Below are 72,089 nucleotides of genomic sequence, written 5' to 3'. Positions count from 1 at the left end.
GAACATTTCCGATTTTAAAAAAAAATGTAGATGAAAAAAAGAATCTTTTATCCATAGAAATAATGATAATTAACATGCATACAGAGCTTGACATTTACCAAAAAAATGTTTATGTCTTACATGTTTATACCTCAGTTGAGTCTGTTAACATATCCGGGGGATATATTAATCTTACTGTACAAATTCTCTCATTCATTCAGCAAATACATATAGAGCCCTTTCGCTGAGAGAGTTTTGAAGATAGGTAAGTAATCAAAATGGCCATTATCTTTGCTTTCTTAGGGCTACAATATGGTAAAGAGGACACTGATTAGGGAGTGCGCATGTGCTCACGGAAGGAGAAATGGTCCTAAAAGCTATAGAAGAAAGGCGTTGGGGACTGGGAGAACTTGCCACAGGAACTGCCTCATTAGACAGGACAAGACCCACCGAGAGACACAGTCTGAACGATAGCACCAAGAAAATGAATGTGAGCAGCACTCTACGGACAGCTGAGAGTTGATATAAGCGCCATCCTGTCAGCAGAGACTTTTCTAGCACTGTTTCTAATGCCTTGCTTACTCGCTGTTCTCATTGCTGTGAATCCCTGACAGAAGCAGCTTATAGGAGGAAGGATGTCTTGGTTTCCTTCCTATTGCTGGGACCAAAACCTACTTGGAAAGGAAAGGGTTTACTGCGGCTTATAGTTTAGCATCCATGGCTGAGGGAACTCAGGGGAGAACCTCAAGGTACCAACCTAGAGGCAGGAACTGAAACAAATACCATTGAAAACACTGCTCACTGGGTTGTCACTCATTCCTTGCTCAGCCCGCTTTCTAATACAATGGAGGACCACCTGCCAGGAATGTCAATGCCCACATGAGTCAAGAAAATAACCTACAGACTGGCCTACAGACCAAACTAATGGAGGCAATTCCTCAAATGACGTTCCTTTTCCCCAGGTGACTCTAACTTATGTCAACGTGACCAAAAAAGTAACCAACCAGCTACAAAGGGTTTATTTGGCTCACAGTTTCGGGAGATATAGTCCATCTTGCGGGAGAGGTATGGAAGCTGAGGCAGCCTCATTCAGAATAGCATGAGCATGCAGCAGTAGCTCCTCACAGTTTGAGAAACATAAAACAGAGAGAGCTAGACCAAAACCAGAATGGGCTATCACATTCAAGATTCACTCCCAACAACTCACTTCTGCTAGGTTGGTCACATATCCCTAAGGCTCCACAACCTCCCTATCCTCTGGTGCTAGGTGTTCAAGCCCATGAGCCTGTGGGGGAAATTTTCATAATAAAACCATAAGAAGGGTATCTTAGCTATGGTTTCTACTGCTGCAACAAAACGCCATGACAAAAAAGCAAGTTGAGGAGAAAAGGGTTTTCTCAGCTTACAGTTCCACATTGCTGTTCATCACTGAAGGAAGTCAGGACAGAAACTCAAACAGGGCAGGAACCTGAATCTAGGAGGTGATGCAGAGACCATGGAGGGGAGCTGTTTACCAACGTGTTTCCCCTGGTTTGCTCAGCCCGCTTTCTCATAGAACCCAGAACTACCAACCCAGGGATGGCACCACCCACCAAGAGCTGAACCCTCCCCTACTGGGCATTAATTGAGAAAATGCCTTACAGCTGGATCTTATGGAGGCTTTTCCTCAACTGAGGCTCCTTTCTCTGATGCCTCTAGCTTGTGTCAAGTTGACACACAAACCCAGCCAGTTCAAAAGGTAATTGTTAGACTGAGGCAGGAAAAATCATTTGAACCCAGAAAACTCAGGGTCAGCCTGAGCAACATAGAATGATTTTATCCCACAGCGTCGAGTCCCTATATCTAAAATAAAATAAGATTACAAGCACCTTTCCTCTCATTTGCCTGTTCCTATTTTCACACATCAATTACCATCCGCTGTGCTGTATGAGGGTTTTTAATTGGTTGTTTCTATTCGTGTGTTAAGCACATATTGAACAGAGAGTTCTCAAAAGGAGAAATGCAAACGGAGGATAAGCTGCTTTTTAAATGTGTTCAAATTATTCAACATCATTAGACATCAGGGAAATGAAAATTAAAACTACTTGGAGCTCCCCCACCCTGCCCATCAATGCCTGAGGCAGGTGGGAGAGCTGGCCCTGAGGTCATAAGAGCAGGAGAGCTGTCCCTGGCCCTCATCACCTGCAGTACTTGGGAGAATGGCTCTATGCCAGGCATGGACAACACAGTAGAGCTGGCCCTGAAGGTGTAGGTGTAGGACAACCAACCCCGAGGACATGAAAGCAGGAGAACAAGCCCTGCCCCTTGCTTACCACTGCAGGGGGTAAACGAGCCAGGGCAATGCAGGAAAACTCACCCTGGCAGCAAGGACAAGGGGGAGCTGGCAGGCCCATCAACCCTGTAATTCCCAGGCCCAAAACCAGGGTTTTCTGTTGGCTCATCCCATCTGTGATCTGATGGAGCATGTGAAGGAACTGGTCCTGCAGACCCAGAACTGCAAAATCTCCACAACACAGGGTAACAACAGGATAACCACGAGGAGATTCCGTGAGGGCCCAGCATCAGTAGTGTAGCAGAAACCCGGGGCCTTGAAACAGACCGAAAGACTTTGCAGTGAACACTTGCAAGTAAAGATATATGGATGAAAGGGTTTACTGTGTGACCCACTGTGTCACAGTGACGCTTCCATGATGAGATCGATTTTTCCTTCTCCTTTTTGCTTCTTGTTCTTTTAAATTGTATTTTATTTTTGGTGGGGGGGAGGCTGCAAGGGCAGAGGGCAGATATGAAGGGACAGGGAAATGAATGGGATGGAGATTGGTGATGTACAAAAACACAAAGAATAAACAAAAAGAAGTTTTAAAAAACTACTTTGAGATTCTATCTTACGGCAGTCTAAATGACAACAAACGGTGGCAAGGGTGTAGAAAAGGGGGCTTCCTCGTTTACTGTTGATGGGAGTGTAAACCAATGTAGCCAGTATGGAGATCAGTGTGGAGGTTTCTCCAAAAAGCTACGAATATCGTGTGACTGAGAAAAACCATATGTGTGTGTATGTATGTATGTATGTATGTATATGTGTATGTATATGTATATGTACAGCCAAAGATTCCATATCCTGTGACAGTGATACTTGCACACCCATGTTTATTGTTGCTCTATTTACAATGCCAGGACATGTAATCGGCTAGATGTCCCTCAATTGATTAATAGACAATGAAACTTCGGCACATTTACACAATGGAATTCCACTCTGCTTTAAAGAAAAACGAAATGAAATAGAGTAAGCCTGAAAGTGTTATGCTGGGTTCAGTAACCCAGACCCCAGAAGACAAACATTGCATGCTCTCTGACATGTGCAGACCTTAGCTTTAGAATTTTCGATTTCTGTGTTTGAGCTGGAGTGAACTCTTTGTAGGGCCTTTTCAGCAACCCATGGCTGAAGACGTCATAGGTCTCAGGGTGGAACCTGCTATCATTGCTTTTATTACATAGATAACAGACAAACTGCCTCCTAAATATGCATTTTAATACCCCTAGACCAGTGCTGCTCTCATGTATTTAATACAGAAAAATCATACTGGTCAAAATGCTGAAAATAAATGATTACGAAATGCTCCTCTTTAGATGTGTTTCATCGTGATGCCTACGTGAAAGGCTCACTTCAGGACTAGATAACTGAGTATGTAGAGTGTGCTTAGACTGGAGGCCCAGGAAACCCTGTAAAAGGCTGTCGTTCTGATTATCTGACATGGGTGTCATCTCCCACCCAACTTTGGTTGTTTCTTCTCCTGATGGCCTTGGACTTGATTCCTGCTGAGTAACCATTTGAAGCTGCTATATTCCAAATGCTGATATGGGGTTCACCTTACCTTGAATCTACGGTCTTGTAACCCTTCTGTTCAAATGCCAAGTTATTCTTCCCTGTGCTACAGTGTCCTACTTAACTCCCCTTTCTCCCTAAAGGATAATGGGGAGGTATTTAATCATGTTCCTATAGAAAAGCTCATCTACTAAAAAGGTTCATGAATAATCCTTGATGGGGAGCCAGAATAAGGCCTGAAGTAATCTTGAAAGTAGGACTGAGGGACCAAAATTATTCGAGGCACCCACTGTCTTTTGGACTACCTAATGTCAGGTTCTAGAATGGATATATGATCTTAGAGGATATAAGGATATAACTCAAGGCAGGCTACTGCTTTATCAAAAATTTCCCAAAGAGCTTGGGAGATGGTTCCCTGGGGGAAAATGCTTGCCTCACAAGCCTGTCAATGTGAGTCTGATCCACAGAACCCATGTGAAAGGTTGAATATGGTGGTGCCCATCGGAAGTACCAACACTCAGTTGTGATATGGGAGGCAGAGAAAAGGTAACTGCATGGAAGGTCCTGGGTCGGCCAGCAGGAAGAATTCTGTAGGGCAGAAACAGTAAGAGAGATGTTATCTTAACAAGGTGGAGGGAGACAATCAGTTTCCAAAATTTGTTCTCTGACCTCTTTACACACACACACACACACACACACACACACAAAAAAAAAAAAAAAAAAACTTACCAAGGTCAGCTGGTAAAACCATAACCTTATGCCAAGGTTTATCTAGATGTCAACCTAAATAAGGAGCTAGGTAACTCTGATTTACAACAACCAAAGAATTAACAGTGACCAGGTCAACCAATAGAGTCACACCATGAACTACCATAGCCCAATGTGTGGCTAGTCTGAGGAGGACGTCTGGAGTAGTGTTCTCATTTCATTTGCTATAAACTGCCTATGAGGAAGAGAACTGACACCCATTGCAATGTTTATTTGCAAGAATGAGCCATCTCTGGGAGTGAAGATCTTCCGCTCACTAACTAGAACTCTAGAATAGATGGAACAAGAGCAGACTTATGGGGAGACCAAGATTTTGGAAAGGACCATTGAGGACATAAAGTGCCATTTTCCTGTAATTCACCCCAGATAGCCTGAGATTTGCGAGGAAGCTAGCCGGCGTCAAGGAGGCTACAGGTCTTGCATAGCAAAAGGTGTCTCCCCCTGACAAGTGTTTAATTTGGCCTTGTAGAGTGTGTGAAGTGCAGGCATTTTAATTGGTTTGACAGAAGCAAGCCCAGAGCACCTTGTGTAATATGGTGCCACACGGCTTCGTGACTCCTACCACATGCATAGTCCGGGTGTCTGTATTAAAAAAAAGTCTCAAGTTGAAACAGTTTGACGACACAGATCTGCTTTAATTAAAATACACAAACATTTCCCTTCTGAGCCCCGTACAGGGACATGAAGAAGAGGGCCGCTCACACTAGGTCTAAGGAACGGTCACTCTTCCCTGTGAGAGAAAACGGTGCGTCACGCAGGTAGGTCATCTTTGGTGCGTCCTAGCCTCTCTGATATCTTCCACATTTTGTAGCATTTCCTTTCCTCTGTCAGCGCTGGCCATCTTCCCCCACATCAATCATCTCTTCCCTTTAGCTTCTTGTGCATTAATATGCAGCTGCTCATAAATTTCCCACATCCGTCAAGCTTCTTCTGCCTTGGGTGTGTTAAGTGACCATTTTTTAAAAAATAAAGCAAACATACCTGGGAATTCTACCACTCCCTACTACCTACTTAAGCTGGGTCACTGTTTGCTCCAAAGAGAAAGTGGCTGTCTGCTTCTCAGTGGAGAGTGGGGGATGGTTCAGTGGGCTAGAACCCCTTGACATCTGGATTGTCTCTCTCTGCTGGTAACAGTTTTCTTTTCTTCGCAACAGGCTACTTTCCTTTTCCTTTCATCTCATCTCTTGTCACCTTCCCTCTGTCCTCTCTACACTCTATAGTGTGTGTGTGTGTGTGTTTGTGTGTGTGTGAGTGTGTGTGTGTGTGTGTGTGTGTGTGTGTGTATCAATATGTACTTCTTCTGCCCCAGGATCTTTGAAGGAGACATGTCCATAGTGAGAAACTTCCTTCAGGGCTGGCTCTGCTTCCTAAGCTTCTTCTACTAGTTCCTCTGATCCTGCATTCACTTAACAGATATTTATTGAAATACTATATCTTTTATTTCTTTTCAATTAATAACTTTGATTATAATATTCAATCATATTATTGTGGGAAAGACATTTGTTGATCTTAACATATTTCTCTCTGCAAGTAAGAACATGTGTAGAAGGCATTGTGATGATGTTCACTTCATTACCTTATTGTATTACCCTTATACTATTTCTTTTTTTCCTTCCTTTATTTCTAACTCCTTCTAATTCCCAGCTAGACCTCTTCCTACTTCCGAGTGTAGTTTGACTCTCTGAGTTTTAATTAAGGCTGCTTGTGTGAGTGTGGAGGGAGGCAGCCTGGCTCTAGGATGCACATCCCTAGACATGAATCTACATTTCTGCTTCAGCAATCTGATACCTAGGATGGAGTTCAAATGGCTAGAGCAAGCAGTCAAAAGCCTGCTTCTGTAAGCTCCCGGTCACTCATTTTACAAACCCTGTATCCCAGTGACCACCACACATACCAAGCACAATGATACCCCACCTTTTAAGATAATGACCAGCAGTCCTCACCTTTGGTGGGTCTCCCTTGTTCTAGAAGAGATGGCATTGCCCTTGTGTGCTTAAGCTCCTTCCACAAACTATTACAGGGTAAATTTGAAAGTAGGGAGGTATATTTGCTCAGCTTTGGAGGCTGGTAGTGTGAGGCCAGCATCTAGTATGGTCCGTTTTGGTGTGGGCTCTTCATGGCAGCAGCCAGCCTGCATCTCAGGGTGTCTACACTGACTTTCAGAGTTTCCTTTCAATAGCTATGACAAAATACCTGGCAAAATCAACTTAGGGAGAAAAAGATTACCTCAGCTCACAGTTCTAGGTAACAGTCAATCATAGTGGGGGAGTCAACGAAGCAGAAACTCAACGGATTTGGCTTGGATCTAGAAATAACACTTTGGACCGTGAGTCCTCTGAAAATCTATGAGTCTCTGTCCTAGAAAAATATATTGCAGCACACAATTTTGCATATAATTTTAAGGACTTACTAGCCATCTAAAAGGGAAAGTAAGAGGGAAGCACGGGACAGACAAGTCTCTCTCTCTCTTTCTCTCTCTCTCTCTCTCTCTCTCTCTCTCTCTCTCTCTCTCACACACACACACACACACACACACACACACACACACACACACACTCCAAATCAGTATCTGAAGTGGCAATGTTACAGCACAAAGATAAGGCTTGACTAAGTTTCTAAGCTAATCACAAACTACAAAGAAAGATACATGTTGACAGACAACAGGGATTGATGGGGATGAAGAAAACTGGAACCCTTACAGACACCTTGTGGGAACAGAAGTGAAACAGTTACAGACTGCTGGTGGGAACAGAAGTTGGCGCAGCCACTATAGAAAGCAGGATGGGTTTCCCTAAGGAAACTGAAAGTGGAGCTACGCCATTCTTCCCAACGCTCTGGGGACTGATCTAACTGGGGCAGTGGGGAATGAAGAAATTATAGACACACAGATACGCATATACAAAAACAACGGGACGCAGACACACATATGCAAAAGAGATCTGGGCTCTCTAGTGAAAAAGCCACTGAACCCTAGAAGCTCAGCCTTTTTATTATATGCGGCTGGACTGGGAGGTGGGGTTATAGCATACAGCTGAATGAGGAGGCAGGCTCTGCTAATCTTGGCCGGAGCAGTCCTCAGACCATCAACACCCTGGAGGAAAAGGTTATGGTGGACATTTTCAGCACACACTGGCAATATCACACTAGACCCAGAGCAAGCTTTTGTTACCCTTTGAACCTCACCTGGGGAAGGCTTTGTCATTCCCGTGAGTCTGAGGCCTAGCTGTATCCATGACAACAAAAAATACATTACTCAGGATTTTACTTACTCCCTATAGAGCTACCATGTAATCCAGCAATCCTGCTATTGCATTTGTAGTCAAAGAAAATGGAATCAGTGTATCACGTGGATCCCTACACCTGTTCACTGCAGCATTGCTTACAATGACTAAATACAGAATCAATGTAAGTGTCCCTAACTAATTAACAAGTAAAGAATGCAGATGTATCTATGATAAGGAGGAAACCCTGTCCTCTGTGACAATGTGGCTGACCCTGGAGGGTGTTAAATTAAGTGAGCGCTATTGGGCACATGACAGTAAATACTATGATCTCTCTCATATGTGAAAATTTTAAAAGTCAAACTCACAAACAGAGAGGAGAGTGGTGGCTACCAGGAACTAGTACTGGGCACTGGGGAAATGTCTGTCAAATGGTATAATATTTCACTTAGAAGGAATAAAATCAAAAGATCTATTATACATTGTAATGACAAACGTTAGCCATAGTCATCTGGAAATCACTAACAGTGTAAGATAATACATATGTCAATTTAGCTTGATAATAGCCATTTCACAATGCATACATATTTCAAAACATCATGTGGTAAGCCATAAGCATTAATATACACAATTTTCATTTGTCAGTTCTGAAGGAAGCAAACGTCTACGACGCATGGTTGCACTGGGCTGAGCTCCCATGAGAACGGGCCTGGTGATTCGTGGCAACGAGGGTATGCCTGGCTCTGTGCTTGACTTTCTGAGAACAAGTTTAATAGTGAGAGAAGAAAACAGCTTATGACAAAGCACCAAAGGTGCATGCTCAGAATATCCGAGAGGAGCAGTCTGGAGCTCAGCTGTACACACATGTCGGGCAAATGAAAATGCTGAGCCTGAGCTGGCATGACACGACTTGGGGAGTGGACCCAGGAGCGCCAGTCCCCTGCATCTCAGAGGGCTGGAGCTTCAGTGGACTAGATCTCTCTCTTTCTTAAGCAAAATCTTTCCAATTTTTTTGTCTGCTTTCAAAAACATGGAGCCTAACAAAAATCACATCCTCTATAAACTCGTTTCCTTGTCAATAAAATGAAGATCACGGTAAGAGAAATTCTGTATTCTTTTTTCCTGAGAGGACCCAACGAAAGAAAGCAGGTGTGGACGTGGTCCGCAGTACAGCGCTTGCCTAGCGTGTGAAAGTCCTGGCGCAACAAACTTTGTAAACTGAGACTTGGTAGAGTGTTAACAAAACTGCTATGAAAGGCAAGTTGTCTCTAGTGGCAGAGACAATAACACACACACACACACACAGACACAGACACAGACACACACACACACACACACACACACACACACACACACATTGAGTCTACAGAACAGCCGGAGAGACCTTTACACAATGTACATCAAATTATGTCCTCTTTGCCTGAAAACCCATTAGTATATTCCCTCTCATTAAAATAAAAATGAGTGTTTCCCTGGCTTTCAAAGCTATGCACGATCTGGGTAAGTAACCTGTCTCACTTGATTTTCCTGTCTCCTTCACTTCAAATAGTCCAGCCATGGTGCCCTACCTCCCACCATCTCCTCTTACGGCCTTGACACTGGCCTGCTAACTACTGGGTACATCCCTGACCCTGGGGCACAGTAGTCTCATTCTTACCATTCAGCTCTCAGTAGCACATGAAGGTGCCCTAGTCCCCACGTGCCTCTTTAACACTGTTTAATTATTGTCACAGACACTTTCACCATCTGACCTGGTCCTGGATTCTTACTGATCATCATAGTTCATGACCATGCTCCCTTGGGATGAGGTCCAACAAGAAGAGACCTATATGGTCTTTATAGCCATCGTAGCCAACAGCCTCCGAAATGGTGTCTACACCTGGCTACACAACTTCATTTTCATAGTGATAACGTTGGTATTTGAGCAGAAAGCTTAGCGGAGTAGTGAGAAAGCGCTGGGTTGGGACTAATGTAGTTTCTTGGGCCCTGTTCCAGAGTCACAAATCAGAATCTCTAGAAAATACCACTCATGTACACAGATTTTTATAAACACTTTAGGTGGATAAAAATTCTGACTCAGGTGGCCTCCGAATACACTTCTTCCATAATGGGTTTTTAAAACTGATTTCTAAATCTATATTATTTTTAAGGTTTTCATAGGACCAATTATTATGGTAGCAAAGCTCTTAGCCTAGTCTCAAAGTTACTTAAGCATAAATGGCAAGAGCTGCCCTTCTCTGCATAGCCTTTTTGGCATGGGCCTGCATTAACCTGTGCCCCAAGGCAGTCATGTGGAGGCTTATCTTACATGGAGGTGATCAAATCAAATTGAGGAAATAGGATCCCTTTACTATTTCCATCTCTGGCTACTGAACATGGATGTATTTCAGTTTTTCCATGCCACAATGCTATAAAATGGGGCAACCATGTATAATGAGTTTTACTTTAAAAATTATTATTGGGTCTAGGGAGGCAGTTCTGTGGTTAAGAACACTCACTGGTCTTCCAGAGGACACAGGTTCAAGTCCCAGAACCCACATGGAAGCCCATAATCACCTGTCACTCTAGTTCCAGCGGATCCATCACCCTTTTCTGGCACCGGGCCCACACATGGTGCACAGACATGCATGCAAACAAAACATCCATACACATTAGATAAATACAGTTTTTTAAGTTTAAAAATAATCCTGAAGCCAGACAGTGGTGGCACACGCCTTTAATCTCAGCACTCGGGAGGCAGAGGCAGGTGGATCTCTGTTAGTTCAAGGCCAGCCTGGTCTACAAGAACTAGTTCCAGGATAGGTTCCAAAGCTATAAAGAAACCCTGTCTTGAAAAACCAAAAAAATAAAATAAAAAAATAAAATAAATTAAATTAAATAACCCTGGATATATTTCAAGTTCAAATAATAGCAAATTTTCCTCAGCACATTCAAAAACTGAAGCAAGTAATAGAATTATCTGTAGAATATCACTGGAGATGGGTCTAGAAACTCAGAGGGCCAGCATACCAATCTACCAGTCACAATAATAGCTAACATAAACAGAGCTTTGACTATATATATATCTTGGGTTCTTTAAGTTTTCTTTCAAACCTAGGCAACTAGCTCTCCTCAACGCCACCCACTGATTTACCTCCTGACTATGCCCTAATGAGCTCATCTCCTCAGTCACCCTAACAGCTGGTCCTCTCTGGCTCTTCTTGCATTGTTTCATTGGGGGTCATCCACTCTCCTTCAGACCAATGAGTTCTCCTTTTGGATGTAACACCTCTGGTCATGACACTTATCCTATTAGCATTTCCAGTTTCACCCCTTGACAATGCTTTGGAATATATCTTCTCCCACACACTCTGCTTATTTAGTAATCCAATTCTTAAGACTTGGGGGATGCTTCTTCCTGACACCTCTGGCTTCCCGTAATAATCAACTAATATCTTAAAACACTTTTCCAGTCTGATGACAAAATGCTTGGAGTTTATAGTTGAGGCATTTTTTAATCTAAATAGAGCTCCACAGGTATGCCCATGGAACGTGATGTGTGGTTTGGAACCAATGCTCATGATTGCTAAGATTATTTTAACTCTTGGCCCAATCACCTGCAGTGTTCACTATTCTACCCTCTTCTGTGTCATTGTGGATTTTATTCAATGAAATATCTATTCCTTTTGCAAGTGAAGATAAAAAATATCAAGCTGTACAAAATGAAGTACAGATAGCATAGCAGGAGAGGTCTTGTGAGCAAAGTAGCATGAGAACCACTAGAATTGACCTCAGGTTCACTACACATAAAAGATGCCCTACACTCGCCTTGGTATCCTCTGAGATGCCACATAAAAGGCAATATACTTAAGTCAGCATCACCTCTTTTGGGTACCATTTTAGAAACATGCTTACCAGCATATCAGTTATTATCTTATAACCAACAACATTGATAAAGGAATGAGTATTCTGTAAAAAGTATATGTGATACCATGCATATGTGACAGAATTTCAGAATTAGAACAAACAAAACAAGCATGGTGTAATAAATACTATTGTGGAAAGTGGTGTGAGAAGCCATGAAAAAGACACATGCACACACACACACTTGAGACAAGAAACTGAGAGTGACTTCCTATAGGAGGGCCATCAGAGCTTAAAACTCAGGGCAAGCGTTAACTAGTTGGATAAGGAGACAAAGGAGAGGCCATCACAAACTATGGCCACGAAGAACTCTAAGGCCAAGTTAGTGACTGGTTTCCAAGTGAAAATAGATAGATGCTCAATTAAGGACCCTGTCCTCCAAGTCTTCTACATCAGCTTAGACTCTCATTATCCTTCTTGCCTTGAGGAGCCTACAGTTGTTTAGCCATCACAGTTCCCTTGTTTCCATTAGTGGGGATATGTATTTTCCACACTTCAACGTCATAGATGTACATCAAGAAGTGGGAGTATGTCTCATCATCTCACTGCACCTTCCACAATCTAGAGGCATCCTTGATGAGTTGAAAAGAGGCAGCAATGATGGATGCTGAACATCAGCAGAGAAGGAACACCGCGGAGGCTGAAACTAGGAAACGTAGCACACACATCTGAAGGGATCTGGAAAACAGGATGCAAGCTCCGTGGTGGCAAGGTCATATTTGTACTGTGTCCTCTCTGCTCCAGGCTGCCAGAATATGCCAAGGTGTCTCTTGATAAAAATAAACAAAATGTGAACTGAAACGCCTAAGTCACAGTTGTCATCTGTGTGGTCAGTTCCAAGGATGGATTATAACTTTAGAGTCCTTTGCTTAGGCTCCTGCGTCTGCAGGGTGGTGTTGATTTTATGCATGGTTTTCCTGTTCAGGTCAAGGTAGAGAAGCTTTCTAGGACATATACAATTGTGCCATATCATCATGGTCTGGTTGTTTTATTTCTCTAACCACTTGGGGAATATATAAGAGGAATGGAAAGTTGATTAGATGGCAAATGGAAAAAAAGATGGGAAATTGATTAGAATTTCCATGACAAGTCAGCCAACTTAATGAAGAATGACTGTGGGTGGGGGAGTGGGTGAGTAAGTGTGTCACAATTTACTGATGATGCCTGGTCACAGATGAAGGTTATGATGATGGGAAATCATGGGGATCTATCAGCTATTGATAATTGTTATCATCTTTAATGTTTCTGGAAGTTTGGGGGTACAGTCTAAACATGTATCACCGGTATAACTGGTACACATAAAACATTTGCAAAAAGTTTCGAGTGGAAAAATATGTAAGATAAGATATATGGACAACATTAGCTGACTTCTACAGTTCGTCTAAGTAGGCACACATGACACCACCTAGTTAAAGCACAGCTGATGACCAACTTTAGGATGCCCCCTAAGTATCATCAGGTCTCCTCATATCTTGCCACCTAAGTATTACTAAGCACTGCAGTGTATCCTTAACGTGCTTTTTTTGCTCTTTTTGGTACTTTATAAATTATATCACACATATACTTTCTTTCATGCTTGATTTATTTTGATTCATATTAGATTTTTTTAAGATGGGTCCACTATCCTGCACATAGCTGTAGCTCATTCTTTTTTCACTCTTGAACACCGTTTTACAGTAAGACTAACCCTTGTACTTACCCATTTCACCTAGTAATAGTTACTCGTGTGGCTAACAACGTCTAACTACTTGAAATATTGATAAATGCTCTTTCTTGGGTGGTGTTGGCTTTTGTTTGTTTGTCTTTTCAGACATTGACTCATTCTGTAACCAAGGGTAACCACGGTCCTGCTGCCTCAGCCTCCAAGTGCTGGGATTACAAGCAAGACCCAGTACATCCAGCTCAATGTTGCTGTGACTTCCCATGACACATTTCTTAAATCATACCTTTCCACTGACAGGTGTACAGACCAGAGAGTAATCTCTGGGTTATGAGATGTTCTTACTTTCAACATTAGTTGATAATGCCAAACGGCCTCCCACAGTAATTGCATCAGTCTTGTAGCCACTGCAAGGATGAAAATGCGAACTAGTACATAGGCACTCTCACTAACAGCTGGCTTTGGCGTCTGACCATTTTAGCCACCCTGCTGCGCATGTGTTATTCTATTGTGGTTTAAATTTGTATCTCCTAAGGAGTAATGGGCATGTGTAGTTTGCATTCTTAATGACATGAATAGCCTCCTTTCTGAGGTATATGTCCAAGTCTCTGGAATATTTACCAAATTTACCACATTCTATCATCTTTTTATTGTTCTAGCCATGTGATTTTATCTGTTACATCTTTCATAAATATCTTCTATTGGTGGTTTCTGTCCCATTTTCCTAATGACGTCTTCAGAGACAAAGGGGTTCTTAGTTTTATGGAGTTCATTATATCGATATTTACTGTTAGAGCTGTGTGCCCCTTTGCCTGGTTTCCCTAACCCAAGCTTGTTACCATGTTAACCCGGTCCCTTCTAGAATCCACACAGCCTTATCTCTCTCGCTTTCAGGTCTGCTTGAGGTGAAGGAAAGAGCGAGTAAAGAAATTTGCTTATTTGGGTCTGAGAGGACAAGTTGTATCAATTCATTTTTTTTAAGCGATAGTCCACTGACCCTTCCTGGGAAGAACCACTAGGAAGGAAGGGTCTTCTTTGCTTTAGTGGAGCTGCCTACATATCCTGGTCGTCTTCTGGCATGCTCATTTAGCTGAAACAACTGCATCGTTGTGTATGCTCTCTAAACCTGGTGGGATGAGTCACCCTGCTCTTCTTCACTAAGTGTCCCACACGCCCACTGCTATTCTTGTTAACATATGCAACTAGAAGAATCTTCTCAAACTCCATTTTCAAAATACTCTTTGAAATTCTATAGGGAACGCAAATCTACATAAATCTACAGAATATTCAGGAGAGAAACAGCAAATGTATACTATAGTACTGCATGACTATAGCAATGACTTCTGTCTCTTCTATTTAGGCATTTTTCTTACACATATTTATTCTGAGGCTCATTCTTCAGTGGTTCATACTTTTGTCTTGTAAAGACATTTATTTAAATTTCGAATTGACTGGTAATAGGGGCTGAGATATAGAAATGCAGGGCTTTAGGCTGTCTGTTTTTTCATGTGGAGCATGTCTCCAGTGATCTCATAATTTACCTGTTAAGCCAAGCCCTTCTTGTGTATTCTGGATTTTTTTTCTATACTTGATAACATAATAGACAAATGAGTTATACTCTTCTTTTATAAAACTCATACATTTTATTGCTATAAATCCCTTCCTTCAATACACAGGATCAGTCCACTGAGATCAGCACTTTAGCCAGGATGAGTTAGGATTAACACCTAGCCAGGATCAGCATATTAGTGAGGCTTAGTACAAAGGGAAGAGAAGGAGCGATAGTGGATAATCTTGTGTTCTCAATCTCACAATTTTTTTATTTTATTATTGTGTATGATGTTTGCTGTGGGGTTTTTCCTATAGCTTACTTCCTTTGCATAGCAAGCTTGCTAGGGTTTGCAATAGCATATTTGGATATTAAATTTTGTTTGATGTCTTCATGAATAGAGTTAAGTGATTATATTCTGTCTCCTCTATTTAATTAATGAAATACACTGGTGAAGTTTTCAATGCCAAACCAACCTTGAATTCCTGGAATAAACCTATATTGGCCGTGATACATTATTAGCTTTTCATATTATTGCTAAAGCTTCTTTGCTATTTCATCTAGGGTTATTTCATTTGGCACTTTTATATTTGTCAAGAGAGACTGGTGCAGAATGTTTGGAGAAGTTTGGTATTGTGGTTATTCTGTAATGTACCATAACATGGCAGAATCTATCCATATGACTCAAATATCATAAGGTCCTCATATTTTCTGTTCTCTCACAGAATTCTCAGAAAATTAGTACAAATTATTCTTTTAAATGACAGGTAAAATTTCCTGGAAAAGCTATTTAGTCATAGATTTTTCTTTTTTAAAATTTTATTGTAGATTCATCTTCTCTAATAATTATTTATACTTCCCTTTACCATCTACTTAATAAATTGTGTTTCTTGGGGGGGGATTTATTCATATTGCATATATTTTTTTTTGGTTTTTTCGAGACAGGGTTTCTCTGCGGCTTTGGAGCCTGTCCTGGACATATTGCATATATTTGCATAGTTATTACATTTTTAGTATATGTAGTTTTTATAACCATGTCCTCTTGATATTTGTGATATTGGCTAACTGTGTTTTCTGTTTTCCTTTTTCTACATTCTTTTTTTCCCATGAAGTACGACTAATTTTATTGGCTTTGTCAAATAAACTTCTAGAATTTTGGTCCTCTCTGATCTGTTTAGTTTTAATTAGTTGCTATCATTATTGTTCTGTCTCTTGCTTTCTGCTATTGTTTTTATTTTGTACCTCTTTCTCCAAACACGTGTCATGAGTGTTGATTTTTCAGTTCTCACTCTTTTCTACCATGCAGATTACACATGTTCCTCTAGTGTACATGCAGGATGCTATGGATTTAATCTAATCATAGCTTTAGCTCCATCATAACACATCTGCTCACTGTTTTTTCATTTAAATTATTTCCTAATTCCCATTGCTCTTTCTTCTTTGAACTATAGGACTACAGAATTGCATTTGTTAATTTCAAAATACCTGGACTAGGCATGGTGACTTAAGCCTGTATTCTAAGAACTAAGGAGGTGAGGCATCTCTCTGTGAAGCTGAGGAAGGCAGGTCAGTCAGCGTTACCTAGTGAGACCCTGGCTCATAAACAAAGAAAGAAGGAAAAGACATCTAAGGGGAAGGGTCCACCCAGGATCTAACTGGTGTGAACTTACGGCCTAAATACCTGAGAGGGAATTTTCTGAATGATTTTAGAAATTCTTTGATCTTTGTATATGCTTGAAAAAATACATATTTTGGCATTATACGGTGACTCATTCTATCTGTTAAACCAAAGTTTATCATGATATTTATCAAATTCCCTATGTTCTTAGAGATTTGAGTTCTATTAGATACTAAAGTGCATATTAAAATTTCTCATTGTAATTATGAATAAGACTATTTTCCATTTCAGATTCTCCAATCTTTGCTTTATATATTTTTATAATATATATATATATATGTTTGTGTATGTATATGTATATACACATATATAATATTATAGATACACACAATTTCCTGAGTCAAATCTTTCTTCAGTACAAAATGTTTTCTTCATCTTTAATAATGCCTTATAATGTGTGTAGCTATAGTAGTGTCTAGAGAGTACTTACAAACATTTTGTAGCTGTCCTATATTTCTGTGATCCTGCACATGTGAGGATTATTCAATTTGAAGGGTTTGTCATATTATTTCTATAACCAGAGCCCATGTGGGTCTGTCTCCACTGCCTGTATGCTTTGCCACATTATTCCTATAATCTTGCCTTCTTGTATGATTACTTCTTTTTCTTTGTTTATTAAACAATAGCCAGAGCACTTGCGTATTTGTTGATAGGACACATTTGAAATTTAGGATGATGTTATCTGTATCCGGGGAGTACTGACATTTATCTCTGCCCTCAAGTCATAAGCATTCCAATCCAATTTGAAGATGATTTGAAACTGACTTCAGCCCTGTGGCATCTATTTCTAGTTCACCTGTATTTTCTGGTTTAAATGATCTGGTGCAGTTTCCAGTCTCTAATTTCTGCCTCCCCACCAGCCCCTCAGCCACAGTCTCTAGACATCTAATTCCCCTAATAGAAAAAGAGGCCCAAGTACTCACCTCTGAGTTTCATCCTTCTCTATACTCTGGCCAGGTAATTCACAACCTTGCCCATTCTAAGTATATATTTTAATACTGTATCAGCTTTCCTTGTTCTCGGAGGAATGCAGTCCAAACTGTGTTGTTTCCCACCGTAAGATGGGTCTACAAGGTTGCTTCACAGGTTCTGCTTTTTAATATAGATAACAATTGCATGTTTTGCTTACTCTTTGTTGTAGTTATGAAAGTAACACATCCCTACATTTAAAATTTTAGAAAACACCAGTTAAAGCCTCTTAAATCCTATGTAAAAAGCTGCTATGTTGCTTTGTTGACAGAAAGGTAAAAAGGGAAGACCCCATATGTGCTAGTATCTCTCTCTTTCTGGATCATCTGTTGGTTAAATATGCAAATAGGAAACCCAAGGGTGGACGGCTGACTGCGCTTGATTGCTTCCTCAAGATGAACTCCTAGACATGAGACTTTATGGGGAAGTACTCTGGTTGATTCACGTACAAAGCTTGACATCTGATCCCCAAGACCAAAGACTAAACGTCCCCTGAAGTGGAATTGCTGGACTTTCCAGGTATTGCCAAGGTGTTCTCCAGAGATTATTTCTAACACATGTATTCACCAGCTGTGTATGAAAGCGATGCTCTTGATTGCCAAAATTCAGACTAGAACTTCTGAACACTTAAGCTCAAACCAACATACATAAGAGTAATCATTTTTTAAAAACTTTAAAGCATAGAAGTTTAAAGCATAGTTTTCTGCCTTGGCTTATACAATGATTATAGCTTTTTTATCTTGCTATGTAAGATGAGCCACCAGCTTAGAGACTATGGGGATCTAGAACTAAGCAATTACAGAATAACCTCATAGGAAATTTGCTTTCCTGGCGATCACAAGAAGTGAGGCAGACTTCCAACCCTCCAGCAGCCAAAGTAAGACTCCTCTTTAGGTACGGTGGCCATATTCTCTCAAGTAAAAAGCAGACACCATGAACAAGCTGAAAACTGTCTGCATTCCGGGTGGCCCAGTAATTACCAATAATAAAGAACAGTCTAAAACCAGCAACTTTCAGTTTTAATCCCCTGTTAAATTCGGGTATAGTTCAAACTCCTCCACGAAGTCTTGTGAGAGATCTGCCCTAGGCGTCTCTCCTCTGCCTAAAGTCCTTTCCCCCATCACTGCTGACCACCTGTCTTCCTCCTCACCCTCAGACAGCCATGTCTTCTTACCTCCCGTATCCCATGGATACACAGTGTATCAACACTGTTGCGCTTCAAAATTCGGTTCCAGAGTCAGTCTGCTAGGAAACCGCCCTACCATAAGAACAACCCCTACTTTCTAATATGCTTCGGTAGTCCTTAACACTGCAGTCAGCCTGTCACTGCATAGCTGTACCCCTCTGCCTGTCACTAGCTGTATCAGGAACCAGTGATGTCAAGGACTAATTACATCATACCTCCCTTTATGCCCTGAGCACTACACCAGAAAATAACAGCTATCAGAGAAATGCTTGCGAAATCTGGTTAGGCCTACACACCTTGGATTTTACTTTTATTAAGGGAAATACAACAACCTATTAGTCTCATTCCCATGTTTAAAAGTTCGATGAGAAACAGCTGCATAACATTCCGGAAGGATGGAACTAGGAGGGAGACATGTAATGAGCCAGGGCCTTTGTGTTTTGGGGAAAGAACCTGAATGTCATGGACGTGGAGTGTCTGTCTTATCCAAGGTCATTCTGCAAAGTCATGGTGGAAACAGATGAGCATGTGGGGCTCCTGACCGCAAAGCTGCCACGCCTCCCACTAAATTAAGGACTGAGCGTAAGAGCAACTGCAGGGGAGATGGGCACATAACTCACAGAAGGGAGTCTCCAAGGGTGGCCCCATGCTGAGGAGACAGCTGGCATCTCTCATTTCATCTGCCCAACACGATAAGAAGAGAAATGCTATGATATCAACATGGAGAGAAAAAAGATGATATTATCCTTCTCTGTGTGCTTTCCACGGGGCATCGTGTTCTAGCTGTGTTGTTGACTGCGCTTTTTAAAATGCTAACAGCTAACTGTAGTCTTCGTCAACTGGAGAAATAGAAACATTAAGGTACGCTTGCCTTTTGAACTAGGTATTGAGGAAATCAAAACCTAGTTTTACAGCTGTTCTCTTTTTGGCTTCTTTACGAATGGCCCCATGTAAACCACAGATATCTTCTGCTGAGAAGGATCATGAAAATGACCGAGAAATTAAATCCATCCAAGACACTTACCCGCAAACTGACTTTAAGAATTAATTACTACATTTGAGTTTTATTTCTAAATATTACTAGAAAAATAAAAGAGAAATATTAACTGACTCAGGTCCTATTGTAACTCATGGGGCAATTAAATACAGCGGTAAACAGTGCGGGTCCTGGGGCTCTGATGACTTCAGATTCGTGACTTCTAGCTAACTTGGAGGAACTAGTTTATTGCTCCTGACCTGGACTCCCTCATGGAAGAGGACAGTAGGCATGGTTCATTAGTGATAGCTGTATCGCGCATTAAATGAGATACCAAACAGCAAACTGTTTGGAAATGTCAGCCACGGGGTAAGGCTTAGAGTTACTTATCATAGCAGGGGCTCTTTGAATAAATGCAAATTGACAATAATCCACAGGTCCACTGAGGATGGGAATTAAACACTGTGCTCCCAAATGCAGGCCTCCCGCTATCGGAATAACTTTGGAGAATATAATATATCTCCAATGGCTTCTATAATATTATGCCACATGAGACCCGCAAAGGAAAACTTGATGAATCACAGGCATCAAATGTTATAACCATGTATAACTCCTGGGTTTCTACAGAGCAGTTCTTCCAAATCATAATTAAGGGTTTGGAAGTCAAACGATATAAGTGCTAGTTCTAATTACCGTTTGGTGAACTTTAGTGTGTTAGAATTGTCACAACTTCCTTAAGGATTACTCTGAAGCCAGGCAATACAGTGGGAAATTATTAACTCCTACTTTGGTACAGCAATTATCTGCATTACAAGGTTTATGCAATTAGCTGTTTAAGATGTCATTATATTTTGCCATCTGGTACACGGGAGTTTATGCATATGAACAGGCACGTGTTGAAGTGATTTTCACTATATGACTTGTTCTCAACCCAAGCCATCTCTCTAATGAGGGAAGTTACGGTGCACCGTGCATTAGTGGCAGGTGCACACCATCAAGCTTCATTTTCATCGAAAACCTTCACTTTTCCATTCTAAAGTATTCTGCACAAGGGCTGAGGAAATTAATTAGTCGCTCTCACTTCAACGCCTGCAGGCATGTTCCTTAGCAGTTAGAGGGGGCGAAGCTTCAGTCAGGGACTTCTCCTCCTTTCTCACCCTCACGGCTCTGCAAGGAACTCTCAGGTGCTGAAAAGGACCGGGCAAGAGCTCCTGTAGTTGATCTTGCAATGTGGGAAAGGGGAACCTGGCCTCGGGACACCCTGTACCCAGCTTTGGATCCAAGGCGAAAGAGAAAAAGGATGCTCCCAGACGAGTCCCTCAGAGTCTCTTCTCGGACCGCGCCATCAGGTTGCAGAGAACTGGTTTCCCAGCCTGCCTCGACGTCCGCACCCCTTCCGCGGATCCCGGACTTGAAGCACATTAAAGCGGCGCCCTCTGGTGTCCGCTCGCGGCCGCCGGGTCACAACCGAGGTTCCGGAATGAAACTTTTCACCGGATCCGGTCACCAAACTGAGGCTCTCCAACTGTAAAATGAATCTTTCCACCGCGGGCACGCTGAGTGCGCCACCTCGCTGTCCATAAAGGCTGGGACATGGGTGACAACTGCACCCGGGCAGGGTCCTAAGGCCCCGGAAGAGGCTCTGCAGAAGTAGGAGGCTGGAGCGCAAAAGTCAGAGCTAGGGTCCTGTGGGCAGCAAGCAAGACAAACCCCCCACTCCCAGCCCCACCGCACCTGCCCCGGGAGAGGCCAAAAGATGAAGAGCGAGGCCGGACTTCCCAGCTTGGTTCCGCCTTTTTAGGTTGGTACTCTTGAATAGCTCACTGGCCAAATCATCCCGGAAAGGCTAGAAGACTCCAAGCGGGCACCTAGCCGAGGTTGGCCCGGCGCTGCCACTGTAATGTGACACTGGTGGACAAGCTGGAACCGCCACTTCCTCTGGACAGTGGGCAGTTGCTAGTCTAGGGAACCAGAGCTCTGGAATTCCTGGGAAAACCTCCTCCTCCTCCCACCCTGCCCCACTCTTGGCACCATTGCTGTCTCCTCAGCTTCACCCTCCCTCACCTCCAGATAGGCATGTTTCCACTATCACGGCCTCGGTGCCAGTCCAAGAATCTAGTTCATCTGAAGCGGTCAACCGGTTTGTGGCAAGAAGTTGAGTTTATGGGAGTGATAAAGCCACCCCTTGAGACTTTCGTTTGGATACTCTTACTACCTCCCAGGCTTTCACCTTCTACATTTGAGGTTTGAGGCAGAGGCTGACTGCAAAAGGGTCAAGGACAGAAGCCTGGACTCTCTTATTTTATGTGCTAGCTTTGCTCGGGGACGAGAAAGGCCAGATTGAATGCCTTACAGGCAATCAGTATTATTTTTGAAGAAGCAAGCTTTATGTGAAGCCCTGAACCAGGCCCCACCACAGGAAAGAACAGAAACCACAAGTAAAGAGAAAAACTCAAAACTAGGGATGAAATGAATGAGGTATCCAAGTATGTGTGCCACTTGTGTGTACAAATACAGATGGGACGAAGGAATCAGCTGCCATCTCAGAAGGTCTCGGTGTGGGTAAAATACACAACGCAAATGGAGTCTGAGGTGCCAAGAAAAAGAAGTAAACCTCTTCTTGGAAGACAGAGAAAGTCAAGCCCAGACAGAGAAGGCTTAAGGGGCCTGAAAACCACTGGGGGAAATGTGTGGTTTGCAGCTAGTCTGGTCTGTCTAAGTTCTATATATACCTTTTTATGAAGTCTCTGCTTCTCCCCTCCATCCCCTCCCATGAAATAGAAGTAATGATATCTCCTAGTGGTATCTCCATGTGTGGGAATTATAGAGTTGCAGCAGGCAATGACCTTGACTATTAGTACTTTGAGTAGTGTTATAACTGCCAATTGCCCTTCAAATGATTTCAAATTGGTTTCAAAGATCTCTAGACTTCTTGGGTGCATAGGTCTAGGCTCCTTAATAAACTCTTGAGTGTGGCCCATCTTGTTTTCGAGCCGTCAGCTCTGCCGTGTCAGACACTCAGGAGTCCTTCTATGTCAACATTGATGCAGCATTTAATGATGTAAATACACTGAGTTGGTTTTTTTTTTAACTATAAGCATAAAGTAATTGACTTTCTGAGCAACTGTCCCATGAAATTGGTCCCTCTAAAGCCAATAATGTTTGACACTGTTTACTGGGCTCTCCTCAGTGACTTTGTAGACATCTCCATCCTTATGATTGGGAGCTGGAGTTCAGTGTCTCAAATAAATCTCACAGCAGTCTGTTGTGAAGAGCCATTTTGTTTTAATAACTATCCACTTTCTCAGAGCTAGCCTGCCATTGCCCAAGGCTTTTGTTCAACACGGGTGGCACAGAGAACAGTGACAAGTTTCAGAGTGCCTTGGAAGTCGACCCATTGCTTTGCCCTTTCTTCACTAAATACCACTGGAGAAAGGGACCAAAAAGAAGTAGTTAGTTACGTGTGCTGATAGGCATGGGTTTCTATAGCATGGGAACATGATAACAAATCAGACAACAGAGCAAGGGCCCTCGGTAAACAGCGCTGTCCCTTGTAAACTTGTCTATATGTGGCTGTGCATAAAATGAGGTCACACACTCCAGCTCCCAACTTTCCTAAAAAGCTCTCTCGAGCTACTTATTTATGGAGCTATATTAAAAGAAGATGAAGTCAGTAACATTACAAATTCTAGGATGAAGCTCGTCACTTCAGAGAGGAAATATCTGAGTTGGGATACATTCTCTTTCAGCTTTAGTCTATTATTTTATTATAACAAAACGAAGGACTGGATCCTAGAATAGGAGGTGGGAAGAAATTTCTACCCTAAAAGTTAGATCTTAAACTCTAGGCAGAAGCACCCTTGCATTTCTCTGTAGTTCTACTAAAACCTGGAATAATATGGAACATGGAAAGCACAGTTTACAAATAGGTCACCTGCTGTTTCTTACAAAGCCCTCCTAATTACCAACCAGTCACCAAAAAGTAAGTAGATAGATAAATAGATAGATAGATAGATAGATAGATAGATAGATAGATAGATAGACAGACTAACTCCAAAGCTGGCCGCCTAACCTTAATTTGATTACTTTAGGTACCCACTAGGACTCTTCTGCTAATGGATTCCTTGTGGCATGTGCTTCAGAATGAAAATCTATTAGGTTATTAGAAACATTGTCACTATGTGGAGACTGGGGACAACCTGCCAAAGTCTGGGCTCTCAGTAATGTATTGGCTGGAGCTGGCAGGAGGATGCAGGTGGGATGCTTGCCTTTACAAAAAATGCTCCTATTTAAACCTTTCTGTTGCTTAACTTCAGACTGCACACGCGCATGTGTGTGTGTGTGTGTGTGTGTGTGTGTGTGTGTGTATAGACCACAGGTCAATGTCAAGTTTTGAGACAGAGTCTCCTACTGAACCTGGAGCTTACCAACTTAGCAGATTGTTGTGGACCAACAATCCCTAAGGATCTTCTCTCCCTGGCATTTGAGATGGTACTGGGGATTGAACTCAGGTCTTTATACTTATTCACCGAGAACTTTGTAGATAGAGCCATTTTCTCAGCTCTACTTTGAGGCCATTGGATAAGTCTTGTAATTCTGCTGGTGTAAAAGAGGCACTCTGGATAGGAATGGTGGTTTGGGTTTTATGCTTTGATGGATACAAAGGAGAGCTCATGCATAATTTTCCACAATGGCAACCCCAAAATGCTGAAAGTAGTATAATTTGCTTCTCTGTGTAATCCAAACCTTTCATTATGAAATGTCACTACTATTACAAGGACACAACGCAGTGACACATTTGATGTACAGAAAAACATAGTAGTGGGCTAGAGGTATAGCTCAGTGGTAGAGCACTTGCCACTGGGTTGAGGTGGGGGCAACCTTAATGTATATTATTCTCATAACCAGAGCAACAAAGCACAATCGCTGTGGTTCAGATGCCAGGACAGCAATTGCTATATTAAGCTAAACTTTTTACTGGGCTGTTTAATGAAATTCGGCTGTGTGAACCATTAGGTAAGCATAGGCTAATTATATTAACAGAAATATAAGTCAATCTGTCTCTGGCTTCATCTACTGCCCCCACCCCCCCACCCCTTGCTCTTTCTTCGACTGTCAACATTTCCTGAGGAAACTCTGCAGTAATCAGCACTTCTTAGGCTGCAAAGGCTGGCCATCACCCCTTCAGCATGGCAAAACCACTAAGCAGCCACCTCTCTGGCCTGGCTTGTCTTGATAACTTTTATAAGTACACCAAAGTTGATACTTTGTGTGGAGTGGGGCTCTCTATGATCCTACTCTGCCACTTTTTAAAGGGACTCCCTTGAAAAAGCAGGCCAGGAAAGCCAAAAGCAAGCCAGTAAGCAACACTCCCCCATGGGTTCCTGCCTCCAGGTTCTTACCTTGAATTCCTGCCCTGAGTTCCCTCACCCCCACGAAAGTGACCCCCTTTGACCTCTCTGATCCTCCATTCCCTCTTGTGTGAACTTCCAGTCCTACTTTGTCGTCAGAGGGGCTATTGAAAAGAACCTTTGTCTTCCTATGTAAAACTCCTAACCTACTCTCCCAGAGCTTAAAACTGTTCATCAAAGACAGATTCTGAAAAAGACTTGGGGCTGCTGAAGTTGCAACTATAGCTCGCATCTGCAGGACTGTATGTCCTCATCTTAACCACAGGAATATTGTATATCATATACAGTATGACATTCAAATGGTAACTAGCAATTTATGAAGTAAAATTATAATTAAGTAGTCATAGCCATCCATTAATATGTTTCCTTTGTTTGTGAGATTAGACAGAATAGTTAGTAGCCTTCACTTGAATCAGCCACTAGGGCCATTTGGCTGACTTTCTCTCCTCTTCTCAAGACCTACCTACTTTTTCATGGAGCAGAAAGCACCTAAGCAATGTCTTAGAAGTTGTATTTCTCGAAAAGTTTTCTTTTTCATTTTAGAAATAGGTAGGAGCTCCTAGCATGTGCAGTTTCTCACTTACTCTGTCTCAATAATGATGATGAAGAAGAAGAGGGAGAAGGAGAAGGAAGAGGAAGAGAAGGAGGAGGGGGAGGAGGAGGTGGGAGGGGGAGGAGGAGGTGGGAGGAGGAGGAGGAGGGGGGGGAGGAGGAGGGAGGAGGAGGAGGAGGAGGAGGAGGAGAAGAAGGAAAGAAGAAGAAGGAAGCAAGAAGAAGAAGAAGAAGAAGAAGAAGAAGAAGAAGAAGAAGAAGAAGAAGAAGAAGAAGAAGAAGAAGAAGAAGAAGAAGAAGAAGAAGAAGCAGCAGCAGCCTCATAGTTCTGAAGTGAAGGAGGGGTAAGGAAGAGAGACTGAGTGACTTGTCCAAGGTCACACAGATACTGTTTCCAATGAAACGGAATGCTCTTGGCTGAAACCTGGAGGAGATACTGGGATAAAAATCCATTCAAAACTTCAGACGGCAAATATGTCCAGTCAGAGGTGCTACTTTTGTTTCCCGGCCTCTACAGACCCCCAATGCACATTTCCGGTGTTCTCTGCTCTGCTACTGCTAACAGACTGTCCCTCTGGACTGGCTGAAAGGAGATGGGGCCACCTTAATTAACTTGGCCGGCTTTTTTACCATCCTGCTAGTTAGAACTCGACTGTAGGTGGCGCCCTGCTTCGCTTAGGGGAACTTGAAGGGTGAGCACCGGGGTCACCAGCTACCTTCTATTTAAAAGAAAAAAAATGAAATCGTCCTTTCCTCCCCGACCTCTCGCTCCCCTGGGGCGGGCGGAGCGGTTAAACTGCGCTTCCCGAGAAGTAGAGCCCCTTGACCCCTCCAAGCGCTCATCGTCCACCTGGGGGCTCCTGGGCGGTGTTTGAACCCCAATCCTCCAGCTGCCCAGGCCACTCTCATCCTGTACCTCTTCCTCTAAATTCAGTAATGTGAATAGAGAGCTGGGGACAGTGAGGCCCCCTAGTGTGACCACCCACCATGAGTGTGGGGCGGGGCGGGGCAATTTTACAAACTTCTAAAAAGCCAATCTCCAAAGACTTGGAAGGGAATGCAACAGGGTGCACCTGCAGGGCCTGCTTGGGGACCCTCGGACTGCCTCCTACCCAGGACTCGGCGGGCAGGGCGGGTGTCTCTGGCTTGTGAAGTCTCCGCAGGGTCTCTCATCCCTCCAACCCCTCCCTGGACCCTGTGTTTTCGCTGCCAAATTCCCAGATACTAACCCCAACCACGCGCGTAGGGGTGTATGCGATGGGGGAGGGAGTCACACCGCAGCCCGGCTAGGAGCACGCGTGGTGGCGGCGCAGAGCGGGGGAGGCGGGTGTGGGGTGGCAGGGTGGTTGGGCGTAGAGTGACCCGGTCATTCTGCAGGGCGGGAGGACGCGTAGGGCCATGCCGCAACCTCGGCGGACGGACGTGGTATCAGTGAGCACGTTCCAGCTTGAGGATCCACCGAAGTCCTTCCTACCGCAGCTCGGGGGTGAACTGGGTGAATGATTTGTTCCATCTGCAGTTTACGAAGAAGACATTTTCCCCTGGGTTCTTCTGAAGTTAAGCGCTGTGGTCAAGGGAAACCTGTGGGGTCATCCGGCCGCTACCCGAGGCCTCTGGCCAGAAATTGTTAAGCGAGTTAGCGAGGGTGTGAGGGGGGAAAGTGAAAGCGGAACTGGATGAGTCTTAGAGATCTAGCGGAGGACAGCCTAGAGCTACTGAAAAGTGTTTTAAAAATACTCTGCATAAAGCTTATTCTTTTATTCGGAGTCCTTTTCCTTGATCTGAAAAAGTAAAATGCGTCTAACTCGATTTTTTTTTTCTTTTCTCCATTAGCACTTGCTACACTTTCCCAAGTCTTTTAAAGAACTGTTGGGATAAATTTCAATAAACAATGGCAATTGGTATGCACAGTTGTGACTCTTGGTTGCAATACCACTTCCTAAACTTAGTGACAGTTTTTATCTAGAGAGAAAAGTAGGTGTGTGTCTATTAGTCTCTTATGCTTGAGGAGGTGGGGGTCCCTAAGAAGGAAATAGAGTCAAATGGAAAACCCAGCTATGGAAACAGAGAGCTGAGACACATGCTCAGCACTCTGATCTTAGAATTCCAGCACTGCGTGCTTTCCTAACATTGACTTTAACAGGAAGATTGCCAGGCCTGGTCTCTAAGTGAGTCTTCAGACAAAACAAAAGTGTTTTCCCTTTCCTGAGCTGCAAGCAAATGCCTCACGCTGTAATTTCAACAGAAGGGGGGGGTCTTCATACTCTCTGGGAGGCAGAAACTGGATTTGGCCTCTTTCAAACAAGCAGGTGTGTGCTGTATTCTCACAGCTGGGGTGGGGGGGGGAGACGGACAGAAGTTCCAAAGGCAGTGTGTCCTTTGTGCCCTACCCTGGCATTTAAGCAAACAATGATGAACATGTTGAAATTGTGCTTCCAAGGTTAGCAAAGCCGATGGACTGAGTCTTCTACAAAGCTGCCCGCTCTGCACTCAGCACCCTCCCCCAGTGAACCAGATAAAAAGTCGTTTGCTCCCTGAAGGCATAGTCAGAGTCTACTCCTTCCCTACTCCAGGGTTGAAACCTACGTCAAGCTTTGAAAGGCAGTCTTAGAGCTCACACTGCATGAATAAAAACTTACCAGGAACAAGGAAGCATGAAATTTAGTGAAAGTTGGTATCATCTTTCAAAGAGATAATTTAAAAAGGTACCAAACAACAGTGTGGGGGCCACTAGAAGACCAGGAATGTTGGGGTATGTTGGTGTTTGCCAAGAGGGGCGGGGTGGAGGCTTACTTAGGGTATTGTGATGTAGTAAGACTCAGGAAGCCAAAACGTTATGATTTCTCAGCAAACCACTTTTAGTAATTTCTGTACAGTCGTGGGGTCTACAACCTTCACAAGCTCTCCTGCCTAAGGATCCACACCACTCTGCAATTTCCCCTTTAAAGTTCATTCTGTACACCATGAGATGCCCGGGGAGGGGCAAATAAATGACGGTGGTGGACGGCTTTGCCCTGGCCACAGCCTTCCATTCTGGGTTCACATTCTGCCAGCTAGATAGCAAAAGGTTTCCACCTCATATATGTGAGGAACAAGCCTGACTCAAGGCACAAACATAAGGAGTATAGAGACTTAACTCTGGGTATTGGAAGGAAGGATTACAATCAACCATCAAAAAAGAAACGGGAAAGGAAAATGTCTGTGGAAAAGTTGCAGCAGGCAGTGGGAAATAGCCCAGCATACAGTCTGCTCCAGGGGCAGACACTCCATGGCCCACAATACTCAGTACTGTGATTCCAGAGTTGGAAATTGTAGTTTTTGGTTGGGTTGGGTTGGATGCCATCTTTCTGCCTTTCTGCAGGCAGTTCTCTCTGTAAACAGACATGATAGTACAGCCTTCCTTCGTGGGAAAGATGTCTCTCTGAAACCTTGCCTGTAAAACGTTTTAACACGGTAGCATTAAGAGCGCCCTCCAGAAGGGCCTGGATGAACTCTGTTTTCCTGAAAGATTCAAGGACTCTGGTGTCTGAGCAAAAGTAAACTCATTGAAGTTTTTTGGGGGTGGACTCTATGATTCAGTAATGAAGAAAGGCCATTTTTGTTTTGACTTCGGTTGGTCTTTGGTTTAAGTTGGTGTTGGTTTGCTTTGGGTTTAGTTTTTAGTCGCTTACAGTATTTCAGATTCCTGCACCATTTTCCCCTCAAGAGATTGGTAAACTTGTTCCATTATCCTAAGCCACCTTGGAATAGCCTGCTGCGATACTGGGTTCACGGGATAGGGTGCATTATTAGACTATTGGATCGCGTCCCTGGCCTGGGGGAGACAGAAACATTGGGACTAGAGATTCTCACAAGTCTCTACCAGGGAAAGAAGCAGGGCCAGGGGGAAAGCCTTTCGGAAGTTCAGCTGTGCTCAACAGCTGATCTTCCTTTTTGAACAACTCGCAAAGGCACTCACAGGGAATCAGGGAATATCCCGCGGTGGTGCTCCCTCTAGTTCCAGACAGCAGCCGGGTAGGGGGCATAGGCTAGGTCAGCTCCTGAGCCAGAGGGCGGCGCCTAACAGCTACCTACTTTAGCGTCAGCCAGCGGACCTGACCTTGGCCCGCACTTCTGTGTTTCCAGCTCCTTGTCTCCGCTCCCCCAGACTCTGGCTCTTCGCTGGGGGAGATCCCCGTGATCAGGATGGGTGGAGATGGGAGTGTGAGGCAGAATTGAATTTATGCTCAAACTCTCCTCCTCGAAACTCAAGAGACAGAAAACAAGGACTTCACAAAATCCCCACAAGGAAGGATGCTGGGAGGCTGAGGTTGAGGGAGGCTGTGCACTCACAGCTTCTGATGTCAGGTCCTTCAGAAGAGGGGAAACGGGTTTCCCACGCTGGATTTCCAAAAAAAAAAAAAAAAAAAAAAAAAAAAAGTTTAAAGGGTAAGTATACTGAATTTCCTTTCTAAAACGCACAGCCCCTTAAGGGAAGAGTTGTGTGCCTGTGGAAGTGACTGGGAGTCCTGGGCTGCTGGAACAACGTGCCAGGCCAAACAGCCAGGAGCAAAGCAAGGGCAAGCAGGCACACCCTGCTCTGTGTTTCTATTTATTTGTTTTGGAAATTCAGTTAATGAGATTGACCGAGTGGAATAGTGGACTCAACTCACACTAGCAGGTGGGAGGGAATCAACTTTTCCCTCCACGCAGCCAACCAGACCCTTTCTGGCTAGAGGGGAGCTTAGCCTCAGAGCCTCCAATCCTTAAACACTGACATCTTGGGCCATCCGTTCCTCTTAGGGAGTTCCAGGCCTGCCAGTCCTCTATAGGCAGTCCCACTGTCCCTGGTCAAGCAGGGCTGCAAAGTGCACAGGCAGAAAAAAAAGTGGGGCCTTACTTTCCAACAAGGATGACCTAATCCTGCCAGCACCTACCTTGCTCTGGAAACACCTAATCCCCACTTCCTCTATAAAGCTTTAAAAGCAGCTTGCCTGCAGCCCCAAACTGCAAACACAAACACAATTGGTCCCTGAAGCATTCCCATGCCTGCGACCCTTCCCAAGGATGCACTTTGGGGATCCTTAAAAGAAGAGAGAAAACCAGGCGTTCCTCTTGCCCTTTAAACTAAGGACACAGAGGAGCACGCCAGGGATTTGGGGGTGGTTTTGGCTTCATAATTCAATGACAGAGACTGGGTCTAAGGTAACAAGTTGTACAGGCAAGAAAACAACACAACAGGAAAAGGCAGGGACTGGAGCCTCAGAAACTTCTCTCCCACTTTGCTTTCCTCTTACCTGGGTAAAGAGATGGGAACTACTAGGTGTGAATTGGACATACAGAGGCACTGTTGACTATCTGCCTTGGTCTGGTGAAGTGGGAAACCCTCCAGCTCATCTGGTATTGGAGATTTGAGGGATGCTCTGGCTATTCTTAATAAGAAAGACTGTTGAGTTCCTTGCTTCATGCCAACATCAGAAAAGACAGATAAACTGTTTAGAGACTTTATTTGAAACCCCAAAGCCATTCAACTATCTATTTCATTTGATCCCTGCTTGTTCTGTATGCACAGTAGTGTGATAATAACCCCTAACATTCATGGACTTATTTCTTACACCCACCTTGTGGGGGGGGGGTCTAAGCACTTCCATGAGATGATTCATCTGATTGTGGCACCTCTATGAATTAGTTGCAGATATCTTTCCTACTACATAAATGTAGGAAACTGAGGCAAAGCTAAAATTGCCTGTGATGACTCACCTAACACATTTGGTTTGGCCCTAGTGATCACTACACAGATGAAGACTATCCAACAGCAATCCTTGCCTGCAACCCTTCTCTGCCTGGAGTTGTTTTCTGAAACAGTAGGCAGGGAGTAATTAATCCCATTAATTTGGCCAATCTAGACAGCCAGCCTGGCAGGCAGATACGACTCACTAAAATGTTACTTGCTCTGAATTATCCCAAGTGATCCTGTACGTTTTGTATACAAAAGCATTGAAATTTTTCCGCCCTGAAAATCCTTTTGGCTGATCTAGACAGTCTTTCTCCTCTTCCTCAAAAGTAGGGCCACGTGACACGACTGTTCTCAGGCAGCGTCCCTCCCTTATATTCTAAACACTCTTTGAGTTAGTCCCCCACAGGGAGGACGGAAGCCCATTAGACTGACACATTCGGTCCATCCTTCTGCACAGAGACCACCTGAAGAATGTGCCCTTTCTCTTCGGTAAACCTCACCACATAAATGGAGTCCTGAAGTCACTATGCCAAGAAAAACCATTTACCTTCTATATTTTTACAGAAGAGGAAAAGGAGCCATTGAAAGAGGGAGACTTGCTCATGCCCAGGCTAATAAGAAACCCAGGACTCTACTTCTGTTCACTGGGGTCAGGCTTCGACCCACAAAGCAGATGGCCCCTGAGACCAAAACACACTTTGAAAACAAAATTTTAATTCCCCCCCCCCCCTTTTTGGTACAGATGATCTGTAAAAGAAGGCTCTTACTGCTCTCTTCATTTCAGATGTGTTCTTAGGATGTCTTCACCAGATGTTCGCCCAGGAACTTCCCATTGCATTCTTCAACACTCGCCTGCATTGAAAAGCATTGAGGTCATTTTAGAGCTGACCTCAGTTAATGATATTCCTTTTCTTTCTATTTAAAATAAGGTGGGGGGACTTTGCTTTGCCTACAAAAGGCCCCAGTTTTTACTGACTTTTCCTTACTCTGGATTCTCTCACACTCTAGCTTTGCTCCGACTTTATTTGGCGCGAACGTGCTGCAAAAGATGGGGGGGGGTACTGTGGTGGGCTCTTTTGGTTTTCCTTTTCATATACGCTATGCTGAATCCTTCCACTTGGTCCTGGCGCGCACGCGCGAACGAACACATACATACATACATACATACATACATACATACATACATACATACATACTTACATACACACAGACACACGCACGCACGCGCACGCGCACACACACACACACACACACGTGTGCACTGTGCATGTGTGAGCGCCTATGGATCTGTGTGCGCGTGTTTGTGATTTAAAGCGGCACATCGAAGAGGTGGACTGAAGCAGTGAGTTACTTTGCGCGATAAATCAGCTTGATTGTTTCCACGCTGTGTTTCCATTATTCACCGGAGCTGGACGGTTGCGACGAACGTGCACTGCGGCAGAGCGTCCTGCAGCCCTGACTCCCGGCCACTGCGGCGGCAGCAGCGGCGGGCGGCGGCGCGGGGCGTGAGCTCTGATTGATTTTTTCCTGATCGCGTCTCCTTTGGTATGGCTCGCCAAAGGGAATCGAGTTGACTGCGGGAGCTTCGCAGGATGCCTGTGGATTGGGTTTAGTACCTGCTCTTTAATTTTTTTTTTCTTTTGGGGGAGGAGCCGAGTTGTTGGTGCTGGGAGATTTCGCTTTTCCGTTTTAATTTCCCTTTACCCAAAGAAAGAAAAAGGGGAAAGAAAATGGCCACCAGAGCTTCCGAGCCGTGGGAAGGCCAAACCTTTGCAGACCAGAAGACCACGTTAAGTTGATCTCTGCCTGTCTCCCTCCAACCTTCTTGGCAGCTCCGCCACCAAGAGAAATGGGTTTCCTCACTTGTGTGGATCATCTGTCCTCATTTGCTTTTATTTCGCCAAGTAGTTGCCATTTTCCCCTTCGGGACTGATCCTTCTGTCTGTCTTTAAAAAAAAAAAAAAAAAATGTGTCCAGGCTAGGTTTCATCTGACTTCTGCTTAACAACCACAAAATGCCGGGGAGGCAAACTCCTAACCCTATCTTGGGACAGCACTTGGTGCACACGCAGCCAGTGGTGCAAAAGTGAGTGGCTAATTAACCAATTGCTAGCAGTGTCCTGAGGGCTGGGCACTCTTACAAGAGTACATCCATCTATAATCCTGCTTTCCCTTGCTATTTCTCCCCCCCCACCCCCCCCCCACCCCCGCGATGTTCTCCACAGCAAAGCAGATGATCCACTTCCATTTCAGAAGTGGGACCCCAACCACCTGGGGACAGTTTTGACACCCTATTTTAGATTCAAATTTTAGGCAAGACATGAGTGGATTTTTTTTAGGCATAAAAAAACCTTTCCCAGTCCCCAAAGTTGTCTCACCCTGAAACTCTTTACCCAACACTTGTACCGCTTTTCCTGAAGCTGCTTACACAGAGCCAATGTCATTTGTCACAGAGAGCCAATGTCATTTGTCAAATGGGAAAGATAATTATAGTGTGAATGTGTAGATGTGTAGGTAATGTCATGGGGTGTATAATGACAACTTAAGCAATGTGTCTTTGTTTGGACTGATGTAACTTTCCTGAAGTCTGTTCGTAGTTTGAAAGCATTTAAGTGCCATGCAGCCTGCAAATGAGGGGGCTTTCCATGAGGAAGTTTGCCTGATCCAGCACTCAGAGACTGGGGCTCCAGGCCCATCTTTGCATGCAATTCCAACATGTAGGTATTTGAGGCTAGAAATCTTGTTTCCCCCAGAATGGGGGGAGACACTGGGAAAGAAAGAGCCAAGCCAAACCTTTGGCTCTCATTTACGTGACAGTCAATTGGAAGGCCCACAGTAGGAGCCAATAGCCCAGTTTAAGGGAAAGTGAAAGGCCAAATGAAACAGTTCAGCCAGTACTCAAGTCAAGTACACAGGGAATATACGCCCAGTTGAGCAAGCTCTTCCATATAACTAAAATGGAGCTTTCTAACACTGTGGCTGGAATAATATATATGAGTCTAGTGATGATGATGATAATAATGATGATAATACATTTTACTAACTCTAACATTTAAAACAGACAGTAATATGTTTGGATCACAACCTCTGACTTATAGGCAGTGCACAGTATCCATGCACAAGTTAACATGTAGGCCCACATGAAAGCAAGCAATCCACTCAGGAAACCCCTGCTCCAAGGCAGCTGCACCTCCACTTCCTCTTCTCGGAAAGTCCCGGATTCCTGGGCTTAGATTGTACAGGACTCTAACTGACATCTCTGTGCTCTATATACAAAAATTCAAATAAGAGCACATAGGGACAGAAGAAAGGCTAGGCACCAGAGAGGCCTTTAGCTTGTAAATGCTGTCCTGAAGTCAAACCCAGGAATGAATATATATATATATATATATATATATATATATATATATATATATATATATATATATATCAGATTCTTCAGTATAGAAAAAATTCACTACTATGAAGCTCCCAGCCAGTTAGGAAAACTAACTTTTAAAAAGGTTTTAAAGAGAAAAAAAAGCCCACAAAACAAAGTTTCTCACTGTGGGACAAGTCTAGCAAGAGTCATAGTGTACTGGAAAACTTTTGGTTAGGGAAAATGAGTGTACAATTCCATGAAGTCAATAAACACTCTCCTGGCAATTACAGTGTTTCTCAGATGTTTTTTTTTTAAGTAGTATAAAGATACTATGGTAAAAAAAAATCCTCAAATTTATTTTACTGGGACTGCTCTAGCCATCACTGAAGTGCTTTTTAACTTTCAACATAGGATCCAATTCCTATGTTAAACCCACACTGTGAGAAATAAAGGGGGTGTAGCCATTGAATTTATTCTCTGAGACAACTTACAGCAGTCTGGTGATGATGGGACATCCCTCAAAGGAAATAATGACAGCATCAAAACAATACAGGAGACTGTAAAACTGTAGGTCATATTTGGCTTTGAAAGAAAAACATTAAAAAAAAGGAGGGTCAAAAACATTTAGCTTAGGTAGGTATCTCTGTAAATGTTATCTACTAAAGAAAAACTCTACTCTGAACATGCTACAAAAACCTTAAAAGACTCAGGCAGTAAAAGACTCAGACTCACCTCAAATTCTGACCATTGGAAGCTGAAGACTTTAGAACACCAGTAATACAGTACACTGTTCGATACTCATATCGCGTTTCCAGTTTAGTCCACTGTATGCTATGCAATGAGAGTTTCAAAAGAGTATCACTAATAAAGTATTCGAGATGAAGAAGCCTTCTTCTAATGCAGCTCGCTATTTGGAGCGATGTCACACGTTATATGTGTCTCTGATCTAGAGAGTTACTATGCTAGTAGTCTTACGGATGATAAGATAACCCAACAATGCCTCAAACTGCTTACTATGTAAAGATGAGGTCATGCCTTATTCATCCTGCCTGTATCCCCAGGCCCTATTGTAACATCTAGCATATTAAGGGAATTCAGGAAATATTTCCAAACTTGAATTTATTTCATAGTTGAGTGTTGTAAAAAAAATTTTTGACAGGGAATGTCAATTTTCATAGTGGTCAGGGATGGAAGAAAGGATTCCACAGTGTCACAGCTAAACGTGTTTTTGTTCCCAGGGCTGGAGAGATGGCTCAGCAGTTCAGTGCACTGATTCATCTTCCAGAGGACCTGGGTTCAATTCCTAGGACCCACATGGTGGCTCACAACCATCTCTAACTTGAGTCTCAAGAATGTAACACTCTCTTCTGGCCTCCATGGGCACCAGACACCCACATGAAGCACGGACAAACATGCAGGCAAAACACCACATGCACATAAAGGAAATACTTTTTATATTGTTTATAGTGGCTGGCTGTCTCATGACAAAAGATGTCTGATGAATTGTCAATGTGATTTCTCTTTGGGAGGGCTAGCAAATTAATAGGAATATTGTTGAAACCAGAATTACACACCGCTTTTTTGGCTTCTTTAAAAACTTCTGTTTTCACTATACAACGCACATACCAAGTACATGAGAAACTTTAATTTTTCAAGTCTTCATCTGACCCTGCTTCAGCTAGCGGCCTCTGTAAGCATGCTGGTCACACTGAGGCCTCTTTGTAACTGGCTCCTCTCGTTCTCTTTTGGTTTTCTTTCCTCAGTAAACACAAAGCAAATGCTATGCCAAATAACAAAATGTTCTGAAGGTAAATGCTGTTCTTTCCAGCTTCATTTCACTGATTAGATGACTCCTAATATCTGCACCACAGCAAGGACTTCTGCATACTAAAACCGGGAATATTTCCCCCAGTAAGTCATTTTTGAGAGTAAAAAAAGTTGTTTCTTGGCCTATTGAAAGCAGGGGCTACTAGCATCACTCACTATTTTTTCTCGTTGCAAAATTCTGTGGATGCAACATGTTTATAATTTTCAAAGTAAAGAGAGACGGGGCATATAAAAGGGGTAGACAGCATCACTATTTGTTCTGTGATTTTATACACTGTGCTATCTATTCATTTAGTTTGAGATAGGAGCTGACTATCTACTCCATGCTGGCTGGAATTCTCTCTCTCTCAGGCAACACTAGCCTTAAATTTGTGATCGTCCTCCCTTAGCCTCTTTCCCAAGAGCTAGGATTATAGGTATGCAGCACCACCAACATGAGAGGATTTAAAAAGAGTAAGTTACAAAGTCTGAATTAAACTACCTTAATAAAGAAAAACATTTTTATTTAATAAAATATTTATTTTCTGAAACTATTCCATAAATATGAAAACTATGTGTGACATTTTTGTGTGTTTGTGTATGAGAAAGAGACAGAAAAACAGAGAGACAGAGATGGACAGATGGACAGAGAGCGAAAACCCAGGGCCTTGTACAGGCCAGGCAAGCCAGCTACCATTGAACTACATAGCAGAACATATTTTTAATGTAACAAAACAAATGTGCAGAGATGTACAGCACAGTATTTCTTGCTTGTGGATTCTTTTTTTTTTCTTTTTTTCTTTTTTTTTTTTTTTTTTGGTTTTTCGAGACAGGGTTTCCCTGTAGTTTCTAGAGCCTGTCCTGGAACTAGCTCTTGTAGACCAGCCTGGCCTCGAACTCAGAGATCCGCCTGCCTCTGCCTCCCGAGTGCTGGGATTAAAGGCGTGCGCCACCACCGCCTGGTTTAGCACAGTATTTCTTAATCAAGCTGTGTACTAAGTATCTTTTGCTCCAGGTTAGTGTCTGGGTCATTTTGACCAAGTTTCCTACTCTTTTTTTTTAAAGGAGGGCAAAGAGTGTGCTCAGCTGGTAGTGTGCTCATGTAGCCTCCAAAGCCTTAGGTTGGATCCCCAGAATCCCAGAAACTGAGCATAAACTGATCACAAGCCTGGAATCCCAGAAACTGAGCATAAACTGATCACAAGCCTGGAATCCCAGGATTATGAAGGTAGCTACAGGAAGATTAAAAATTCAAAAATCTCATTAACTACAATGAAAGTTCAAGGCTAAGCTGGAATACATGAGATCTTGTTTGGTTGGTATTTATTTATTTGTTTGTTTGTTTGTTTGTTTGTTTGTTTGTTTTAAGACAGGGTTTCTCTGTGTAACAGCTCTGGCTGTCCTGGAGCTTGCTTTATAGACCAGGATGACCTGCAACTCAGAGAACTCTACCTGCCTCTGCCTCCCAAGAGCTGGGATTAAAGGTGTGCAGTACCACTGCTCAGTAACTTTTTAAATTTTAACAAAAATTAAAAAGAAAGTAATATAATGAAGGAGAAAAATGATAGGTGGCTTGTAACTAAAGCTCCAAAATCATTCTCCATACTGCCTCCATGGTGATTTTTCTAGAGAAAAAAAGCAAAAAACAAAACAAAACAAAAAAAAAACTGGTCTTGATACCAACTTTGGTATCTCTTAGTGACTCTCCACTGCTATTGGCTGAGCTTTGAGACTGACTCCACCTACACTGTCACCACGACCAGGCACTTGGCCAATAGCTGAAGAGGCCTTGGACAAGGTCCCCCATCCATTCCACTCCCTTATTCCTTTTCCCACACCCAGAGCATTACAGTGAAGCCACCTCTCTATGACCACACTGTCAACTGGTGCACAGTGCAGCAGTAGCAGAGGATGCGGTGGGAGGTCTGTGCCAAACTTTTCCAACATCCGAAAATCTGTGTTGCTTTCAGAAAACCACTCTAGACTTTTGTAATATTTTATGGATATTGTATATTACATAAGCTTTACCCTTTTCTCTTTGACTATTAAGAAGCACAAGGTAAAAACCATTCTCTCTGTGTATCTCCCTGCCCCCGTGTGGTGTGTGTACAGATGTGTGTGCAGGTTCATGTGTCTGTGTGCAAACGTAGAGGGCAGAGGAGGATATCAGCAAGGCTGGCTGGCCAGGGAGCTCCCAGGATATACTTGCCACTCCCCCATACCTGCAGTGCTGAGGTTATAGTCACATAAATCCACAACCAGCATTTTGGTGATGGAGATTCAAAGTCAGGTCCTTGTGTATGCAACCTATTGAGCCATCTCCCCAGGCCTCAAGGTCAAAACATTTTAAATCTGCCTTAATAAAGCTCTCATTACATGGACTTTTGGTATTGTCTTATTTTCACTTATTTTTATTGTGTGTGTGTGTGTGTGTGTGTGTGTGTGTTATACATCTGATTCTAAAATCTAGAAAATGTAGGCGAGATGAGCATGACCAAGTAGCATCGTTCTTTGCCCTCACAGGCCTCTAGAGACTAAAAGATATTGGTAGTCCAGGGCCCCAGGGAGCTGAATCTCAGGATTTGTTTTTGCTTTCCAGTTTCCCACTCATGATTTCACTGAATCCTCCTCAAATCTTATGAAGAAAGTAAGGCTGATGATATTTTTGTTTCACAGAGGAGGAAGCCAGAGGGCCTTGCCCAAGACGTTGACCCATCCAAAGTCACCAATGGAAGAGAGCAGAGTCCGTATCTCTCAACACAGGATTCTCATCTCAGGCTGTTGCCTTCAACCCTCCTTTAGTGTCCTGAAAATTATCCTTTAGTGTCTACCCATGTAGTACAACTCTAAGTTCTCGCCTGGACTCTGTTTCAACAATCCATGGTTTTCGTCCTTCCATCAGAGTCAACAGTCTGTCTCTTTCCCCAGGCTTCTTTCAGACTTTGGTAGCAGGCAGGGTCATGTGCTCCTTCCCTGTTCCTGCAGAGCAGCCTCTGCATGATGTAATAGCCCTGGCACTGGGATAGGGGCTGATTCTTTACCTGCTGTGCAGCCAGCTCCTTAGCTCTGCCAGCTTCAGTTTGGTCACCCGTAGAATGTGGTGGCTGGATCCTCGTGAGTTCCCTTTCTGTTTCCTCCTCCCTGGCAAGCCCGGCAGCTCATTTAGATGACATTCTGCTCAGTCTCTTGTAGTTGTGTTGTGTCCAAGAAGAGAAGGAGGGGGCCACGTGTTTGCTTTTGATCATGATTACAGGCTGTAACCGCAAAAAATTGTACTTTAAAAATTTCAAGTCCCCATTTCTTCCTAAAGGCGACATCACAGACCGGAGCTTTGAAGAAAACTTCGAAGTGAACTGGCTATTCTATCAATTGACTAAATATATGGCTGCTTGATTATCTCTCCATAGTTTGTTACACCTTAGTGTTCTCGTCTATGTCGTGAGAATGGCACTTATTCAGCAAGAAGGGCAAAGGTGACCAGCATGGCATCCTGTGAATGGCACATTCAGAGCCTCTCTTCATTCACAATTCTCCCTTGTGATCAGACCCTCGCTAGCATGCACCTGATTTTGTTTACGACCAGAGTACTGAGGCTGGAAAAGGTAGTCATTTCTGTATTTACACGCACATTTACAGCTATCTATTAAGAGTTTGCTATGGGCACTCTGGCATAGACATACACATGATGAATAATCGTCTCTTGAGTAGATATAAATAACTGATATTTAGCATATAGAGCTTTAGAGGACTGTAAGGAGATTGTAAAAGGTTTGACCAATTCTGCCTGAGAAGGGTGAGAAGGAGCATTAAGTTAGTGGTTGAAAATGAATGGAATAGGGAGAAAAACACCAGGAACTTCGGCACGCGCGCGCGCACACACACACACACACACAAAGTGATAAAAGAAAATAAAAAGAGAAGCAAAACAATGCATTGCTTGTGGTAAGGATGAGAAAGCAAGAGGGAAAGAGTGAGCAAAAGGAGAATCTGAAAAAGAAGGTAGACGATAAAATTCAATATCAAATACCAAGCTGGGGAAAGCCTGCGGGGTTTGTAAACGATAATAAGGAAAAGGAACTTTCATATTTTGTTGCTACTGGTTATTAGTACATCAGTAATCTCAGTGCACCGAGGCTTAAATACAATGTGCACTGAAGAGGCAGCCCTGTCATACCAAGTCATTTAGAGATTCACATCCTTCCATCTTGCTGATCTCTGGCCTCCTGGGCATTGTCCTAGGCCTTCTGCTTGAAGTTAGGACCTCCCTTTTTGCCTTTGAGAAGGGCCATATCAAGGTAAATTTCCTTTAAACAAGCGATGTAAGAATTGTCATTGAAAACTCAATCACAAGTCACATATCTCCCCAAGTGGAGGGGTGGTAAGTACCAACTCTAGACCCTAAACTGTTCATCTATATATGCAAGGCAATAAGACAAAGGGAGATGGGGAAGGGACAATATATGCCCAAACTTACTTATGTAGGTGACTTATTAATTCCTATATCTAATTTTGCTTATAAAAGTTATCATTTATTATGTTAATCTTGTGAATGCACATGGTAATTAGCTTGCTTTGAAAATTCATCCGTCGATCTAGGACCTACACAGGGAAATTGAGAAAATAGAAACATACATTTTCGTTTCAACGTTCCATCTTGTTCACAATTACAGAAAACTGATTATCAAAACGTACTGCAATTTTGAATTGCATCTTGGATTCTGTCAGGCTCTGGCGTTCTAGTTTCTATGTCAATGTCTTGCAAGAAAATTCGGGTTCTATCTGGGTCAACCAAGCAGAATTCCTGGAAGAGCTGACTATTTTCAAGGCATCAAGCCAAACTCCATGGAACCTCGGGCTCACAATGAGGTTAGCAACTCCGAGTCACCCGTCTTGATGAGCACCTGATTTTTGATGTGATGGAACAGAATTTACTTGGATGCAAATTCAAGATTTAGGACAAAGCAATCAGGTATAAACACTAAGTATATGAGTACTATCTATTACTGGTGTCATTTTTGTATTATTTAATCAATTATTAGGTTGAAGGGCATGATGGAAGTGGCAACTTGTGAGCAGAGAGAGCCTCTTCTACTTTTATAGGTGGGCACTTGAACACCAAACAATGTCTGGAAAAGTTTTATTTCTGAATTGTACCCATTGATCAAATGCCTTGAAAACTTCTATCGGTGGCCTCTCCTTTCTGATCTCTGTACCACTGTGTTAGCTTTCTCTGACTGTGACCCAAAATACCAGAGAGAACGACTTTAAAATGTGATTTATGTTGGCTCATAGTTTCTGAGCTTTCATCGCACAGGCCTTGGTTCTGACTCTGGGCCTGTGATAAAGCAGAAGTTCATGACCACCATTCCAGGGCAGGGCTGAGGTCTGGGAGGGGTATGGGATAACAGGGGTGAGACTGAGGATAGGGATGGTACCAGGAAGAAGCTACTCACCTCATGATGCCCAGGGCACAGAGAAAGAGGAATCTAGGGTAAGACATAGCCACAAGGATACCCTTCCAGTAATTTGTTTCCTTAAATCTAGGCCTCAATTCCATCAAGAACGTTCCAAAATAGCATCACTGGGAGAACTTAGCAGAACATTCCATATCTAAACCTAACCCCATCCTCTATGGAACCTTTCTTCTCATGGTTTGCAGCTGAGCTGTAGCTCAGGTCTTTACCTTCTCCAGCCACAAAGTGCATGCTTGTCCCCCCCCCCTCCCTCTCCCTCTTCCTCTCCCTTCCTCTCCCTTCCTCTCCCTTCCTCTCCCTCTCCCTTCTTTACTAAGGTGTTTCCTCATCAGCAAATTTTATTTCATTTCTTTCTTTAGCTAAATACCTTTGATGACTTCCCAATCTTTCAAATGAAACTAAAATTGCTCATAAGCCTCTCTACGACCTTGTCTTAGCCTGATACTGTAACTTGTCTTCCAGTTACTATAAAGCAAGTCAAATACAACCTAATTAGCCACCATCAGTCACTTTTATACATTACCTGGAGAGGGATGGCCTGTTTTCCCCTTGCCTGACAAATGTGTAAGTTTGGTTCATCACAAACGTCATTAGCTCTTTCCCAGCCCTCATGACTCCACTGGCATAGTCATGTAGACTTGGTCAATATGCTTACATGTAAGTATGTACATGTGTGTATACATACATATATATGATACTGTCATATCAATGTGCTTAGAACATGGCTCACTATGATGAAGCCAGTTTACACATATTACTTACATGTTTCTCATCTTCCAAACAAAGAAGCTAATGCTTTCAGAGGCCAAATAATTTGTATAAAGTCAGATGGTATGACGAATATTAGAACCTAAGATGACCTCTGAAATGCACGGTATGCTGTTGAATATGGGACACACACAAGATCACTTTTGTAATGGCATCAACCTACCGCATTAAATCAGGATAATGAACTACCGATACTACACAGAAAACACACTGCTGCCAACTACTTAGCAGGCCTGGCTTGCTCAGCAGTGTGGGTTATTCAGACCATGGCAGTGCAGTGGGAATCTCCTGGTCTTATCTGAGGTTCTTGACCCTTGACAAAATGGCTTTTTATTCTCACAACAGGTCAGTGTCCTCTTTTATGGGTGGTATTAGAACTATCTAAAGGCAACAGAACCTGGTACCAGCTGAAGTAGGCCTAGGATGTTTTTTATTACTTAAACTATTCTTTATCATCACCATCAACATCAGTATTACCTATCCCATTCTATTTAGTTTATTTCTGAGTGAGACTAGTATGCCAAGTGGAAGTGGATGCTGGGTAGACAAGGATTGAATTAAATGCCACAGGCTGTGAAGAGTAAAAGCTTATCCTAGTCTATGAACAGCAAGCCAGAACAGCCAAAGCTTGTCTGATACCAAGGACAGACACAGTAAGATTCCCCCCCCCCCCCCCCCCCGCAAAGCTGCATCAGCTGACTAGTTGCTAAGTGTACTACTGAAGCAAAACTTATAATTCAAAATAAAATGTGAGACTCCTCGAGCCATTACTTTAGCTGTAAAGAATCTTACTAATTGATTAGATCTTTTCACCAAGGGCAATTAATGGAAATCAGAGGGCCAGGATGTTTCTTTGTTAGTCGTCTTGGCCTGATAACAATTTTTTTTTAATCAGTTGAGCTAAGTACACAATTTCCAGTAATTCATTTATTTCGCAAAATACCCTAAATTTCTTAAGGGACACAAAGCAAGCGTATTAAAAATAACAACAACAATAACAGTAACAAAAAGTGCAAGCCTAGTAGTGAGGATTTCCATTTAAAGAGATACTCCCTTTAATGCCATTGGTCCATGCTCTGCACCAAAGGGTATTTTGATGCTTAAAACAAATAAAAAAAAAAACCCAAAAAACAAAAAAATAAAACAAAACAAAAAACAAGTTTGACAGCGAAATATTCAGCTGACATGGTCATAAAGAGTCTGGGTTAGTGAAATTGGAAGGTCAACGTGAAGAAGGAGTTCTCACCCCAGTTACTAACGTGCCTCTCCCCCCAGTGTCACTCCAGCTCTTTTCTGCCGGGTAAGAAGGGGAGGGATTGCTTTAGGCTTTGTACAAACCAGGGTTTGCATGAATATTGATAAATCGGGAGTTTGTCGATCCAATTAGAATGTTGTTAAAGCATCAATGCTTTAAAGGAGCTGCATTCTTGGTGGAGCCCACCTAGCCATTCTGTACTCAGTCTTCGAGAGAGAGCAAGGCCACTCTCCTGTTCTAAACCCAGGACGAAAGCCTTATCTCACTGAAGTTCTCTGACGTTTTGCTCCGCCTTGATTTAATGGACCAGGGAGGATCTTTAACTCCCCGTCTACATCAGTGCAAATAAAGGTTAAGTCTCTCACTAACCATCATGAACTTGTCTAATAACTCACGAGAGGCTCTGGAAAAAGAAACCAAGAAAGCAGGTGTGCAGGCGTGATTAAAACATGCAAAACCGGCATGACTGTGGGCAAACGTTCCATAATCTTCTCATCTCCAAAAGCCTGCTGCGAGCTCCGCAAACAGGAAAACTTCCCCTGCGCCAAAACCCGGATCCCAGGAGCCGGGCCTACATAGCCAGGGACCGTCCTGCAGCCAGGAGCCCGGACCCGAGCTTGCGCTGAAGGCCGGTGCTCCCATTGGCCAAGCGCTGTGGGGGAGGAGGAGACTGCGCCGAGCGGGAGGAGGGGAGGCCCGGGCCTGTCCCTGCCCCCCTCTGGCCCCTCCGCCTCGTGCGTGGTTACTATGCAAATTGCAGCGATTGCGGAAATAAACAAGGGGGTAGGGAGAGGAGAGAGGGGCTGCGGAAAGGATCGCAACTTCTGCAAAGTCTCTTACAAGCACACCAGGCAAATCCAGAGAGAATCTGAGAAGCAGCCAGCCCGGGTTAGATTGGATCGCTTTCAGAGAGGAGAGAGAGAAAGAGAGAGACTGCAAGAGAGGGAGAGATTGTGTGTGTGTGTGTGTGTGTGTGTGTGTGTGTGTGTGTGTGTGTGTGTGTGTGTGTGTGTGTGAGAGAGAGAGAGAGAGAGAGAGAGAGAGAGAGAGAGAGAGAGAGAGAGAGAGAGAGAGAGAGTTCTGCAGTGGCAGAAGCCTTTTGATTTGGAGTTAAAAAAATATCCAAGAAGCCTGCAATTGGCCAGCAGCTTTAAAAAAAATCTCTTCCGGGTTTTCAACGGTTCCAAGTTTATTTGGCTATTTTTTTAATGCAAAAAACAGGGGACAAGCTATGAAGCAATTCGTCTGAGCATTTTAAAGTTTCTCACGTACTCTTTTTACATTGCAATGGTACGTGGTACATCTTAAACTTTCTATTTTACATTTATACTATATGCGTTATATAAACAACGGTAGATGGTTATGCTTAATGGCTAAGACTTTAAAATTTCTCTAGCTCGAATATGCACTTAAGTGATTGCTGGGTAAATGTCTATTGTGATGGTTTTCTTTTAAAGATACAGCTTTGTGGATGGCGTTTGTATTATGTGTAGCAGAGAGACCGGGTTTCTTTTTCTTTCTTTCTTTCTTTTTTTTTTTTTTCCAGGATTTGAAAAAATTGCTGAGCTTAACAGATTTTTTTTCCTCCTAGCGCTTGCTCGGTTCCAGAAAAGGGGGAAGGGGGAGGGGGGGAATCCTGTACGTGCTCTGCTCTGTTAAAGACGTCTGGCCTCTGCAGTCAACCTAACCCGAAAAGAACTGTCTGGACCCGAGAATAATTGACGATTCGATCCTCTAATCAATGAGACAACATATGAGATTGGCAGAAGCTCTATCCAATCATGAGAAAGCTTGGGTGCACAATGGCTCGTAATAGCCTTAGGGGGCGGGGCAAAGGAGATCTGAAGTTCTCTGCAGTTCTGAAGGGGATGGTGTGTTTGTAGTTCAAGCTGTCAAAGATACCAGCGCTTCCGGATTTAGCAATCACAATAGGAAAGATTTTTTGAGTTTAAAGGAGAAAAAAGCTGTTTGGGGGATTTTTGCATGAATCCTGTGTGCCTTTTTAACTTTGCTCTTTTGGAAACTTCTGCTAGAGTAATATTTAACCTTGCATTAGCTGTTGTTTTTAATACTCAGGGAAGTTGATAACTTGTAGGAGAAGTATAACTTGTTTGAGAAATATGCCTCAATTTGGGGAATCACTGAGTGTTACAAAGCTTCAAAACTGGTTCTTTTAGAGTCTTTGGCATATCAAAGGGAGAGAATGCTTCATTGGTGGAAAGACAGCTAGCTGCTCTATAGATTGAAAAGGAGGAGGGAAGGAGCAGATTTTCTTGAATTCTACCATTTCAGATGATGGTCGGTAGCAAAGAGCATTTTAAGAGTCACCAAGTTCAACTTCTCCTTGTGACCACAACTTTGCTGAAGGTACATGTGTGACCCACTGTCCCCACTAGCTGCTGTCTGGCCTCTTGTTCAAGTCCTTGCCATCTGTATGGTGGAAACCAACTACCTTAGTTTGTCTTGGAGATGTAACTTGCTGCCTCTGACTCAAATATATCAACCACCTCCTAATTCTGTAGGGAATGGGTAGAAAATAATATGGACTCCTTACTTTTTTAAAATGTGAATTTAATGCTCATCCAACTATTTCCCTAGGCCTTGGGCCTTTCGGTCAAACTTGGTTTGGAAAGTTTATATAACCTTTTGCTTGTATCCTCAATTCAGCAACATGATTCAACTGGGGATAATATGCAAGTTAGAGAAGTCTGCACAGGAGTTACCAGCAAGTCAGAAACTAGTGAAGGAAATGCTGGGAAATGCTAGTTAGTAGAGCTAGTCTTGGTAATAACTATAGAGCAAATGGTATTGTCACTTAGGAATCCCAGTCCCGTCGTCATTATATTGGGCATTAAAATCTAAATCACATTAATACAATTTCCCAATTAAGTAGACTAGAAACGAGAGGTATTTCGGATGTATGTAGAAGTGAAACTTTATTGACGTAATTTATACATCTAAGAGGATTTCACTAAAGCTGGCAAGGTAACGTTTCTGCAAATAAAACAGTAAATGCAAGGCTGGGCTCTGTGCCAGGGAGAATATGGATAGCAGAGAGCATGGCAGGAACCTCCTTTTTGCAAAGACAATCCAGTTTCAAGGCAGCCTCCTACTACTTGCAAAATAAATGACTGGAGTAATGTTTCCAATAAGGGGTTTACCCTTCCTAACAATGGGTCATTTATATGATTGCAATAAACCAGTTTTCATACATCACCTGTGTTTCCTACACTCTTTTCCCTTCTCTTTACCCCACCCTCCCTCCCCCCTCTTTCCCTGTCCTTCCTTCCTCCCCCTCCCTGAGTATCTTTGTGAACTCTAGACAAGGATTTACTTTTGCAACCTAGAAGAGGGGAGAAAGTTAGACATGCTTTTTACCCTGTCTGTCGGCTCGGGAACATCTGTTTCTTTGTGTGTTTAAATTTATGCCTGTTGGAGAGAAAGTTACCAGAAGCCATTCTGTAACTGTAACTCTTCTACAGTATTTTTTCTCAGTTTAGTTTGTAAAGGCTGTAGTTGGAACTGGGCTTTGTAGTGTTCCCCCGCCTTCCACCCTCCTCCGGAGCGGGGGAGGGAGCGGGAGCTGGCACAGATAGGAGAGAAAGCAGGAGCGGATGTGGAGGGCTTTGGTGCTGAACTTGGATCCAGCCCTTGCCTAGAGGGCGCAAACAATCGTCCCATATCCAAAAGTCTTACGAAGGGCGCCAAAAGTTACTTAAGATAATATTGCTAACCGCAGAATGCTGGAAATCGCAGGCACATCCACTGCTTCAACAAAAGAAGTTTTTAAAGTGGAAATATCAGCATTCAAGTACTTTCCCCAATTTAAAAAAAAAAAAAAAAAGAAGAAGCCATGGCGGAAGCCTGCTATTTTTTTTAAATTCCCCTTGAGAATCAAAACTAAGAAAACAGACAGATGTGAAGTGTATCTTTATATAAATAATAATAATAAATCCGCTTTGGAAGAGAGCTTCCCCCAGAGCACACACGGGACAATAACTTGTCACTGTGCCTCAGTTACATGTTGGGTCCCTCAGCCAGAAACTTCTGTCGAGGAAACTTGGAGAGTCTTGAAGTTATAGATCCCAGCAAAGGGTTTCGTGGCCAGGAATGTTTCTCTAACTCCTCTTAGCTTGGAGGACATTTCTTCCTTACTGAAAGACACGAGGAACCAAGGAAAGGCGGTTGCTTAGTTTGGCGAAATGGACGTCCTAACTAAAAGTTGAAGTTATTATTTTTCTTCAATCCTTAATAAGTAATGGGACAGGTTTCCAAGAACATGCAAGAGCAGGGAATGGGTGGGAAAGAATGGATTCTTGAGTACTAGAGCAAATACTATAGTCCCAACCGGACTAGAGAACAAACACGACTTTAGAGATGCAGGCTGTTGCAGAACGTTCTAGCTGGCCTTCTCTAATAGCATTCTTGCCTCTTCCAAAAAAAAAAAAAAAAAAAAAAAAGTGAATGAAAAGTGCCCAATACTCCATCAGTCACCCTTCTGTCCGGTGGGCATGCCTGCAGACTCTAGCCTTGTCACCTCCACCAGGGAGCAGATCCCTGACCTGTGAGCCCGTGTCGGGATCTGAGGATTTCTGAGAAGGGTTGGTAAATACAGAAGGCTGTAAAACTTCAGGAAGGAGAAGAGGAGAAAGTGAGAGTCTAGAGGAGACAGGTATACTATTTTTTTTCCTCCAGGAGAAAAGAGTCTAGAGAGAAAATATGAAGTTAAAAAAAGAGAGAAAAAAGAAAGCTGGAAGAGCAGGCTCGTTGGCAACGTGCCAAACCCTAAAACCGCCCCCCCCTCCCGCGCGCCAAAACAATACTTTAGCAAACTTAAAATAATTGCAGGAAGCCCTTTTCCATTTTCAGAAATATTACCAGTGTATGTGTGTGGGAGATTGGGGATCCGCAAAACTCACCCTTCTTGAGGGGTCTGGGGAACGCGGACTCATATGTTAGCCCGTGTCCAGTTCTGGGCTCCCATTTGGGAATACAAACATATCCCTTTCCTAAGGGGACAGCCCTTTCACAGCTTTCCTTCTCGACACACAGAAAGATGTCCCAGCTAAACAACTGTTGTTTCTGATGTGACAGAACTTTTTTGGGCGTTTGTATTCAAACCCACCAGCTCCGACTTCTAGAAGAGAAGAGCGGCCGCTCCTGACTCTCTGCCTTCCTTTCTCCAGATCCCCATCCCCCGCAATCTGGAGAATCTTTGGGGTGATCTTACTATATTCCCCAGCACCCGGACAGTGACTGCTATAGGGCCGTGGCTGCACAAAGTTAGCAGGCTTTTGGGCATAATTACCTCCACCGAAGACACTATTCCCACAGAAAGCTTCGCAGGAGAGATTACAGTGCTTTGAGCTTTACCGCATTTCAGAGGAAGGGGGGAAAAGTTACCTAGAAGGTCTGATTTTTTTTTAGAGGAAATTTGCATACATGCAAATGTCTCGCGCGCCCTTCTCTAAGGCTTCTAGGGAGCCCACCCAGCGGACCACGGGGATACGGGGCGCCCTGGCAAAGTTGCCCCAAACCTCTGCCGACGTCCGCGGAGGGCTGCGGCGCGAGTGGGGGGATGGGGAGGAGGAAAAGTAGTTTTGTTTGCTTAAGCACATCCTGTGGCAGCCTATAGCCGCCCGGAGGACACGCTGAAAACCGCTCCGCGCCGCGTTCCCGGGACCGCGCAGAGCGGGGCGGGGGCGGGGGCCGCGGGAGGCAGCGAGCGCGGAGCAAGCGGCGGGCGGGCAGCCGCGCTGGCTGGGGACCGGTGTCAGCGCCGCAGCCGCCCCTCCCCCACCCAGCCTTCTACCCCCCCTAACCCCCCCGCGGCGGCGCGAGCGGGCGGCGGCCGAGCGGTGCGGTGCAGAACGCGGCGCAGGCGGGCGCGCGGGCAGCTCGCGGGCACCCGGCCGGCCGGCGCGGGAGCGGGAAAGGGTGCGCTATGCCTTTAACGCCCGCGTACAGTAGACAGTATAGTGGAGTGTAGGGAAACTCTAGGCGGGGTTAAAGTTCAGCGCGTGGAGCGGCAAGAGCGCTGGCTGCTGCAGTTGAGCCGAGTTGGAAATGTGAACGCAAGAAGCAGGCTTGATTTTTTTTCCTCCCCCCTCTCCTAGCTCTCTCCTCCTCTCTCTCCCTCTCGCACCCACACTCACGCACACCTCCAGCCCGCACACAGACGTGCACGCACCCCCCGCCGCCCGGCAGTTATGTATTCTCCGCTCTGTCTCACCCAGGTAAGCAGCTGCGGGGGCGCGGGGCGGCCGTGTGCCTCGGCGGGAGCCGTGTCTGCGCGTGTTTCTGTGTGTGCGCGCGCGTGTGCGGGGGGGGGGGGCTGCAGCTTTAAGAAAGTAACTTTGTTTCCATGCGGGTGCATTCCTCCTGCTCGGCCATTTGTGTGGGCACATGGCTAATGGCGCCCTCTTATTAATGCGTTAATTAATATCGGGGCGCCGGACTGCGGAGCGCCGGGGCTTGCGGGCGCCCCGCACGTGTGTCCGCGGCTGCAGCCCCTGACACGCTGCAATCTGGACTCGGCGTCTGCGGCGCGGAGCGCGGTGACCGCGGTTCCTCCGCGCCGGGGAGGGGCGGCGGAGTCCCGCAAACCCCGCACGCCCGCTGTACCGGGGCGCCCTGTCTGCCCGCGTCCTCCCGCGCCACCGCCCCCCCCCCGCCGACGCCCCGAACTCTTACTTTTGTTTTGTGCCAGCTTGCGGGCCGGGCCGGGCAGCGCCCCTCAGACGCGGCGCGAGCCCTTGCTCGTGGGCTCCGTGGTCCCACGCCCCGCGCCGGCCCAGGACCTTGCGTCCTCGCCTCCCGCCCGCGGCCCCCGGCGAAAGTTTCGGGGTCGGGCGTGCCCACGCCGCGCAGGCCAGAGAGCTGCCGAGGCCGCGGGTCGGGCCAGGCTGGGCCGCTGCGGTTGGAGTGGGGCTCCGGCCCGAGGTCGAGCGGTGCCCGGGACCGGAGTCGGCTGCCCTGCTGCCGCTGCCAGTGCACAGCCCGGGAGCCTCAGCACGCAGGACCCGGCAACTTTCCCTGCAACCCCACTAGCAGCGTGGGGCTTGGAGCCCCTCCGCCCCTCTTTCTCGAGCCTCCCAGCCTGTTCCTCCCGGTCTCGTCTGCACCACCGGCAAGGAAACATTGCTATTTTGCGGCTCCGGATCTGGTCCCGTTTGAATATATTATTTATTTTCTCTGACTAAAAGGCACAAAGTCAGAGTGATTTGCGCTAATTTTTCTTCTCAAGCACGAGTCTTTATACTGCTTTAAAACATTGCAGTCTGACCAGTAATCACCTACATGAAGTTATATGCTTCGAGCACAAGGTTTATTCATGACTCCCTCCAAACCCTGCTACCACTGTGCCTTCAATGAGCTGGAGCTAACGGTTTACCGGGAATACTTTGAAAGACTGAAAGTATCAGTAGCTTTTCCTCTCCTCTCTAGATTCTGGATTTATTTCCCACATGACTTCCCTTCTTACTGCAGTATCTAACAGTAATAACACTGGCCATTTGATCTCAGAAGACTCTTAAATGCATCTTTTATGTGGAGATGGTCTGTTTGGGATTTAGGCCTCACATTAATAATGGATAGCAGTTGTTTTAGTTATTGTAAAAGTACCCCCCCCTCACCACACACACACACACTTCCAAAGTTACTATTTTAGTAACTTGTGGAAGTATGGAATGAAACTTCTCCAACCACTTCTGGCAAGGTTCACAATTGCATATGGATAAGATGCAAAGTGGAAGATAATTTGAATGAATTATAGTCTGCAGTGAAAGTGCTGAGATTCGAAGGCTGAAATTCCAACTGGCAAAAGTTTGCAGCACATAGAACTTGTGGATAATGCCAGCAGGCTGCAATAGCAAGAGAGACCCTGATGGACACAACAGTGTCTCCTCGAGTGAGATCTGAAAAGATAAAGTTCTGGTCTCGGGCTGTGCCTTTCTGAAGCATACCTGTGTCTCTACGCAGGCCCCGGGCATAGTCAGGTATTTAGCAGAGTTGGCTTCTCTTGAGTTATTATCACGTTCAGAAAGTTTTTTTCTCCCCCTTTTCCCCTCCTACACACTTGGCAGCATTGATTGATGCATTCACTGGGCCTCCACACCACTAAGAGAAACGCTTATTTGCTGTAGCAGTTTGGGAAGAAAGTGTACAATAAACAGGGAATAAAGGCTCACTTGTTTTATGAGAGGGTCTTTAAAAGTTGATTTACAATTTATTTAACTTTCTGGAATATTTATAACACGTTAGAGCCAGTTTCAGAAAGAAAAACTTAGGTCGTTTATTGCTCATTTAAAAAAAAATAAAAAGATCAGTACACATGGTGATAAATGGACTCTAACTGTAAGAGCAAACTCATTTTGCTGTGTGCACTTTGAAGGGGCTTTACCTTGAGAATGCCGGGCCTCTTCTTTTGATCGAGGATGGGCATATCATAATCAACTCGTGTACCTGCCGAAATCCTGACAGGTCAGCAGAAATTTATGAGTAAAGCTTTTGGGGGGGGGGACCCTAGTTTCCAGCACCACCACTATTCTGTGGCTCTTCAGCTTGGCCTGCTTTCAACAGACCCACATTTTAGATGCCGATTCAAAGCAAGGCGGCTTTGAGGCTGGTCCACAGGTTTATTTTTATTGGTGAGTTGTAACAGTCTCATCAACTATGTATGTAAAATATGACTTGTTTGCTCCTGAATATTTTTGAAATAGTACACAGTTTATGGTGTTTTGTTCAAGCAGAATGACTTATGCGAACATCCCCTCGCCCCCGAAACATTTATGCTTTCTTTGGATATTTCCTGTATTTTTTTTTTTAAAGTTTGGCTGCTTTGGGAGCTATTTCTATCAATACATTGGCTAAGTATGATTGTCATTTGAGTAAAGCTATATAAAATATTGTGTACTTTTACTCACATTCTCGAAACCTGTGGGGAATAATGCATTGTCAATGCTTCTGATGCAGAACTGGGGGATGTAGATAGTCCATGACGGCTAGTTAACCTTATCATCAGGTATTTTATGAAGAGACCTATGGGCATTTGGTTGGCAGGTGAATGCAGTGCTTCTGAACGTGAACTGATGCAGTTTTTAGTTTTCAAGAAGTATTTTAGGAGTATCTTTGGATGTAAAAAAATTACCACGTTAGAATGTTTATTTAATGTGTTTATTATCATTAATAAAGTAATGTCTCAGCACAGATACAGTTTATTTGGAGGGATTTGCCTTGCCTTGTAAAATGGAGCTGAGTCTTTAAAATGAAAGCCTCCCTTTGGAGAAGGCTCACTGTGTAGTTTCAGGTCGACTTCAGAGACTCTTTCCATGATGCCACAGCCTTAGTCTCTAGGATGTCCTATACACATCTGGATGTCAGTCAATACCAAGTACAGAGCATTTATGTATTTCAGAACATTTCAAGGATGAGCTCAGAATTTAGTAATGTTTAAATGCTTTGTGGTTTGGCATGTACCTTAGCGGATAAACTGCGACTTGCCCCCTGAGTTTTTCGTCCAAAGGAATAAAGATTCTTAAACATTATACAGTTTTAAAATGCTAATGGTTTATGGTAAAGAATAATATAATTCTTGTATTTCACTCTTTTTTCCCCCACTGGAAGAATGCACACATGTTAACCAAAGCGCACCGCTTCTTTTTTTGATTCTTTTTTTTTTTTTTTTAAAAGAACAACTTTTAAAACTGAACTTGAGCCACGGAGTCTAAAATTTGTGCAGAAAGAGAGAAAAGCTCAATTTTTATAACAATTAAATATACATTATATTATTATACTGTTAATTTAAAGACTCCTGTTATATATAATGTTTACATGGTTAATTAAAATTTGTAAAATACTTGAACAGATTTGGCTATTAAAATATATTACCTTCAGTATACATTTGAATGTTTAAAATTATAATAATTTATTTAGTAGTAATACTATTTTTGACATTGTAGTTTCTCATACCTCAAGAGTATATGTTTAGGTCGTTATAAAAAATGTTAAAAAGGAATATGTTTATATTTGTCCACTCTAAATCTCCATAAAAAGTCACCAAATATTCCTCTAGTTTTTTATCTTTATTTATTTGAAAGTAAATAATTTATCTTTGTGGCAGAAAGTCGTTATATAAAACTGGTGTGGCCTAGTTAATCAGGAGTTGAATGGCCTCTCTGAGGCATTTGTAAATGTTACTTTTTAACTTCTTAAAAATTTTTATACTTAAAATTTCGAACCAGTGTCAACATAAAAATCGCATTTTTTTTTAAAGTAAACCAGGAAGAAAAATTCAAATGCTTTAAATTCAATTTTCTCTTCAAATTATCTGACTTTTAAAAAGGGATCTGTGAAGGTTTTCCCTGAATCTCCTGTTTGCTGATGGGGAAAAAGCTGAAATATTATTTTTTAAAAAATGAGATGATGTATTTTATAGGGCTGGTTGCTTTTGAGGATCTTCCCAGCCCAGGCCTACCAGCCTGTGAATGCGCGTTCAGTTGCTAGAGTGCTGTCACGGTGGGCACCCTGTTTACTCTGGGCATGGAGCTCTGCTTTGTTTGGCGTGCCCCCCCCCCACTCCTTTTTTGTTCTCTTCCCATAGTTCGTCATGATTTCTTGTGCATAGGTCTTTTATTTTACCCAAATGAGTACCAGATCTTCCCTTTTTTCCTATAAAGATCTGACACATTTTTCTATTTTTTTTTTTTTTTGGTAAATTATCGGTAACTATAATATTTAAAAGAGTAATTAAGATATTCCCAAAATGCATAAGAGGCCGATGAGAGTCTACAGGGGCTCTCCAGAAGGAAAGCCTTTGTTTTCATTGACGGTAGAGATGGGTCTTGCTCCTAGACTTTCATAAACATTGACTGGCACCTGAGTGCTCAGAATTTGCCAATCTGGCCGCTGGGTCCTGGCTACACTACAGACGGTGAGGTCAAGGCTGGGACAGAATTAGATATGGCCTCCTGGAAATAGGGTTAGGAGTATATATTGTTATAAGCGCTTAGATCAACTGTGCTTGCTATGAGAAGGGTTTGGGAAGTAGGCCGCACGATAGAATGTTCCAAAATGTTGAACGATTCTTAGAAATTTTCTCCCTTCAGATCATATGCAATGGTACTGAGAATATGTTCTCCTTCCCCTTGGTTGCCCTTAGGGCCTTTAATATGGTTTTAAAGGAAATATAATACTTGGGCCACATTTCATGTGAACTGAAGGGTTTCTCTAGGGCAACCCCCAGAGGCAAGTTGTCTTCTTTCGTGTTGGGCATATTCGTACTCTTGTTTTTATTCCTTTGCCTAGGATGAGTTTCATCCTTTCATCGAAGCACTTCTGCCCCACGTCCGCGCCTTTGCATACACATGGTTCAACCTGCAGGCCCGAAAGCGGAAATACTTCAAAAAACATGAGAAGCGCATGTCGAAAGAAGAGGAGAGGGCCGTGAAGGATGAACTGCTCAGTGAGAAGCCCGAAGTCAAGCAGAAGTGGGCTTCCCGACTTCTGGCCAAGTTACGGAAAGATATCCGACCTGAGTACCGAGAGGATTTTGTTCTTACAGTTACAGGGAAAAAACCTCCATGCTGTGTCCTTTCCAACCCAGACCAGAAAGGCAAGATGCGGAGAATTGACTGCCTCCGCCAGGCAGACAAAGTGTGGAGGTTGGACCTCGTCATGGTGATCCTGTTCAAAGGTATCCCGCTGGAAAGTACTGACGGCGAGCGCCTTGTCAAGTCCCCGCAGTGCTCGAATCCAGGGCTCTGTGTCCAGCCCCATCACATAGGGGTTTCTGTTAAGGAACTCGACTTATATTTGGCATACTTTGTGCACGCAGCAGGTAAGTGCGATGGGAAGACCTCCTCCTGCTTTCTTGTGTGTGCCCCTTCTGATGATCTCTGGGAATGCTGAGCCATTCCTGATCTCCCCGTAGGGCCAACCTAGGGCATCGGGCCAGCGAGCTTTCAGAGGTTAACCAGAGTCAGGACAACTTGCTACCCCCTGTCTGAGGTGCCACCCTCATTCAGGTATAAAAGCAAAGCTCTCAGAGAATTCCCATTCAGGTCACATATGGTAAGTAATGCTCTCAGAAGTCTCGGTAATGCCAGAGATGAGAAGGTGTAGTCACCTTTTTCCCCCCCAACTCATGGTAAGAGAAGCCTCGTGACAACCCTCGATATAAAGAATAGATTTTAAGCTGGATTGTGGCCTTGTTAAAAATGCATTTTGTTTGTTGTTTGCTGCTTCTCTGTTGGGACTGTTTTTAAACTTTTGAGGCCTGTTGCGCCCCCTTGCCAATTAAGAAGCTGGAGGTAAGGTTACTATGAAAATGCCGGGCATTTATGAAAGAAAGATAATCACATTGATATCCAAGCTTAGCTGCTTCTTATATGGGAATTCTCTGCGTCATTTCAAATAGCTGAAGGAAACCAATCAACCAGACTCTAAGCAGGTCATAGTAAACGTGACCGGCTTGCATAGTCTGTGTGAAATGCATTGGGAAATGGCTATTGGCGATCAATCCACCGACCTATTTTGATTTGCATGAGATTCACTATTGATTTTGAGACCTGTCTTAGTCGAGTGTGCTTCAGAATTTGGAAGAACGTTCAGGAATCAACTGTTGAGGGCTGGCTGGAATAATGCAGCTTTACTTTGTTCTTTTCGTCTAGTTTTAGACAAAGGCTTATTGTGTTACGTGAAAGCTCAGGTCTTGTGTAACTTGTTGACTTTTTATATGTACATATCAGTCTTGCTAGATTGCCTTCATGGCAGTTACTTAAGCCAGATGGGAGAAAGAAAGTTGTGGAATCCTACCAGTGGCTTGTGTAGGAGCTCCCTCTCTCTCCTCCACACACATTTTTTTCTTCTTTTTCCTCCACAATGAAAAGAAAGTATGCTATTTGCAAAGTCAACACTATTTTGCAAAAGATTTTTAAAATCTGAAAAAATTTTAACTTTCAAAGAAATTGGTTAGCATTTCATTCTATTTTTTAAAATATATTATTTAGAAGGAGAACTTTTGTTACCCATCTGTCCTTACTTAAGAAACTGGAGAAACTGACGTTGCAAGCCTGTCACATCATCATTTGTGTTGTGCTCCCAGGGGAGAGATGTGTATTTCAGAGGATGTGCTCTGAAAATGTCTCAAATATTTGGGCTTTTGAAAATGTACACTCAATTACAACACATGCCTGTTGCTTTAGCCAGTTTGAGGCAGCTGAAGTTCTAAACAGGAACAAGTGGCCTTTCCTTAACCCCCCTTATCCTTGCTGCTCACTTTTCTTGACTATAGTAAAAAGCAAAGTTAAAGTTTTTTTTCAACATTTGCATGTGTTAAGTGCCTGAGCATGCAAAACAGTTACAAGGCATTCCCCATGCTTTCCTAGTGCACTCTTTACATCATGTGTTTATCATTTAGATATTTATGAAAAGAATTTATTAATGATGGTGAAAGTTCTAATTGGACAACTCAGAGGCTTTAGGATGCTAGCAACGGATGAAGGGTGTGAGTGTGCTTCCTACAAGAAACAACCAAAACTGAAATGTCTGTGGAGTTCCTGTCGGTTTGAGCAAGAACCATTCTGTGCTTTTATGTTAAGCATTTCTATAAGATCTGGGGGAAATTACCTTAAAAGACATGTGGCTGTCTGGCTCTTCCCATTCCTGGTTCACCTTTCACTGTCGGTGGGTTATTACTGTGTAGTTACTTCCTGTCCTTAAGACGGCACAGTTGCTGGTCGGGAAGACGCCCGAAGGAGTAATGCTGTTGTAATGACACTTGGGAGGTTGCTTAGAAGAGTTAGCATTCTTACAGCTCATGAAAGATTTATTGACAGCCACATGGATCAGACTACCTTCGCTTGGGTGTTCCTTGTGGATCACAGAATCCCTCCTCGGGCCCTGAATACTAGCCAAATGTCTGGCCATTGGTTTCCAGAGCACTGCCGTAATGGTTGCCTGCGTGCCCGCAATAGGGAGCTTGCAAAAAGAAATTTGTAAAGGCCTTTTGTTGGGAAATATTTCAAATTTGATTTAAGATATTTTGCGACCTCTTATTTGTGGAAGAGAAGTTGCCACTGCTGATACAAGGTAGATCGGTCACCTACATGCGGCCGATTTGACAAGCATCTCTTAGAAGGCTGAAGATTTGTAAACACTAAACAATGTTTTTACCTCCTTAAAAGTTTTGAGGACTTGCCAGTCTTGGCAAGAAGCAAAGGCTCTGAAGCGTGCTTCCCCATCCATGCCAAAACCATTGTGGCCTTTGCACCTGTAGTGCATTTTTTTCATTGCTTTGAAATGTACTTTCTTCCTTCCAGAATGCCCCCAAAATGAGGTTCCCTGTGCTCTTTTAAAATTTGTACGTTGATTATTGCTTCATGTATTAGCTTTTTTTTGGCAAAACATTAAAATGTGAATACTTGAAGCAAATGAATAATCAAATATTTGTTAAAAGCAGAGGTGATTTCCCCCCCTAAGGCTTAGAGATGATACAAGCCAGTGCTTTGAGTACAGCCCTAAATCTGCTGGTGTTAGACCTGTGTGACTTTGTGTCAAATAAACAGTAAGACCTATAGTGAAGTCACGTGATTCCATAAGCCTGAGACTTTCATCGTGTCCGGTCCATAAAACAACAAAACCATTTTATGTCTTTAATTTGGTCTCTATTTGCATTGTCTTTCCAGTGTATCGTATGACGACTTGGTGGTATTATGGTATCATGGCAAATGGGTTTCTTTGTGGGCATGTAACAGTAAAGCTAATTTATGACCAGCTTTTACCAGATGATCTGTATCAGAATCTACAATATACCCGGCACGTGGCAAGGTCACAATTTAAGTTGTTAAGGTCATAACCTTAGCCACCAGGCATTTGACCTTTTAGATAAAGTTAACCTTTGTTCATTAGTAGGCACTCAACCGAGAACTTTCTGGAGAGTTTTTTCTTTCTTTCTTTTCTTTTTCCGTTTTTTTTGAAACTGCTTCTCTATAACTTCTGGAAATGTAATCAAATTCTAAGGATTCTGTTAAGTTAGTTAAATTTTGGTAAGAGGTTGCACTTTTAAAAGGACTTCATTCTTGAACAGAGGTAGGTCGCTTTATTTACGACATAAAATGATAGTCACTGTTTGTGTTTGGTCTTACCTGACTGATGTGGAGCAGCAAGAGCTCTGAGGTAGTCTTTACGTGTGGTAACACTTAAAATCTAAAATTAAACAAATGGAATTATGTTTAATTCAAACAGCGGCCCTTGCTAATTTGCAGGTGGCAGTGGGCCCAAAGCTGAAGCACATTGGGCCTTTGTCACTTTTTAAAGGTGAGGAGTTTTCGAAGATTGCAAGTATTTTTAGCCGTCTTAAAAAAATCTACTTGGAAAGATTAAGTGACCAAAATTGTCAGCAAATTGCTGCAACTGCTAATTAGCCAGTGACAGAGGAACTGATGCCATCCTAATGGCCGTGCGAGTGCCTGTGAGCTTTAAGATGGGAAGTGAAGGCTCTGCAGAGGAGCCTTGGAGGGCAGGAGCTGCTGCTTGGTCTGTCTCTGTCCTTGTTGGAAGAGCTGTGTCAGTATCCACCAGCTTGGTACCCATCCTGGAACCTGCAGGGCAGGCTTACTCATCACCCCACGGTCCGTACCGAAGTCTTCCTTTGCTTATGCTCTCAGGAACATCCATTGTAAGTCAGAACTCTGCTAGTTTGGCAATGATGAGCCGCGTGTTTTCCATTTCAGCCCAAAGAGGAGCTCTCCCCATTCAGGTGCACGTTAGTTTTATTTTGGCCTCGTGACTGCCATTCCTTCATATAGTACTAGAGAAAGCCATGATATGCAGATAGACCAGATGGTCATGTTGACAGATTGAGAATTCACTTCCTACTGCTTCAGAGCAGGTGTAAGATGGGGAGTGCCTGTGAGTGTGTGCTTTGTGTGCATGTGTGCACACCCAGACTGCACCCAGAGTGCTTGCTGCTTACACAGTAGCAATGGTTTCAGTGTACCCTAAAGATACTTTTTAAAATGTGAAAACAATCACACATAAGGTACAGTACATATAAAATAATTTTAAACATTAGAAATTTTGTTATTATTTTATAATTTTTCTATGTCCAAATAATTTTTACAATGTACCAATTTTTAGGTGGCTTAACACATTCATTATAGGGAGTATTGCATTTCTAATATATATTCAACATGTTTTGCTGGCAAGTATGTGTGTATATGTGTTTATATTCAAGACTAGGGCTGTACATATATAATTAAACTTTTTCAAAAGCTTAACAAACTCCCTAGCAGAAATGTGTGCACATAGTTCCCATGATTTGTGGTGATAAAGTATGTTTGGAAAAGGAAGGGATAAGTCTAATATATGGTGAAACTTAAAATTGAGAGAGACCTAGTCTGTATCCCAAATTCCAATCCTGACCTTAGGACCAATGCATGGTAGAATTTTTGGCACATTGATTATATTGTATATTATTGATACATGTATATTGTTTTATCTTTTAATTCCATAAGAATAGTCTAGCAATAAACAGACTTGAGATTAAATATGACTTTTAGAACCTTAAGTGTGTGCTGCAGTAACCTGAGGATAGTAACAATATCCTTTCCCTTGAATGTAGTAACAAAATCCTGTGCTTTGACCATAGTAAAAAAGATGGATGTTCAAAGGCAGAGAACTCATGGGAGCACAGGGCAAAAGTTGGTTGAGAGGAAGCTTTTGAATGGAAGTCAGTTTGTTTATGGCTAGGAGGTTTGACTGTGTTGGTTAGAAAGTTTCCCAATGCTATTGGCATGGTTTGCCTGTCTTCCTTCCCACCCTGTGATGAATAGCGTTAATTTAAACCTATTTAAGGCTAGTGTGGGAGAAACCACAGCTTTTGTTGTGGTCAGTGCTGTACACAGTAGGACTGGGTTAAGGCCTGGAACTCCTTCCAGAGGATGCAGAACAGCCTGTCGGCTCTTTAAATCTCCCACAGAAGCAATTGCTCCTAAATGTCAATATAGATTATTGAAACAATACTGAGGATTAGAGGAGAAGAAAAAAATGCAGATTGAGTTTAGCAAATGTGCTAAAATCTAGTTTTGTACTATTCCTTAAGTAATTTCTTGATGGTTATTTAGAAGTGAGAGCTTGCTTTTAAGAATATTATGAATTGTAATCCCTTATGGGATTGGGAGAAGAGGAACGAGCCGGGTGGAGGGGGAAAAGTATGCACAAATGACTTGCATTGTTAAGGGAAATGTAAAACCATAGACTTAGAGCAAGTGGAGCTGCTCTAAGGAGTTTTGGCCAAAGCAGCAACTGTAAAGGATCTCAGACAGGAGGATGTCAAGTGGAGACGTTTATAATGCATATTTCCACTGTGTTGGGTTTTTTGTTTTGTTTTGTTTAATTAGTTTGAGTCAAAGTTGCTACTTGTAGCTTCAAGGTTCAATTCAAAACTTTAGAAACAAATGTTGTACAAAGACTTCTTTTGGCCAATAGGCATTCAGTTAAGGACTCTACAATGCACACAGCAAGGGTGCTGTGGACAAGCAAGGGTGCCGAGGACATGCTTCTTATTTCTGCTGGTTTGCGTCATGTAGCTCACAGTGCCGGCCACTCTCAGGCTCTCTCCCACTGATGTAATGGTAACCCACACATTCTAGATCCAGACTCTGATGTCTCCGAGAGGGACAGCATTTTCTCACTTCTGCTTACATAGAAGTGGCCTTTCCCTTTTGTGTCATTCCTCTCCCTAACCCCCAAATTGGAAAATATGTACTCTTTTTTTTTTTATTATTATGGTCTCTGCAGTGTTTTGGCTGATGGAATTAGTCCTCCCATCCCTGTTCTCGTTTAATAAACATGGTTTTGGAGATAAAGAGTGATAAGTCCAGCAAATGGTGAAGGCAGAAACTCTACAGCAGAACGTGTTTGCCGTTCTGTTTCAAAACAGGCTACATAAGACAAAACGGAGACCAAGAAGTAAGTCCTTTAGCTCTGTGTGCCTTGACACTGCCCTTCTTGGTCTTCTGAGCTTTGTAACATGTTACTAACTCAGCAACTGGTAGGATGGTCCCAGTGACTATGAACTGAAGGAGAATCATCTAACATCTTTGAGAACTTTGTTGCTTTTGACATCTTTTCATGTCTTCAAACACTTAAGCTGGTGGTAGATATTTGCCACGCACATCAATTCAGAGTACCAACACTGAGCCAGAAGGAAGGGAACGCGACTTTGCATGTCTGAGTGTGGTTGACACTGTTCTGAGTTTACCTGATGCTTAGCTTGCTCTTTTTTAACTTCATTTGATTTCCTCAAAGCTGGGCAGCCCCACCTTGTTAGGCAAGCTGCCTGCCTCAGACTACTCTCTACACCCCTTCTTTCTTTCCTTTTCCTTCCTTCCTTCTTTACCTCCTTGCTCAGATTAGTATTGTAACAAAACTCTGAAGAGCAGCCCATGACTTCCAGGAAGGTCTTCTGCCTCCAAAATCTTTATAACTTATGTCATAATAACCCAAATGCTGTTTAAAGGTGCCACACACTTCCCTAGGAGCAAAGGGAACTAACTGTCAAAATGTAAACCTTTCATGGAGATATTTTTTCTTTACAGTTCAAATCTTAGTTGTAGAAGAGGCCATCATTGGTTAGGAGAGAAATGGTCCCTTGTCAGTCAAAAAGCTGGAATGAGTTATCTGTTCTTGTTTTCAGGATAGAAAAGTGAATAAGTGTATTTTGAAATGGGATTAAAATAATTTTTTAAAGATACTGTTAGATTGATGAGTGCTAGATACTTTGGGATGACACTGTATTAAACCAAGTATTACCTAAAAATCTTAATTTTTAACATATTTATGTTCATTTTTAGCATATTTATATGTGTAAAAGAAATACTATTTTTAATTTATAATGATTCAATTTTAAACATTGCTTTGCTTTAAAATTTGCCTTTGATTTTATGTTAATAATACAAAACAAAGTAAAAATCATGTTCTAAAAAGACATTTTATTAGTTTAATTTTTTAATTAAAATAGAAAAATATGAAAACAGAGATGATTAATTTTAATTCTCTTATTTTGATTTTTGGAGCTTAAACAAGATTAGGGTGTTTTGTTTTGTTTTTCATGGGTAGGAGGCATTTTTGAGACAGGATTTTTCTGTGTGGCCCTGGCTGTCCTGGAACTTACTCTGTAGACTATGGGATTAAAGGCATGCACCTCCATGCCCGGCCAAGATTAGTTCTTAGTGATTGCAATGCAAGCCCTAAAAGTCACACAATGTGAATTTTATCATTGTAAATAGAATAAAAGATGTCAATTTATACTGCATTAGTTCATTGTATTATTAATTCTTCTAAGGTATATTTAACTGCTCAGTCGAACTTTTGTTAAATAGAACAGAAATATCACTTTTGTCCTAGGAGACAGGTTTCACTCTGTAGCCATGGATGGCCTGGAACCCATTTACGTGGGAAAGGCTGACCTCACAGAGATCCATCTGCCTCTGACTCCCAAGTGCTTGGATTGAAGGTGTATGTCATTATACATACCTTGAAATAAGATTTGTGTGTGTGTGTGTGTGTGTGTTTGTGTGTGTGTATGTGTGTGTGTGTCTTTTGAAAAACACTAGAGGTTAAAAAGGAGATTGCTAAGCTAGGTAAAATGATTCAATCCTATTATCTCAGTATTCAGCAGGCTGACGCAGGAGGATTGCCAACTTGGGCTATAGAACTAGGTCCTCTCTCAAAAGGTCAAGAAAGAGAAGAGGGAGGATATTTTAAACGTTCTGTGGAACTGTGAAGCGCTTGTCATGGTAGGGCTCCTGGGCTTGATTGCTATTATCTGGTTGACTTTACTCTGTCTCGCAGGCTCACCAGCCCAGGACTGGCTAGCACGCTGCTTAGAAGGTAGCTACAGTAAGTCACCCAGCTTGCTCTGTGTAGGAATGTTTGGAAGGGGAAGGTCTTCGCCAGTGAGTAGCCGGGACAGCAGAATGACATCGTCAGTATTCACTGTCTTTTCAAAATCAGAGACGAACTTCTTAGTATTAGAAATTTGCAGTTATCTCTTCTATATTGGTGTGGTTTCCCTTTTCCTGCTGGAGGCATTTATAGTTATGTATATTTTAATCCTAAAGGGATTAGTTATTTGATTTTAAGCTCCCGCACGAAATGATTATTGTACACGCAGGAGTCCTCATTGTCATTTTCAAGTCTTCCATTGACTTCCAGAGGAGCTGACATCAAAGGCCTCAGGGTGACCAATGCTCATCAATCTTTATTAAGTTCTGACTACAGAGGGCCATGAACATGTGGACCAAAGAGGTGAAGTGACCTGGAGCCTTTCTCTGTGCCCATTGAGAGCATTCTAACTGGGTGTGTGTGATAGGACCACCTAAAAGTTTACCATACCAAATGAGGTGCAGTGTGTCTGCATGCTTGCCTCTGCAGCCCACCATTGCATGGTTGTGGGGGTTCTGTTATAACAGGAAAACTTGTAGATATTTTTATGCCTAGGTCTTTATTTATTATTTGTCTGTCTATCTATCTATCTATCTATCTATCTATCTATCTATCTATCTATCTATCTATCTATCATCTATTTGAGACAGGGTTTCTCTGTGTAGCCCTGGCTGTCCCGGAACTGGTTCTGTTAACCAGGCTAGTCTGGAACTCAGGTCTGCCTGTCTCTGCCTCCCAAGTTCTGGAACTGAAGACTTGGCTACCCTGCCTCTCATATGCTGGTGCTTTGCATTAGTGATCATATGTATTTCAAAATGTTGTCCATGGAAAATGGTGTATTCGAGAGTATATTTGTAGAATTAAGTGACTGAAAACTAAAATGCTTGACTAGGATGAGCAAGGATTCGAGGTAAGAATCTGGCTGCAGTTTGTTCGCATGAAAAATGCTTGTGTCTTTGTAGGACTGTGCCAGGACTTTTGCACGGGTGTGTATCATATAAAATCAGTGCGTTCCTGAAATTACTGGTGGATTCATTTAGCTGGCCTCTCTTTCCTTCTTGTAAAATGTGGACGTTTTTCTTTTGGGATTCGGTTTCCAGTGATTCCTGACCGTGGGAGTCTGTGTGGTGCTGTCGTGCAGCGGGGTAAGCTTGCTGTGTGTGTCTGCCAGGGACAGACAAGTGTTGCGGTGCTTTTGTGACCTATCAATAAGTGACAAGGACTTTTATTAAAATTTACTTTTAATGTACTTTTGAAAGTCACTCCCATCACCCTTTTCACTTGAGAGGTGTTATGCTCTGGACTGGCAGGATGGCCTAGGGAACAAAGGTGCTTACCGCAGAGAGACTGCAGCTGGCCTGTGTCGACCCCTCGAACACACATGGAGATGGAAAGAGAACCGACTCCAGAAAGTTGTCCCCTGACCTCCACACCTGTGCCATAGCAAACTGCTTCCCTGAATCATGCTTATGTACACATCTAGATTAGTAATAATTTGAGACTGAATTTAAAATTTTTAATGAAATATTTTTCAATATTTTAAAATTTTTATGTTTTAGGGTTTCAATAAAATATACTAAGAATAATAATTTTAAAGATATAACACCTTACCAAGCCCAGAATATATTATATTACAATACATATAATTACATAATATATATTATATATAAATAACACACATATATTGTAATGATATAATTATATGATATATATATACACATACACACGCACACTTTTTGTGGGAATATTTCAGGCTGAAATGTTACAGTTAAAGAAGTAATTGTTTTAAAGGTATGTGTCCCTCAGTTCAGAAAAGACGAAAAACATGCAAAATGAATAAATGCAATCCTTTGTACTTTCACCACCTACATTTTAAAACTACAGTGACTGATTTCTCTAGAAAGGTCAGAGGTTTCAAACAAAAAGCTTTGTGATTCTTCAAAGAGAGACATTTTAAATTTTGCTATAGAGACCGACTGTGCCTGGCTTTCGCTTCATTTTCAGTTGAGCCCGGGAGGTGACGGGGTGGAGGGTGGCAAATCTATGACACTGGGTCCCGAGACAGCTGATGTGTGGGCGGGCAGGAGGATAGGGAGCCTGGTTAGATAGCAACATGAACTCCACCTCGGCTCTGTACTATGAAGTCACTTAGTTTAGGTGTGAACCCAGAGACTTTAGGGGTTCATCTTGTTCTGCAGTAAAGCCTTCCTTTACAGGCTCAAACACGGGGCAGCCAGAGAGGTTTGTGTATGTGGGTACCATGGCTTTGTGGAGTTTTATACATTGTGGATGTGGGTTTCTTTGATTTTTACATGAGCTTGTTCGTCTTTACTTTGTTTCGTTTCTGATTTCTCCTAGTTTGAGAGGATTGTTGCTGTTGTATGTGGGAGAATGGCTCTGTTCAGAAGACTTGTGTGAGTGGCCGCCTTTGCTCAGGCACTAGGGCCAGAGAGCAGAGCTCACTCAAGTCAGCCGATTAGGAAGTAATGAAGCCTGCATCTAAGCTAAGTCTCTCAGATCCCATAGTGTTGTGTTCTTAAAATGCAATATTTATCTAGTCTTTCCATACATGTCATCTTACTAGCTCTCCACAGAAACCTTCCCATTAGGGTCGAAGAATGTTCGTAATTGCCTGTATGTAGTAGGAAGCAGGTTGAGGAACTTATCCCAGGTATAACGGTTAATAGATTGTTCTTCTGTGGCTTCTTTTTTTTTTTTTTTTTTTTAAATATCTGACATATCCCACAACACATTGTACTCTAAGCCCTGCTTCTGGTTTATGGTGGTTAAAAAAAATACGTTATCCAGAACTGCAGAATAATCTTGAAATCCATGGTTTATTTAGAAGCCTACAAAACGTAGTATAAAAACCACCTAGCACATTGTCTGTGTTGGTATTGAGTTTGCTTTCTTACCTAAAAGCAAACTCAGAGACCCAGAACTTTATTTTGTAGGCAGGGAGCTGAAGTTCCTGCCTCCCCGGGATGCTGTGACGGAGGAAACTGTGTGAATCCGCAGCAGCTGCATCGTGTGGATGCCCAGGCGGATACTGGCCAGCGAGGTCAGTTTAGCTGCCTCTCTTGACAGATTCCACGGGCAATTGAGGCATCAAGGATACTTTCAGTTCTTTTGACCTCTGCATAATGCTGGGTTCCCAAGATACAAGAACATACCATGCAATGATTTACTTATCTTAGGTGTAATTTCTTCAGGTATTCATATTGTTAAGCTTTTGACACTTTCATTAGGGTCTTTCTAATTAATAGGCTGTGTGAAGTCTTTAAACATTTGTAGAATGAGTTGTTAATTTTTTTAATGAAAATTGTGTGTGTGTGTGTGTGTTTACATGATGGGGATGTGGGGGAGGTGCCTGTCATGTTGTATGTATATGCCTGTGCGAATGTGACAGCTCTGTAGAGTCACTTTGCTCTTTGCACCTTTTTCCGGGTTCCAGAGAAAGATCTCAGTTCACCAGATTTGCTCTGCGAGCACTTTTACCAGGTGAACCATCGCATTGGCCCCTGTATTGCTTTTTTTAAATAAGATAATTGGAGCACATTGAGGGTTGTGACATTTGACTATATTTCTGTTAGTGCTCAAGATTTTTTTTTTCTGGTATCAGAAATATCCGTGGAAATGTTCAGAAAGACCAGACATGGAAAGTGGTGCCCATGCTGTCTGTTATTTACGAGCTGACCACTATGGCATGTTTTCTCTCAAGCAAGCCACAGAGACACATGATTTTTTTTTTTTTTGTTTCTTTTTCTAAAGATGTCTTCCTTGTATTGGTGAAGTCTGAAACAAATAGAGTTACAGGAAAACCAAACATGGGGAGAACTAGAGAGGAAAACAGAAAGGAAGGGAAGCCTTGGGAGAGCGAACTGAAGGGAATTCATTTGGCAGTTGGTGGCGGTTCCTAGAACACAGCCAGATCTCAGCCGTGCAGACTCCTATAGTAGGTTTTTGCTCCCACTCTGAGAGTTAGCAATGGCAAGACTTCCACAGCGAAGCAGGTTTGAAGTCGCCAGGGGTCTGGAGTCGTTCTGGCTTGCTTTCTCGTCCGAAGGTGGCAGGTGCACATCGCATTGTGCTCAGATAGAGGACACCCGCAGCTACTGTGGCTGTGTGTGTCCCTGTGGTAATGTGGTGGCTAGAAAGTGTGTGTAGACAGCAAAAAGAACCAGAACAGGTCCAGGTTTCCTATGAAGTAACGAAAGAGCAGCAGGAATCTGGTGGTCCCAATAGCATATGCTGGGGTTTGTTTTTCTCTATTTTATTTTTTTGTTGTTTAAGCTGAAAGAGGAATCTGTTTCTACCACCACTACCCTGCGTGCTTCTCTCTGAATAAATCAGAGAGCAAATAATCTATCCTAGAGTTGGTTTCAAGACCCAGAAAACGGCAGTGCGTAACATTCACAAAATGGCACGGAATGGTCCTAGAACGCTCCGAGCACTGTAAATAAAAATGGCTGGGGATTAGTCTCAGAAACATGTGAGACGTCATGAAACTCAAGACGCGGCTCTTTGTTTAACAGTCAGTAAGAGAAGTGAAGCAAACTTGATACAGTCCATGGGATGTTAGCAGTTCAGCTCCTCCAGGGCAAAGCAAACCACGTCGCCTTCGGATTAGATGACCTGTATAGACAAATGCCAGAGTGTGCCTGGTGATTTTAGCAATATTTCGTATTTCCTTTATTTAAAAGTATCTTATTTCCAAATAATGGAAGTTTAAAATTTGAAAATCTGTTTTTCCCCTTATTTTTAGAATTTTCCCCTTTCTCTCCCCACCTTGTTTTGTCATAATGCTGAAAAGCATTATAATTTTATGCTGTTTTGTCTTCTATTTCTTCATAGTACCAACAGCACTGAATAATGATAAACAGTCTTCCCTAATGTCTTGATATTGTGTATTTCTAAATATGTCTATCCAAGTTGGAATTGAGTTTGTAATAATGCCGTTAACACTCATTTCTGGTTTTAGAGTCTTCAGAAGAAAATTGTTTCAGAGTATTATTCTCTTTTGAGACCTCAGGCCAACATCTGGAAACAGCATAGCTTGTCTTAGAAATTGCAGTTAGTCCCCATCTGCATATTCCCACCAGGATGAGATTTCACTAACCAAAGGATCTTTCATTCTTTGAACTTTGGGAGAGAGGAGTTGGGGTTGGAGAGTTTCAGGACTTGAGGAACTGGCAGGTGAGGAAGGGCTTGAGTGTGTGACAAGACCCCCTTTACCTGTGCTACTACCGTGTAAACAATAATAGATACGGTATTTAAACACCGCCGCCTGGATCAATTGAGAGAGACGGGTAAAATGACCCTTCAGAGTCAACTAGCGAGCCCAACTCTCCTTGAAATCGGAGAGGACATGTGGGAAAACAGGAATAAAGATCCTGTGTATGGAGCACACAGGACCTCCCTGCCATCTTCCTGCCTGCCTGCTGTAGGCTTCTACCCATGGAGTTTCAATTGTAGCAGACGTGTGCATGGTTTTTGTGTCTTGCTGTGTTACTCCTTGTGCTCAGAATGTGCTAGCCCACCTTTGCTTGGCTAATGTTAGCAAGACTCAGCTGCCTTCCCATTTCCTCAAGGGAGCGTTCTTTTCATCCCAGCTTGAGCTAAGGATCCTGTCCAGTGTCCTGATATTCGCAAGGACTATGTTAGTGCCCCACCATCATATCCTGTGTCATGAGAAACTGTCTTACAAATTGGGCTGTGCCTTCTATCTGGATGGGGACAGGCTTGTGTTGCTTTGGATGCTTTTGGATGCTTTGGAGAGTACCTGGTATTTAGTGTGTATACCATAGCATCTTTGTGACTAATAACCAGAAGGGGAATTTGGGTGGAGCAAAATGAAACTGCGCAGCTTATATTTGGAATTCTAACAGTAGTAATAAGTGTTGGGGATGTAATTTGGTGGTGGTGTAGTGGTTGCTTACTACACGTGGTGGCCTGGGTTTGATTTTAAGTCCTGTCAAACAAAGACAATAAAACAATTTTTCATACCTGGGTGAAAATTGTTTCTCTCTTCTCAATCATGTAAATCAGTATCTGTTTCTTTACCCAAATCTAGTTTCATGTTAGTCCAAAGGAGTTGTTGATGTGTGAATAATTCTAATTCTGAACTTAAGAGTTAGAATTATTTATAAAAAATTATTCAGGATATTTTCTTTTTAATTTCTAAGATCCTGTGCTTGACTTTCATCTGAGCATCTTTTAACTTATAAAAGATGCTGTTTAGGGAATGGAGTAATGCCCTGTTGCCCCAGCTCCGCTATGAGGAGAGCCCCGCCTCAGCATCGGTCATGTGTTAACAACCCACTATGCACTGTGGCTTGTGCATGAGGTCCCCCTGATAGGCAGGGAGGGAGCTAGATACTCTGTGCTGCAGTATTTTTATTGTATAAGTTTATTAGAAATGGGACACTTTTCCCCAGAGAGCATAATCAAAGCTTTTGGTTGGTTTTGAACCACACTTCGTCTTGGTCTGCATGGAGAGGTATATCCATCACCTCTTATCTATAGTTGAGCATTTGCAGGTTTGTATGTCACCTTACTTATGGGGTCTATTTGGAGATGGTATATTTACTTATCCAAAGTTGGGGACACCACAGGCAGCAGTACAGAAGTTAACACACGGTCATGACGTTGGGTCAGGTTTATAGGGCTGAAGGCTTACATTTCCCCTTCTAAAATCTAAAGCTTTACTCATTAAAACTGCTAATCGTTTCATTAGTGCCAAAAGCACAGGTATATGCATATCTTCTTTGTTTTATTGAAGACTTGTTGATCATAGATAACATAAGCTTCTAAAAGGGCAACAGAAACTAACCCGGGAAACCCAACATATACGTATTCATGTTTTTATTCTCTATCTGGAACACTCATTATCAAAGCCATTCCAGTATAGACTTCCCCAGAAAGTGTTTCAGTCTGGCCTGCTGTCTGTCTGAAAGCTCCTCCTGACTTCAACAAAGGATAAGGGATTAAAGGATAATTTTGATATATAAAGATAGAACTTTATAAATAATGAGAAGCCAAATTTAGTATACAAAAATGAATGTTATTTGTAAAGTATGAGAAAGTATTTGCTGCTATAGGAAATTCTGAAATCAGGTTCTGACCATCCTTCCTTGGTGATTGGTCACCAGATACACATGGGAGGTGATAGAGAGAGAACAGGGCTTTTCTTCTTCTTATATTTTAGTTTGTCCCCAGAACTGCTTGGAAGGTAGTGTCCCTGGGAGTATATGCAATTTAAAAATGTATCTTCTAATTCCATACTTTTCTGTAAAGTGTGTAATTCATATTGAAGGTTATAAGCCACTTGCTTATAAAAATAATTATCTTGAGAAAAAGTAACTGTTTAGGAACAGATTTTAATATAATAATTTTAAAGCTATCTTGAAATGTTAAAAAAAAAAAGAAGCCCAATCAGGCACTGAAGATAAAATACCTTATTTTTAGTTCTTAAAATTATATCAAAATTATGTTTGCACTTATAGTTTGAATTATGAAGCTTTCTAACTTTTCTTTTATTCCTTCAATTAAAAAAAAACCTTGATTTGTGGCAAGATACTTGGTGAAACTACAGCACGTGGGGAAAATCTGGGTCCTTGTCACTTGGTGCAGCTGACAAAAGACTGGCCTTCCTTGTACAATGTCTGCTCTTTCGTTGCAGCTGCTAGTGGTAGTGCTAGTGCTCAGGTGTGAGGATTGTTTAGAGGAGCAGCGAATCCTGCCTGGTAGACAGGGACTCCATGTTGGCCCCTGTAGTGCATTGCAGAGATGCGCTGCCCTAGCTCATTATCCCTTTATTTTCTAGTTGGACACGCTATGATCACCTCCATCCTGGCCAAGTGTAGATTTATGGACTGCACTATTTCCACTCTCCATCAGTGACTGTCGATAAATGTAGACCTTCTTAAGGAAGTTTATCCCTATACCCATATGAGCCTGGTGTGTTGAAGTTATGACTGGGTTTGGGATGGTACAGGCAACACCCCAATAGCAGGATTCATCTTTGATCATCACACTTTATTCATGTCCTATTAATTAAAAAATTTAAGGATGTTTATATATCCTCAC

The 72,089-nt window shown here is 42.9% G+C and overlaps 1 long non-coding RNA gene across 1 annotated transcript; it reads right to left on the bottom strand.

The window, feature by feature from the left end:
- Positions 1-28,729: 28,729 nt before the first annotated feature.
- On the bottom strand, positions 28,730-32,860 carry LOC119817756. The gene is made up of 3 exons (XR_005285939.1): positions 32,743-32,860; positions 32,159-32,243; positions 28,730-30,055 (listed from the first exon to the last, which is right to left on the bottom strand). It is a non-coding gene; the product is annotated as an uncharacterized LOC119817756 (long non-coding RNA).
- Between the last annotated feature and the right edge of the window lie 39,229 nt (positions 32,861-72,089).

This window comes from Arvicola amphibius, chromosome 6 (genome assembly GCF_903992535.2).
Source record: "Arvicola amphibius chromosome 6, mArvAmp1.2, whole genome shotgun sequence".
Taxonomy (NCBI): domain Eukaryota; kingdom Metazoa; phylum Chordata; class Mammalia; order Rodentia; family Cricetidae; genus Arvicola; species Arvicola amphibius.
Note: the sequence above shows the minus strand (reverse complement) of the source record. Positions and strands in the feature narration are given on the sequence as shown.